Here is a 72,089-nt window from a genome sequence, read left to right as displayed (position 1 = left end):
AGGTTCTGGCTCTCTCGTGTGCGCTTTGTAGTTTGTATCGTAACTCATTGTAGTAGGCATCTATATTGTAACATGGTTGAATCTCATGTGTAAGGTCTTCCGGCAGGTTAACCTTCCTGCCATATAACAGTTCGAACGGTGTGTATCCATGATACGCGTTAGGGGTTGTATTGTAGCAGTATGTGAACATTCTGCAACACACATCCCAATTTTCTCTGTCTTCGTCTATGAATGCTCTTACGTACTCGTTCAACGTTCTGTGTAGTTTTTCGCAACTTCCAATGGACTGTGGGTGGTATGCCGTTGAAAAGTTGTGTTCTATTTTTAATAGCTTTGTTAATTCCTGCATTACTTCGTTCTTATACTCTGTGCCTTGGTCTGTTCTTATTTGCTTCATGAGTCCGTATGTTGGTATGAAATGATCAAAGATTCCTCTTGCTATTGTCTCTGCTTCTTTATTGCACACTGGTATGCTGACCGCGTATTTTGTCAGTTCACACAACATTGTGATACAGTATTTATTACCTTCATTACTTCTCGTGAATGGACCTATTGTATCTATGTATACTATGTCCCATGGTTTGGAAGATGTGTCCGATATCACGAACTCTTCGACATGTGTTCTTTTCGGTTTGTTAATTTGACATTTGTGGCATTGTTTTACGTATTTTCTTACGTCTTTTTCCAAATTTTTCCATCGGAATCTTGCCTTTAGCTTCTTAATTAGTCTGTTATTCCCTACGTGTCCTCCGAACATCGGGTGATTATGGTATTCTCCTATTAATCTGTGTTTTTCTTTGTCATCTTTTATTGTTTCTGGTACTTCACATATGTATATTTCTATATTCTTCAATTTTTTATTTCCTTCTTTAATAAATTCATCAATTGTGCACATTTTAAAAATAATATCATTTACGTATATTTTTACTTTACGTACTGCATTCTCTACCGCCAGCTTATCAAGCTGTACCAACGCTTGGTTTAAATCGAAACGATTCAATCCTGTGGCTATGCTTTTGCTGCATTTTATTTTGTTTTTGGCCCTAATGCTCAGTCTTGGTGAGATTAGTTCTGCTCCAAAGGACAAAATTGGTAGTCTATGCGCCTCTAAATTATTTAGTACCTTCCTTACTGTCTGTTTGGTGGCTTCTGGCTGTAGTGCGAGTTCACTTTCAGCCTTTGTTTGTATTGCTTCTTTCTCCTTTTCTTTTGCTTGAGCTCTTGTTATAGCTAGTATATGGGCGTTGTCTATGTATAGGTTTTTTAGTTGATGCAATGTTATTCTTGAAAGGCTGTCTGCGTAGTTACTTTTCCCTGTTATATACTCTATTTCGAAGTCATATTCTTCTAGGTCTAATCTGATCCTCGTGAGTTTTGAGGTTGGTTCTTTCATTGCAAATAGGTGTGTCAAAGGTTTATGGTCTGTTTTTACTTTGAATGTTGGTGCTCCATATAGATAACATTTAAAATAATTAATTCCCCAATGAATCGCTAGTAATTCCTTAACGATTATAGGTTTATTACATTCTCCTTTACTAAAACTTCTTGATGCATATGCTATAGGTAGGTCAATTCCGTTATAATCTTGACTTAGGATTGCTGAACAACTCTCATTGGATGCGTCTGTTGTTAAGATAAACTGTTTGTTGAAATCAGGATATTTTAAAATTGGTGGTTTCGTCAGAGATGCTTTAAGCTTTTTGAATGCTTTTTCACACTCCTCGGTCCACGAAAATTCTACTCCTTTCCTCGATAATTTGTTGAGTGGTCTGCATATTTCCGCAAAATTTTTAATAAAACGTCTGTAATAGTTGCAAAATGCTACAAATCTCTTTGTTTCTTCCGCTGTCTTAGGTGTCGGATATTGTTCAATTGCTGCATACTTCGCTTTGTCTGGTGATACTCCCTCTTGAGAAAGATCATGTCCTAAATATGTTACTTCCCTTCTAAAGAATTGACATTTTCCTGGGTTAAGTTTCAAATTGAATTTTCGACATGTCTCGAATGTCTTTTTCGGGTTGTCTAAGTGATGTTTTTCGGATATTCCAATTACTACGATATCGTCCATGTAAAGAAATGCTTTGTCTGGTGTTAATCCTGAAAATGCTATTGACATCATTCTTGAAAAGCTATTTGGGCTTACATTTAATCCAAAAGGTAATCTGGTAAATTGAAATGCTCCATTTTCTGTGCTGAACGATGTGTATTTTCTCGATGATTTTTCTAATGGTATCTGGTGAAAGCCTGGCATTAAGTCTATAACTGAAAACCATTTTGCTCTTCCTAGTTGATCTAATATCGAATCTATTCTTGGTAATGGAAATTTGTCTGTAACTATCTTCTTGTTCAGTTGTCTAAAATCTATGCATAATCTCCATGCTTTTCCTCCATCTATAGCTTTTTTCGGTACCAGTACTACTGGGCTGTTGTACTCGGATGTAGATGGTTCTATGATTCCTTGGTCTCTTAGGTTTTGTACTTGTCGATTTAATTCCTCTCTTTGCGCATGAGGTGTCCTATAATTCTTGATATATACCGGAGTTTGGTCTTTAACTCTTAGTTTTTGTTCGTAGAAATTGTTACAGGTTAACATATCATGCCTTAGGGCGAATATGTCTGAATATTCCTCGCATAACGATACTAAGTTGTCTCGTATGTATTCTGGTATGTCTAATTTCAGTGATTCTCGTAATTCTTTTTTTCTGTCCTTGCTGTCGTTGACTAGCCTATATATATTGAATAGTTTAATATCCAACGTCCTGATTGTGCTTGCGTCTATATTTACTGTTTCGTACGTTGTGTTCAAAATTTTGATGTCTGGATTATTACTTGAAATAATTGCTCTTGCTATGAATATTCCTGGTTGTATTTCTTGCTGTTCCACTATCCTGTCTTTCTTTAACGTTTGAAAAATTTTTACGATTCTGTAAATTTCACATCTAGGCGGTATTATTATGGTGTCATTGTCTATATTATCCAGAATTTTCGTACTAATGTAACAATCGTTGTCCTCTTTAATGTGCATTTTAAGGTTTGCGTAATCTAGTATACATTGAAAGTTAGAAATAAAGTCTCTCCCAATGATTCCGTCTGTTGGAATTGGAAAGTTAGGTTCTACCAATTGAAAGATGTGTTCGAATCGAGTTCCTTTTACTTCGAGTGTTGTCTCAACTTCTCCCATTGTTTGCAACTCTCCTTTAGTGACTCCTTTTATTTTCGCCTTTGTGTTTGGTTTCACCTGTTCCTTCATAAAATCTTGTGAACATTTTAGTATTGAAATGTCAGCTCCTGTGTCTATGATAAAAGTGCTTGTGTTTTCAAGAATTCCTGTTTTCATTCGTACAAAGTTCGTTAGGTTTAGGTCGAAGTTGTAAATGTTATATTTTATTTCTGCCTGTGTGCTTCCAACTTCTTGTTCATTCAAAACCCCAACTGCTGGTTTTCTTGCTCTTCTTGACTGTCCTCTATTTCTAGTAACCTTACGTTCCTGTTACGTCCGCCTCTCTGGTTTCCTCTGTATGTTTGATTGTTAAATTGTCTGTCTCCTCTGTTCGAATAATTTCGTTGATTGTCCGTTGCTTCTCCTTCGTTCCGTTGTCCGAAGTTATTTCTTCTTCCTCTGTCATATTTGTTATGGTATCCTCTTCTGTATTGCTGCTGTCCTCTCCTATTCTCGTAGTTTGTCCTATAATTTAAGACTCTTCCTTGTGCATTTTCTTCAGTCGTATCGATCGACAAAAATTTAGATACTACTTCCTGCGGTGATGTAAAGTTGCCTGCTTCCAGTATTAGCTTAGCTTTCTCTGCATTAGCGTTTCGTTTCATTGTTGTTACTACTGCTTCCGTCGTATATTTCTTTGCTAAGTCAAGTGGCATTCCTTCCGCTATGTATGCTACTTTTAATTGTTCTGCTAACTCTTCCACTTCAGATGCGTACACTGCTGCATCTCTATGCCCTTGCCTTTTTTTGGCTAATTTGGCTATTAAATTCTTCGGATTATCACCTTTTAATTCTTTCTTTAGTGCTTCAGCTATCCGTGGAATCGTATCTTCTGTGGTTATTAGGTTCCTAGCCTTATTGGTGAGTCGCGTTTTTATTAGCGTTACAGCTGTGTCTTCATGACCTTCTGCCAATTTTCCAAGTAGTTCTAATGCGTCTAAAAATGGTTGTAATTTCCCTGCGCTTCCATCGAACTCGTTGGGCAATATCTTGCTTGCGATATTCAAAAATGCATTGATTGTCAAAGCCATGTTTAATATTGTTATATCTTGTTTTATGTCACCTTTTTCCTCTTTTATTCCGTCGTTAATTATTTCTTCTTCTCCTTCCTCGTCGCTTTTTCCTTCTTCTATTTCCTCATCGCTTTGTTCCTCTTCAACTTCCTTGTCGATTGGTTGATGTATTGAACTTGTAACCACTGTTCTCACATTTACTGCTTGAAATGATCGTATAACTTTGTCTCTGATTTTTCCAAAATATTTGTTGCACGATTCCCTTTGTTTGTCCGAAAGTGCTTCCCAGTTTTTCCTAGTCAATTGCGTGAACTTGTTATAAGCTTTAATTTGCTGTGTCGTCACTTCTTCCTTTATGTCCTTAGATTTCGGAACTTTTTTCTTTAAGACTCTTCTGCTTTGCCTGTCTATTTCTTGTGCAATTTCCTCAATTATTTTGACAAAATCTTCCCAAGTAACTTTGTTGCTACTCATTTATACATAATTTTTTTTCTTTTTTTTTTCAGCTTCTGCACTTCTTAGCGAAAATATAAATTCGATAGTCTTACGGTGTATATAGATATGTAGTATATAGATATATAGTAAAAAAATATGGAGATAAAATAATACGTCAAATATGGTAAAAATATGTAAAAATTGCAGTGGTAATAAAAAATTCAAAAATAAATAACGTTATATTAACCCTTGTAAATAAGTAGTTAGAATAATAATTTAAATGTATTATGCATATAGCGTATATTTGTTATATATCGTATATTTATTTTGATAGGTATATTTACGATAGCAAATATTAAAATCATAAAAAATTGCAAAAATGTACTAAACATCAGTAGTCAAATAATAAATGAATAAAAGTCAGCAAGGATAAAGTATACGTTGATAAATATGTAAAAAAAAATCATATAAAATTGTATCATTGCGTCCTATAATAACTTAATATGAGGGTAAAAAAAAAATCTTTGTATATTGATAAATATTGGTAACAGAATAGAATAATTAAGTAAAAATAGGTAAACTTGAAACATATATTAATGTAATTAAGGTAGCACATAATGTTTATACTTTATACTTTATATTAATCAGGAAATACCATAAAAATAGCTAACATGGACTTACCACTTTTACACGGTCTGTGTTCGTATCACGCAAAAAGTTCTCGCTGCACGTTCCATAGCATTGTCCCACGATGTTCCATATGGTAGTTCCGTCTCCATTCCATTCCATTCAGCTCCATGTCAAGCCTGACGTCTCCATTATTTTCCATGTAGGTACCACACTGTTGTCTAGGGTGGTCGAGGTGCAAGAACATTGACGTGTTTTCCCATTTCTCGTTCTAGACTGCTTGTTCCTTACGTTCTCGCCTGGTCTTGGATCGCCATATGACAGCCCTGGCATTAAGGCTATCTGCTCCCGGTGAGGGTGGTTATCCCTTATCCGAGGGGTGGAATAATTGATACGCTTTTACTTGTTGAGTTGTTTTATTTACACTCGCATGAGCATAAGCTGGTAGCACCGCACCCAAAGAACGTCTCGTGAAGAAAAAGAGACACTATCTTTAATGTGGAAATATTACGTCTGATCACAAAATAGAATGACGAATGTCTAATATAATAATAAGAATTCCCTTGTTATAGTTTTGCTGTTTATATATTTAGAAATGCCTATTCAGCATCGACCATGAAAAGTGTTTATAATTGACTCTACAATTATTAGTGAATCGTGATCTAGGATAACAATATTTGTATAATCGAATGAAGGTTGTAATATTGTTATGATGACATAAATAACTGAAAGTAATTATCGTAGATAATTACAGGGTGTTTTTAAGATATATCTACTGAGTACAGATGAATTCTTGTACAGCATGTATACACAGCAGGCCCACTTAAGTTGGCAACATATGGAGAACTTTTTTATTATTAATTTTATGAAAAAGAGTTGTTCTTCATAAAAAGTTCTGCATGTTCCTAAACGCAAGATGCAACCATAAAATATAAAATTTTATCAATCTTATACGAGGTTTGTTAAAAATTTGAATTGCGCTCAAGAGTAAAGTACATCAGTACAGTAGTGAGCATGGTTCCGCGGGTGTTGCGGAACCAGGGCCAGGTTCTAACGCGCTCTTTGCTTCTTCTTTTTCGAATTTGATGGGGATATTTTGCACTACATAAGTACACTAGAAACTGTAACTTCTTAATAAATTGTAATTTTTTGTGTAGGTACTTATAAATAAAAATGAAGAATACCTATTTATTAAAAAATTTGAAAACAAAATTTATTAAGAAACATAGGAAACACTTTTGTAAGGATATGTATTCTTTTTACCTGCTAAAACCGAATCACTGGTTTCAACACGTGTAAAGAATAACCGCCTGTACTTTCTAAGCTGTAAAAAGTCGGAAATTGAGGCAGTCATGGCAAGTTTTATAAGGAGTGTAATAAAAATAATCCCAAGACAATAAACTCGACGAAAGATGTTCCTTTTGTTCGTATTTATAGCGCCATCATTCTTTAGGCTTTACTTTTAGGTAATTCTTGATAACTTAAATTAAATTCTAAATATGTATAGACAAAAGTGAGGATAATTGAACTAACAGGTACGTATCAGGACTTCCGCCCTTCCTGTGTGGAAGCAGTCAATAAGTTGAATCATTACAGTTTGACTCGGAATCAGTCTGAAAACAACTTTTTTTTAATTAATCAATTTGTTTTCAGTTTCTTGAGCCAGCAAATTTATAACGTCGTTTTGTATGTGAGGGCTCAAGAACCACCAACAAAACATTACCATTTAGGGATTTACTTTCATCTAAACTACTAACATGTCCACGAAACGCTAAATTGCACCCGGAAAGAGTAAGGGTTATGTCAATTGCCCGCTTCATTACTTTCTTCCAAATTCCCTATTTTGATGCTTATTAGGAAAATATGTTTTCCACCTACCTCTACCTAAAGTATTCTTTTCCGGACCTGATTGTAGGAAGCAAAGTTGTACTTTTCCTCCCTAGGGAGGAAAATATTTTTCCTCCCTAGGAAGAAAAAGTAAAAGTGACGTCATGGTATTTCAATCATGAAATATAACTTATTGACGCCCTGTATAATATCTATTTTCTATTACGTAAGTATCTATACATTTTAACGTGTGTTTAGAAAACACCCTGTATTTTGCAGAATGGTAAAAAACAGTAAATTGTTGTTTTGATTTAACAATGTTTACATTAATAATTTGACTTATATTTGACAGTTGACAGTTATATTGTACCTACTTGTTAGTTTTAGTTCTAATAAATTTTGTTGGTTAGTTACATAAATAAATTAAGTAAAAATAAAAAAATGACTTGTTATTTGAGGAAGGTGGAAAAACCATATGTATAACATGGGAGTAAAGTGCCTTTTCCTCCCTTGAATGATTTTCCTCCGCTACGCGTCGGGCAGTAAACTTCATTCTCGGGAGGAAAAGTACCACTTTCCTCCCTTGTTATACAAATAGCTATTTGGTCTCCAATTTAAAGAAAGTAAAAGTATTACAAAGACTAAGTTTTCACTCTAATGGCATATAACATATCCCACCAGAATGAAAACAATGGGAACCTTCTCTGGTTACACCTCCGAGGCTTCTACAATTTGCAAGCCATACGGATGCTGAGACTAAGGAAGATGAGGGAATTCTACAATTTACAATTCACGTCACATCTGCTCAGCGCGGTAAAGTTCCAACGAGACTGGTTCCCTTCATACTCCACACAGAGTAAATGTAAATCAAAAATGAATAACCATTTTCAATTTCGTTGCAAAACGAAAATACAGCCGAACCATATTCCAGTCCAATCAGAGAGTGCTGCAAGCACCTCTACCGGTTTCGAAACTTATTAGTCTCTCATCAGGAGGCACATATGCTGCTCTCCCTGATCCAACCAAAACAAACCCCAGCGTGCAGTCCCGAATTGCAACGAACGAAATGGCATAGATGCCCTAGCGGCAACTGCTAGCAAAAGACTAAGTTTTCACTCTAATGGCATATAACATATCCCACCAGAATAAAAACAATGGGAACCTTCTCTGGTTACACCTCCGAGGCTTCTACAATTTGCAAGCCATACGGATGCTGAGACTAAGGAAGATGAGGGAATTCTACAATTTACAATTCACGTCACATCTGCTCACCGCGGTAAAGTTCCAACGAGACTGGTTCCCTTCATACTCCACACAGAGTAAATGTAAATCAAAAATGAATAACCATTTTCAATTTCAATTTTCAATTGTAAATTGTAGAATTCCCTCATCTTCCTTAGTCTCAGCATCCGTATGGCTTGCAAATTGTAGAAGCCTCGGAGGTGTAACCAGAGAAGGTTCCCATTGTTTTCATTCTGGTGGGATATGTTATATGCCATTAGAGTGAAAACTTAGTCTTTTGCTAGCAGTTGCCGCTAGGGCATCTATGCCATTTCGTTCGTTGCAATTCGGGACTGCACGCTGGGGTTTGTTTTGGTTGGATCAGGGAGAGCAGCATATGTGCCTCCTGATGAGAGACTAATAAGTTTCGAAACCGGTAGAGGTGCTTGCAGCACTCTCTGATTGGACTGGAATATGGTTCGGCTGTATTTTCGTTTTGCAACGAAATTGAAAATGGTTATTCATTTTTGATTTACATTTACTCTGTGTGGAGTATGAAGGGAACCAGTCTCGTTGGAACTTTACCGCGCTGAGCAGATGTGACGTGAATTGTAAATTGTAGAATTCCCTCATCTTCCTTAGTCTCAGCATCCGTATGGCTTGCAAATTGTAGAAGCCTCGGAGGTGTAACCAGAGAAGGTTCCCATTGTTTTCATTCTGGTGGGATATGTTATATGCCATTAGAGTGAAAACTTAGTCTTTTGCTAGCAGTTGCCGCTAGGGCATCTATGCCATTTCGTTCGTTGCAATTCGGGACTGCACGCTGGGGTTTGTTTTGGTTGGATCAGGGAGAGCAGCATATGTGCCTCCTGATGAGAGACTAATAAGTTTCGAAACCGGTAGAGGTGCTTGCAGCACTCTCTGATTGGACTGGAATATGGTTCGGCTGTATTTTCGTTTTGCAACGAAATTGAAAATGGTTATTCATTTTTGATTTACATTTACTCTGTGTGGAGTATGAAGGGAACCAGTCTCGTTGGAACTTTACCGCGCTGAGCAGATGTGACGTGAATTGTAAATTGTAGAATTCCCTCATCTTCCTTAGTCTCAGCATCCGTATTGCTTGCAAATTGTAGAAGCCTCCGAGGTGTAACCAGAGAAGGTTCCCATTGTTTTAATTCTGGTGGGATATGTTATATGCCATTAGAGTGAAAACTTAGTCTTTTGCTAGCAGTTGCCGCTAGGGCATCTATGCCATTTCGTTCGTTGCAGTTCGGGACTGCACGCTGGGGTTTGTTTTGGTTGGATCAGGGAGAGCAGCATATGTGCCTCCTGATGAGAGACTAATAAGTTTCGAAACCGGTAGAGGTGCTTGCAGTACTCTCTGATTGGACTGGAATATGGTTCGGCTGTATTTTCGTTTTGCAACGAAATTGAAAATGGTTATTCATTTTTAAAAGTATTAAGCTTGAAGGCTTTAAGGCTTTAAGGGGCGCCTTGCGGGCCCTGTGGGCCTGTCAGCTACGCCACTGTCATTATTCACTATTTTTGAATCGATAATAACACCCATTACTTTACCCGTGACTAATAGTTCATTACTCACGGGTTATTACTCACGGGCTGAAGTTAGGTTCAAGTGGTACACTTCGCGTCATATAAATCTGGTACACTTTTTTTTCCCAATGTAAACCTGTGTTCAGACTGACAATTATTGTTCGTGAATCACTTCGTTGTTGCCATCACAGATAACGGAATTGCACTAAATCTAAATACAAAAAAATAACGTTTAAAATGTATATTTCGAATTGTAATACATAATATATTTAAATTACACACTTGTTCACTGTAAAAGTTATTCATTTTGTATTAATTTCAAATTAAATTTTTAATTTTTCCAGTGTGTTTTATTTATTCTACACAACTTAATGCAGTTTTGTCCTACAATTTACGAGAAACCAATCACACCTCTCGATTTGACATTAAACATAATAATTTAAAGTTATGTCAAGATTTATTATCTATCATTATTTTTGAATTGAAATATTTTCATAAATTATAATAAAACACGAATCAATGTATGGATACTTAATTGAGATGACGGAAAATTACAATTGTTTTAGTTTTTAGTATATTAAAAAATGCGGTCTGTCGCACAGCCCCGTTTTTACCTAGTTTGATATAATATTTTCGTTGAACTGGCAACGTTGCCCTAGAAATTGGAATGACACTACTTGTGACAAGATCAACTTACACAACTTGAAAAACACGATTTTTGGTTATAAGAGTTGTACCAGTTTTTTTTGACGCGAAGTGTACATGCCACTTTTATTATTAGTCGTATATAAACTGCAAATAAAATTACTTCACCTTGTTTATTCCCTCCCATCATTACATCCTCGTTAAATTTTTGAGCATTTAGTTGAACATTATATATTTTATATTATATATTATGCTCTGTTTTTAAAGCAGAAGGTGTAATTCAAGTTTACCGCGCCGTAATGCTTGTTTGTAATTGGTGCAACCTGAGGCAAGTTAACTCCACTGTTGTGAAATTTTGACACTATTGGCATTTCACAGGTTAATTAAGTTACATCGCCGATATTTTTTATTTTATTTTTGAATTTTTAGATTTTTAGATTACCGTCGAAAGCCTTCTTTTTAGGTTGCCTGTCCGTTCCGAACGTTGGCGATCATTCTGGCTATGATGACTTTGATGGTTGCTATACGGAATAGTTGTGTTGAGGTACACCATGCTCTCAGGTTAGCAAGCCAGAGTATTCTTCTTCGTCCTGGGGTCATTTTTCCTTCAACTTTACCTTGTAAAATGCATTGGAGTAGCTCGTACCTGCCTTGATTTCTCATAATATGTCCCAGTATACAGGGTGTTTCATTAATAATTGTCCATATAGTAACTGTAGAAACCTTAGCACAAAATACGAAGATGTAACCTAAATCACTTAAATAAAATGCGGTTCCTTACTGAGTTACAGGGTGTTTTATCTAAAAATTTAAAAACTATTTTTGCTCAGCATTTTAAAACTATTTGACGTGTTCTTTTTCTTTTCATACTTGGCAGAAAGTGCGACTACTAGACATCCTACTAAATTTTGATAAACAACCGTTTCTAGTTACTACCAGAGGCGTACGACAGGGTATGGTGAATGGTTGACGCTTCTCAAATTCTACGCCACTAGAGGAATTACTATTTAGTGCAATTTTTAGATTCTCCAATATTTTATACGTAAGTAATATACTCTTAACTGGTAACGATAACGTCATTAGTTATCGAGATATTTGAAGTTAAATATGAAACGGCACAGTCATTTTGATTAATTTATGATATGATTCATAATTATGATTAAAATTTAAAAATTATTTGTACCCAGTACTTTAAAACTATTTGGCGTATCCTTACCATACTTGGTTGAAAGTGTAGGTACTGTACACCCTACTAAATTAAGATAAATAAACGTTTCTAGCTACTACCAGAGGCGTACGACAGGGGATAGTGGCTGGTTGATCCTCCCCAAATTCTACGCCACTGAAGAAATTGCTATTTTAGTGTAATTTTTTGATTTTGCCATACTTTTTATGTAAATAATATACTGTCCATTCGTAACGATAAAATGATTAGTTTTCGAGATATTATCAAAATAACCGTGTCTTTTCATTTTTAACTTCAAAATCTCAAAAACTAATGACTTTATCGTTACGAATGAAAAGTATATTATTTTTATAGAAAGTATTGGACAATCCAAAAATTGAACTAAAATAGCAATTTCGCCAGTGGCGTAGAATTTGGAAAGGGTCAACCATTCACTTTCCCCCGTAGTACGCCTCTGGTAATAGCCAGAAACGTTTGTTTAACATAATTTAGTAGTTGTACAGTACTTATACTTCCTGCCAAGATTGAAAAGGATACGTCGAATAGTTTTAAAATGCTGAGCAAAAATAGTTTTTAAATTTTTAGATAAAACACCCTGTAACTCAGTAAGGAACCTCATTTTATTTAAGTGTTTTAGGTTAAATATTCGTATTTTGTGCTTGTTTACTACATGGACAATTATTAATGAAACACCCTGTATAATGTTCAATGTTTTCGTCGTTTGTTTCCGACCAGATATATTATTTATATCATTCCAAATTTTTTTGTGTTTGCACCAGCTTCATGAATTTTATGTTGATATAACTCGTTTTTGTTTTTGTTTAACAAAGTATTAAGCTTATTTCTATAGTTTTTATTATAATCAACATTAAGAGCGCAGGCGCAAGTAGGCGCAAATATTTTACGGATATCCCTACTTTTTCTTTCTTTACACAGCAAATTACGTGTAGTAAAATTCTCGCTGGTATGGAGACGTAAACATTGGTTGGCAATGATATTGTCATGATTAACTTAGAGATGGCTTTTGAATGTTCTTTTATACCCGTTACTTGTATAACCGCTTAAATTATTAATTCAGTTCTTAATATAATAATTTTTTCACTAACTATGTATTCAGTGATTACAATAATTTATATACTATATAATAAAAATTAATAATCTAGAAAAGAGTAAAAGCGATTTTTTTAATAATATGTTACTATAGAACGCTTAGATAAATTTTGAACATATTTGACAACAAAATACTTGTATCACAGAATATATTCTGATGTATTCTCTGATTGGATCTTCCATAAATAATAAACAACAAATACCTTTTTATTAATTTCACGTCTTAAATCAATATTTATCAACAGCTGAAAACAGTTATGAAAAAGATGTAGCAGCTTGAATCATATCAGGAAATGAGTGTACTACTCCTTAGCCACGCTATTTAAATCAAAGACAGCTAAAACAAAGGTGGATATAAAAAATTATAAATCGCTCAATAATAACATATAGAAGTGAGATGTGGAGACTAAACCCCGTGAAATAACAAAATTATTAGGTATTAGAACGGAAAATCCTCCGTACCATCTCTAGATCTTGTAGAGATGAGATAACAGGAGAGTTGAGACGAAGACACAACCAGGAACTTCAAACACTCTATAAAAACAAAAACAAAATAGTACAAAACATCAAGGCAAATCGTATAAGATGGACAGGGTCACTGGCGAAGCGTCCATGTAACCACTGTTACCATTGGTAACAGTTAAAAATCTTGCAAATAAATATTTTATGACGATAAATAATTTCATTTACCAATATTTTTACCAATAGAAATATATTATTATATTATGTGTTAATAGTACCTAATTCAGTAAATAGTCAACTACTCGTAGACACACAAAAATATTGACCAATTTATGTGACTCAGTTGCACTTTATTATACTCTGTTACCAGTCTCATTTGTGGTTACAATGGTTATATCCTCGCTGTCGCTCGGGACCGGCTAGTGTCTGAAAATTTTGAAGGAGCGACGGCGTAAGCGCGTTGTGTATATCAGTAGCCCTGTTACCAGATTTAAATTTGGTTACAGTACCTATAAAAAGTGTGCGTGCAGTTAACCATGGATGAGTGTCGCTGCGTAATCGATCAACTACTTGAAACGTAATTCTCCTTGTATAATTTTGAAGAAAAAAATGAGATTATTGAAAATGAAAAACGTATTTTAAACAATTTAAAAAAGGAATCAAAAAAGTAGTTCGATATTTTAAATTTAGTTGGCACAGTGAAAATCCTTGCTTATGTGGTTGCAAGAAAAATAGACTGTATTGTTGGCCATGTCTTCTGGTTTCTACAGAAAAATGGATGGACCAGGTTCACGATTTAAATAGTTTTAGAGCTTTAAAAAGGAGACAATTTCTCCGTTACCTACATCTAAGATGTGTACCCAATTTGATTCAGTTTGGCAAAACAAGAATCGAAAGTTCCCTTAACCAAGCTTTTAAAGCAAATATTGCTAAACATAATGAGTTTGTTAAAAAAATAGATAGGTACCTATATCCTTAGCACACTTATAATAGATACCGTATGTTTTTTGGCCAAACAAGAATTAGCGTTTCGTGGTCACTTTGAGGGCAACAACTCTGACAATCGAGGCAATTACAGGGAATTGTTAACATTTAACAAACGTGTTAACAAACTTTTAACACGCATATCATACAATATTTTTTCTACAAATAGTCTGGGCTGATTATCGGAGAATAGGCCATTTTTGGGAAAAGTTATTTACCAGCAATTTTATTATGCACATAGGTATGCAAAGTCCCCAGATAGTGTGCTGCTTTTTTATAAACAAAATGGCGCCCGAAAATCGTGTTTTTTTCAATTATTGCTCTATAACTCCGAAAATTTTAACTTTACAACAAAAACACTCAAATAAAAATTCACCGCAATTAAGTTCTGCATAGAGATATGTTTTTTCCGATCTGCTCCGACGAAAATTTTCCTCGAAAAATCTGGGTTTTCCCAACAAAATTACCTACCAATAATTAAATCATTTGGTGACTTAAAAGCCTTCTTGGTTTGGATTATAGTTCCAGAAGCTGGTGAAAATTGAACGAATATTTTAGCAACAATTCAATTGTTAATTAATAATTTACAGTCGCAATAATAACCAAAATAATTATGATAAACTGATCAAATTTTGATAAAGATGAGATGCCTATTTAACATTTTGTCGACAAAATATTATTTTTTTATTTTTTTGCATAATCTTTAAATGTTTAAAAAAATAGTTATAAACAAATTAACGTTTATCAGAAAGTTTTCATTATATTCTAATTTTAAAAAATAGTTAAAATGCGTAATTTAAATATCTTGAAAATGAATGTTTTAAAACTTTTTTGCAACCATTTGCAAAAAAGTTATGATACAGCAAAGTAAACATACGATTGCTGCGTTGTTTATAATTTTTTTTTAATTCTTTCAAAGCGTAAAAGTGAGTTTAAAGTACAAGCTAATTACTTACAAAAAATATCGATTATTAGTTTAATGGTTATATTTTAATTAAAGATTATAAATATTTTTTTTTTGTAATTTGCACGCGCGAAAGTAGACTAATACAGTACCGTAGCTACAGTAGGAAAAATGAAAAAATACCCATGAACGAAAATATAAAACACGCTGTATTTTCCTGTCACCGTGTCACATAAAAAATTGGCCAGCGCAAGTACATGTAATAATTATTGTTACATGTACTTGCACTGGACAATTTTCTTTGTGACACGGTGACAGGAAAATACAGCGTGTTTTATATATTCGTTCATGGGTATTCTTTCATTTTTCCGACTGTATGTATTATGTATTATACCCGTCCACATACACAACTCGCGCGAGTTTAAAGCGTGTCAGTCGCTTCGAGTGAACATCTCCGGCTCTGTATCAAGCCTATTTTCGCGCTAAAAATTATAAAAAAAAGTATTTTTAATCTTTGATTAAAATAGAACCATTGAACTAATATTTGATATTCTTTGTGAATAATTAGATTGTACCACAGACTCACTTTTAAGCTTTGAAACAATTAAAACAAATTATAAACAACGGAGCAATCGTATATTTACTTTGCTGTTTCATAACTTTTTTGCAAATGGTTGGAAAAATGTTTTAAAGCATTCATTTTCAAGACCTTTCAAATACGCATTTTAAGTATTTTTAAAATTAGAATATAATAAACAATTTCTGAGAAATGTTAATTTGTTTATAACTATTTTTTTTAACATTTAAATATTATGCAAAAAAATAAAAAATTTATATTTTGTCGAAAAAATATTAAATAGGCATCACATCTTTATAATCTTTTTAAGTTTGATCAATGTCTCATGATTATGTTGGTTTTTATTGCGACTGTAAATTGTTAATTAACAATTGAATTGTTGCTAAAATATTCGTTTAATTTTCACCGGCTTCTGCAGTTATAATCTATACTAAGAAAGCTTTTATTTCACTAAGTTATTTAATTATTGATGAATAATTACTTGCCCAAAAAATTTATTTGAAAATTCCACACCTGTAATTTTGAACCAATCAAAATACGTTATTTTGACAGATCACCATGGCAACGGAGGTATTTTATCGGAAATTTTTTGCTCGTGGGGTACCCAACAGCGAATTATAGTGGAAATTTTTTGACGTTTACAATAACAGAACATTTTTGACAGACTGGTTTTTATTTGTTTACATAATTTAGTTTTGATTCATTTTCTATCACTTGTAGTTACTCAAAACTTATGTAAAATTGAAGAATATACTATTTTCTATCTTGAAATGGTATTCCCATGCAACTACAATGAGTAGAAATTACGAATTTGAAAGCCTAAATAATTGCTGACAAAGCTATGGCGCGCTATTAATCTGTTCATGCAGCTTTGGATTTTAAAATGCAAATTTGGTGTGGAATTTTCTTACCGAATACCACGCGAAGTCAAATTAATATCCGGAAATTTTTTTTTGATCATGAATATTTTTAGAAAATTTCCCTCGTCTGCGACTCGGGAAATTTTCAAAATATTCATGATCTCAAAAAAATTTCCGGAAATAATTTGACCTCTAGTGGTATTACTAGTGAATATTCGAGATTTTGTTGGAAAAACTCACATTTTCCGAGGATAATTTTCGTCGGAGCAAATCGGGAAAAACATGCGTATATGTAGAATTAAATTGGGGTGAATTTTTATTTGAGTGTTTTTGGTGTAAAGTTAAAATCTTCTGAGTTATAGACCAATAATTGAAAAAACACGACTTAGTGGCGCCATTTTGTTAATAAAAAAAGTAGCACACTATCTGCGGACTTTGCATACCTATATTATTAATATATATGATCATAGTATTCGATTCCAGCAATAAAATTGCTGGTAAATAACCTTTCTTTGTACTTTACTAATTAGACCAGCATATTATGACTATTTTTTTTTTCAAAATTTAATAATTATGCAAAAAAACGAAAAATTTATATTTTGTCGATAAAATATTAAATAAGCATCTCATTTTTATAATCTTTATAAGTTTGATCAATGTATCATAATTATTTTGGTTATTATTGCGATCATAAATTGTTAATTAACAATTGAATTGTTGCTAAAATATTCCTTTAATTTTTACCGGCTTCTGGAATTGCAATCTACACCAAGAAAGCTTTGATGTCACTAAGTTATTTAATTATTGATTAATAATTACTTACCTAAAACTTTATTTGAAAATTAGAGTTTTTGTTGGGAAAACCCGCATTTTCTGAGGAAAATTTTCGTCGGAGAAAATCAGGAAAAAGATATCTCTATGCAGAATTTAATTGCGGTGAATTTTTATTTGGGTGTTTTTGTTGTAATGTTAAAATCTTTGGAGTTATAGAGCAATAATTGAAAAAAATACGATTTGTCGGCGCCATTTTGTTTATAAAAAAAGTAGCACACTATCTGCGGACTTTGCATACCTATATTATTAATATATAGGATCTTATAATTCGATTCCAGCAATAAAATTGCTGGTAAATAACTTTTCCATGAATTTTGCTAATAGCCCAAAGTAAAACGTAATTACAGGACAATATCTACAAAAACTTTGAACTTGACTGACATTCCATTTTTATATTTTTTTGACATTATATCAAAATTGCATATACGGGAAATACGAACTGCAGTGCCTTAAAAATTTTTTAAAGCACTAGTGCCTTAAAGTAGCATTTTTAACGCTCGTATGGAGTGCTAAAAATTGCATTTTTAACACGGTTGTAGAAAAATATTTTTAAATGGATAAAAAAATCTCGAACAGTGAACATATATATTCGTTTTTCAATAATAACTGAAATTCATGAAGATCTCTTAAAAAATTTCGAAACAGAATGGCGCGCTTCAAGAATTCCTTGGTAGGACACTCCTTATTGACCTTCTGGTCCGGAGAAATCACATTACAATTATTAATAAGGAAATAAATTCGATAATAATTCGAAATGATAAATTATGCATGGCTCTAAGCTAGTTATATAAAAAAATCCGTGTGTGATAAATGTTTATGGTGTAGGTATTGGTAAAAATTAATGTTTCTGACTTATTACTTTATTTTTTTGTGCACACGATCCTAATGAAAATGTTGACACATTAATAAACACCTGTAAATCTTGTGCATGCCATTAATGAATATTGATTGGTGAAAAAATTTGTCAAAGCAAACGTGCTACAACAAAATGATAAATTAATTATACAAGAAAAAAATTAATAATTATTAAAATAGAAGTAGTTCAAAAGCAATAAAACTGGAAATTCTTGGCATAATATTTATTTTTTTACAAGCTCAATAGGCCATGAAAGGCTAGATAGAATAATTAATATAATACTTATATATTACAAGATTTGTGTCCAATGGGGTAGGTAGCTTCTTGTCCAATCATGCTCCTTGCCTACTAATTGAACTTACTGTTCTCCTCCATTCATCCCTGGTTGTTTCTCTTTCTTCCCAACCATCACCCTAACAACACAAAACATTCCAGGAATCTACTATCAAAGTTCTATTAATGTTTGATGTCCTGGACATTCAAGGAATATTCGGTGAACATCTGATTAAATTATTGGTGGAATGTTACCACAAGACATTCTATGAACATACTACCAATGTCCTATATTTTAAGAGAGGCCATTTACTATTCAATTTGCGTTCATTGTCAAATTTGTCGTGTATCTATGTAAGGTCGCGTGGTTATCACATTTCATGATAACCTAAAAATTTCTGATTGGAAAATGCATAGATAAAGAATATTGGGAGAATGGAAATTAGTGGCTTTTTTGCTGTTCTGTCTGTTAGTTTTGCTCTGGCTGGATCTCTTTTGTTTAAACAATTATGTAAGTATTATAAAATCCGTTTTCAATTTTCTTTATTCTTTATGAAAATGAAACAATTATTTATGCATATTATTACCTGTAAATAGTACCTATTTCTTTTGATTTTTGATTGTAAAGAATAGAAAAATTACCATTCATTTTAATTTTTTTCTAGAATCAGCTGAAAGTGGTCTACAAAAAAAACAGGAAGGAAACGTATAGCCTTATGGCTATGAAATGCAAATGAAGGGTATAAAAGTGTATTAGCTAATTGGAAGAAACTCCACATTGTCGATGCATAATAAGTTATTACTTTATAGTATGTATTTATGGATGCCCACTGCCCACTATGGGGGTGTACTAGACCAAGTAATATAAAAATTATACAAAGATTCCAGAACAAAATATTGAGAAATATTGTAGTTGCTCCTTGGTATGTGACAAACAGTGATCTCCATAAGGACCTAGGAATGGAACCTAGATATAATCAGCAAGAAGATGGCAGGAAGTCACGAGCAACAACTTCATAAGTATGAGAATATTGAGGAAATCCAGCTCTTCGATACTACTGGGCAAACTAGAAGATTAAAGAGGACAAAGCCTTTTGAACTAATTTGAGTGATAGGTGATAGTGAAAAGCATAGCATAGTGCTTGTGTGCCTGTGTATGTTAGAATAGTGCACGATCTTGTTAGATTAGATAAAAGAGACGCTATGGGGTAAGCTCTTCATTTTAAGGAACAGTAGTAATTTAGGTTAAATTAAAATTGCTCATTGGTCAGTTATGACCAGATTGTAATTGTAATGTACAATTCAACACAATGAATCATCATCGTAGTGATGATTATGGAAAAAAATATATGACAAGATTTTGTGCAATAAAAATGTTCATATTTATCAAGGATGTATTATTTGGTATGGCCACATATACTTCTGGTATATCGTCGGTGATGTGACAATACCTCCTATCTGCTTTTTCATGAATTTTGTAGAAGACGAAAAACCATTTTTAGGGTCATCTCCTGTTTTCACATGTGAGTTTTGACATGTTTTGTAGTAAATAGATAGTTGAATTTACTTCAAAACATGTCAAAAAATATCATATGAAAACAGGAGGGGACTGTAAAAAAAAGTTTTTAGTTTCTCTTACAAAACTCATGAAAAAACAAATCGGAGGTATTATGTCACATCAGCGACTATATCCAGGGAATGTCTAAAAAATATACTGTGAATGTCCAAAGAACATTCGTAGACATTCATGGAATGTTCCAATAAGACATTCAGGGAATGTTTAAAAAGCTGACAGAGGATTTTCCTGTGACATTTAGGGGACGTTCTTGTGCTTTTGAGGACATTCCAGGAATATTTTCAATGTCCTGTGTGTACATTCTAGGAACATACATGGAATGCTTGGTGTTATTAGGGCAATTTCCTCTTTTCTGAGATCTTCCTGTTCGCTATCAAACCATCTTTGTCTGGATCGTCCTTTCCTTCTTCCCGTGTTTGGGCGCCGTTTTAGGATCATCTTTGGCATCATCTTCCTTTCCATTCTCATCACTTGAAGCCTCCTATGAAGCAATTGATACTTGGTTCGTTATACAGTTCCTCTAACTCCCTGTTTGTTCATCGCACCCAACCTTTCACCGCATTTTTGCCTCCATATGCAGCTCTGACCAATTGCCTTTCCCATCTTTCCAATCTCTCCGTATTTGCTTTTTATTCATTGTCTGTCCTTCACACCATACGTTACTATGGGCCTATCACCGTTTTATATGTCCTCAACTTTATTTTTCTTGGTACATATTTGGATTTGGTAAGTGGTCTTAAGCTTCCATTTTTTATTTCCCTTTGTCAATATGGTATTCAGTTCCCAGTCTTCCCGATCTTTCTATTCTACAATAACCCCCTAATACATACAATTGTCCATTCTCTCGAAATTACATTCCCTTAATTCATTAGATATGAAACTAAACTGTCCCTCTTCTTTTTGCTCTGTATTATCGAGTATCATGTACGTTGACTTTTCCTGGTTTATTTCTAGGTCAAAATATTTTGCCTCTATTTCATCTTTTTATAACATTTCATAATTCTTTTCTTGTTTTCGTTAGAATAGTACGATCATCAGCGAAGGCCAGACATTGATATTCATTGTTGAAAATGAACCCGGTCGTTTTAACTCGGCTATTTTTGATTATTATTTTCAATACCAAATTAAAAATCACCGTGGATAAGACTTCTGTTCACTTCAAATTTCATCTGAGGAGAATCCTCTCCATACTGCATAAGTTCGTGTGTTATTCGGAGCCATTCTTACTAACCTAACCAGTTTTGCGGGTATGCCCAAGGAACTCAGTGCATGATATTATATTCTATTCATTCTTATCCTCTCATACGCTTGTTTAAAATCTATGAAGTATGAACATCAACATGAAGGGTTACCTGATGTGTATAGCAGGTAGTCTGGATTTCTCTTAGTAAAAATCTGATCTGATCTGTCACTGATCTATTAACTCTAAAACTAGCCTGAACTCATAGTACGATCTTTAACGGTAAAATATTGCAAAATCTCTAAATTTTAAAGAACCTCTTGGATTGACATGACATTTGGCATACACATAGCTAATAAGTCAAAGAAAAAAAGTGATATTGTGCCATTATGTGCTTTTGCCCTGGGGGTGAGTTTCACCCCCTCTCTGGGGTGAAAAAATATATGTCCAAAATAAGTTCTGAGTTCGATAAACTGACTAATTCTAAGCAACTTTTGTTCTATAGAGTTTCTTCAATAAGTCAATACTTTTCGAGTTATTTGCGAGTGAATATGTTAATTTTTCAACCAAATAATCACGTTTTTAGACGGATTTTCGCAAATAACTCAAAAAGTAATTATTTTGTCGAAAAAATATTCTTAATAAAAATATAACTTATAAAAAAGTGAAAAAAATGGTGCATATACGAAGTCTGTAGACCCAGTAGAAGCAAAGTTTGTAGCTAATGAAAAGTAGATACATAGGTTCTTATCGAGAAATAACCAAAAAACGGAACACTTTTTGGGGAACACTCATTACTTTTTTAAAGTGTTTAAAAAAAGGTTTATTTTTGTTTTTTAAAAAAACTTCTAACATTAAAAGTAACTGAGTTACGCTCAAAATATTGTTGGTCCCTTTTATTTTTTGGTAAAAAGAATCGCGAAAAGCACCCCCTACTTAGCATCCCAAATAAAATTAATCGTTACCGCTTCACAAGTTACTTTGCTTATTTAATCTTTATACGATCTGTAAGTTTCATCTGTTCAAAGTGCTTTGAAAAGGCTGTAGTTAAAATGGCTTGAACCAGTCACTAATCCCGAGTGTATGCAATCTTTGAACAGCCATAACATAACCAATTTTTGTCTAACAGGAAAACAAAGAATCTGAAATATCCAGAAAAGCAAAACGTACATTTCATTACTCTTTGATATTTTGGTATTACTAATAGTTTTTTTAAGTTAATTCCATAAACAATTCCATTTTTTTTTTTCAAAATTAAAAAAAAATGTTTTATTTTAAACCCAATTTTTTTCAAAACTGAGCACTTTGAACCAATGAAACTTATAGATAATATAAATAATACACAAGTAAAGCAACTTGTGAAGCGGTAACGATTAATTTTAATTTTCCCGATTTTTTTTTGCCAAATCAAAAGGGACCAACTGTGTTTTGAGCGTAACTTACGCACATTTGATACTAAAGTCTTTTTTAATAAAAATAGAAATAAAGCTTTTTACTCTTTACAAAAGTTGTAATGAGTTTTTTCCAAAAAGTGCTTCATGTTTGGTTATTTCACGTTGAAATATATTTATTTGAAATTTGGCGAATATGAACCCATTTTTCTTTAGCTATAACTTTGCTTCTACTAGGTCAAGAGACTTCATGTATATGTTACGGTCAATGTGATAAGTCCGGTCTGTATTAATAATAACCGGTCTGTATTAATAATAACCTTAGCAGTTGGTCAATGTGATTAATAATGCTTTTATAATTAGATTAACCGGTTATTATTAATACTATCCTAACAGCTCTGGTTTGTAATAAAAATACATTTTGGGCTTCGCTATTGTTCATTTATGAAACTTGGTAATAAAGTTAAACACTTAAACAGAACTTATTAATCAAAATACCTAACTAGACATGTAATAAGTAAAAACAGACTCGAATTTGGTAATAAAGTTAAACGCCTAAACATAATTTATCAATCAAAAAACCTAACTAGACTTATATTTGGTAAAAAAATTAAAACACTTAAACAACATTTATCAACCAAAAAAACCTATTTAACTAGACTTGTATTTGGTAACAAAGTTAAAACACTTAAACAACAAAAAAACCTAACTAGACATTTAATAAGTAAAAACAGTTAAACACTTAAGGGAAAAGGCGCAAAATGTCGCCTGTTAAAATTTTCAATGTGTTTTAAATTTATTCATTTTTTTGGAATCATGAGAAACCTAATAAGTATTTTTAAAAAATTTAAACGCAATATGAAAGATTACGTTATTACCGAGGGCCTCAAGTCCAGAAATAAGATCCTATCAGAATAAAAAATTTCTTTTGAATAAAATATTTGCAATTAAAAATAACTGTAACTTATTAAAATAAACATTATAGAAGTTTTCAGGAACTTTCGGCCCTCGGTAATCATGAAGTCTTTCATTCTGCCTTTAAATTTTTCAAAAATATTTATTAGTTTTCTTAGGATTCGAAAAAAATAAATACATTTAAAGTACATTGAACATTTTGTCAGGCGACATTTTGCGCCTATGCCCTTAAACAAAATTATCAATCAAAAATCCTAACTAGACATGTAATAAGTATGTATTAACAAACTCGTATTTTGGCAATACATTTAGACAGTTAAACAGAACTTATCAATCCAAAAACCTAACTATACTAAATTTGCAATCAAGATGCAGTAGAAATTTCCAAACCAAGACATGTTAAATACTACTAGGAGCACTCCCGAATCATAATTTACAATGTATAAACTTTGGAAATCATCATTTAGGATTTACAATGTATATGGGTACATTGTAAATTATGATTCAGGAGTACTCCTAGTAGCATTTAACGTGTCTTGGTTTGTTTATTTCTACTGCATCTTGATAGTAAATTTAGTATAGACATGTAATAAGTAAATCCTTCACCCCAAAAGCTTCTAAGAACTTATTGGTATTCAACATTTATCACGTTTACCGTTTGAATACGGGATTTATTAATAATAACCGGTCCATGTGATTATTTCTGGTATATTTATTACATAATGACCTAGCTATTCGGGTTGTATTAATATAATAGTAACCGGTAATTATTAATAATTCCCATTTAATCACATTTACCGTAACATATACATCATTTTTTTCACTTTTTTACAAGCTATATTTTTGCTAAGAATAGTTTTTTCGATAAAATACTTACTTTTTTAATTATTTGCGAAAAATTGTCTAAAAACGTGTTTGTTTTGTTAAAAAATGAACATATTCACCCGCACATAACTCAAAAAATATTGACTTATTGAAAAAACTGTATAGGATAAAAGTTGCTTAGAATTAATCAGTTTATCGAATTCCGAACTTATTTTGGACATATATTTTTTAACCCCCGAGAAGGGGGTGAAAGTCACCCCCAAGCAAAAGCACTCATCGTCAGAATATCACTTTTTTTCTTTGACATGTTGGCTATGCGTATGCCAAATTGTATGTCAATCCGGACGGTTCTTTAAAATTTACAGCAAAAACCGTCAAATAATGTACTATCATCTAGTTTACATTCAACAAATCTGTGAGTCTCTCTTTTATCATACTGGCTACTACCTTGTACCAAGTATCCAACAGAGCAACACCTCTGTAATTTTCACATGCCAATCTATCCCTCTTTTTGTATATGGGGCATAATAAAGCCTTGGTCCAATCTCTGGGCATATTTTTCTCTTCCTATGTCCTATTGATAAGGCTATATATCGCACCTTCGCTCAAAGAGTGTCATAACTCAAAAAATTTTAAAATCGGCAAAAAAATTTTTTTTTAATATGTTTAATATACTTAATACGCTATTTTATAGAGCTTCAAAAACCATTGTAACTGACTAAAATAGTTATTATAATTGTATTAGTTTTTGAATTAAACCCGAAAATATTGTAGGACAGACTTTAAACGTCGTTTTCTCGAAACTTTGTTTTTTTTTTGACTTATGACACCCTTTGAGCGGAGGTGCGATATAATATCATCATCATCACATCACGTAGCGCTACAACCCTGGATGGGTCCTGGCTGACTGTACAACTTTTTTCCAATTTCTTCGGTCTTCCATCAACCTAGGGTCAAATGGAATGTTCATTTTTCGGAGATCTGCTTGGATGTTATCTCTCCATCGCATTCTGGGACGTCCGAGTGGTCTTTTGCCTGTAGGAATCTCCTCCCATACCAGTTTTACAAGTCTCTCGTTATGAAGTCTGTGCACATGGCCTGCCCATCTTAGTCGCTGTGGTTTAATTTCTTGGACAATATCGGTGTCATTGTAGAGTGCTTTTAATTCGATGTTGGTTCTGATCCTATACTGGTTTATGTTAATGTCGTGGTGAGATCCGAAAATTTTTCTAAGTATTTTTCGTTCAAAACGTCTGAGCTTTTCTTCGTTGCATTTGGTCATGGTCCACGTTTCGCATCCATATGTTAGTACAGGTCTGACGATGGATTTATAGATTTTGATCTTGGAACTTCTTGTAAGAATTTTTGATTTTATAATCTTATCCAGTGCGAATCGACTGCGATTTGCTGATTGGATTTTGTCTTTTATTTCTTCAGTAACATCGTTGTCACCTGTGATTACGGCCCCAGATACTTAAAACGTTGTACTCTTTCGAAATTGAAGGTGTTGACCGTCACATTTTGTCCTATCCTGTCTCTTCGTGTCGTTCGATTTATACACATATATTTCATCTTCTCTTCATTAATCCTAAACTCTACTTCGCTTGTTGCTCCTTCTACCTTGTTAAAAATGGCTTTTGTGGATAGGATGGAGTCTTCAATGATATCAATGTCATCTGCGTAAGCTAGTGGAGCATAGGTGCGATATATCCTTTTTTGTAATTCTTCCCCTCCATTCTTCAGAATTTTCGTGGCTGTTTCGTTTTCTCCCTGTTTTTTGATATTTTTGAACCCATTGATTATACTTTTAATCTCTCCTTCACAAGACAATTCACCATTTCACCAATAGTTATATTCAAATATGTATATAAATATTACAAAGCATGGTATAAAGTCTCTTTTTATTAGGTCGAATATTATTTTATAAACATACAAATAAAATCTAACAGAATCAGATCATAATCGTACAGGGGAGCAAACGGTGATTCAGACCACATATTAGTATGTAATAGCAAAATTAAAAATGAAAATAATAAAAACGCAAGCTCAAAGAAATAAGCAAAAAATCTGTAATCTTGACAAGCTAAAAACAGAAGAAGTAAACAATAAATACACGGAAGACATAGCAAAAAAAATACAAGCGTTCGAAACTGAAGATACCTATAGAAACTGACTGGGACAATATCAAAGCAAGCGTCATAGAGACAGCAGAGGAAAGAATAGGACAAAGGCAAAATAGTGAATTCCAAGAGAGGTTTTATGAAGATTATAAAGCCAAAAACATAGAGAAGGAACAAGCATGGATGGCATTGATAAAAATTGGAACAGATGAAAAACGAAATGAACACAAAAGGAAAAACAGGAAGCGGCAAAACTATCTAAAATCAAAAAAGCAGAAAGGATTAGAATTAGAGAGAAAATGGAAGTAATAAAGGCGAATAACAAAGATAACAAAAAATTGTGCGAATATGTAAGTAACAACAATAAAACAACAGTAAGACCTAAAATTGGTAAAAAAAAGCTGGGAAAAGTATTTCTCTTAACACGATTAAATTTTGTTTATGTCCTTGGACTATATTCTTGTTTTTGAATGGTTCTTGTTTTGTTAACTTTTAAAATGAAATACATACAAACTTATAACATTCTTAAAAACTGTTGTAAGAAGCAGTGGCGCACCTAGAATTTTCCTCTAGGGGGTTTACACCTAGAATTTGCCTCTAGGGGGGGGTTTACTTGGACACAGACATTTTTTTGTACAGTTTGTTAAAGACCAGTTACGTTTTCCTACTCTTCTTTATATGCCCTGGGAGGGGTTTTAACCCCCAAAACACCCCGTGGGTGCGCCACTGGTAAGAAGGTAAACCAAGAACCATTTTAATACTCAAATCTATGAATATTAATAAATCAAAAAAACATGGTATTGTTGTAGTCTCTTTTTATTAGGTCGAATATTATTTATAAACAAAAATATTAATACGAATAAAATACCAGTTTCTCATAAATATGTACTAAAATACTCATTATAAAACACCTTGGCTTTTCATTGATTTAGTTTGTGGGTGTAGATAATTTATCGCCATATGTGACACAAATAATCTTAGATATACAAATACAAGAATATACGTATTAGATTAAAATGTAAATGTCTCTGTATTTTCAGTGTTTGTGGTTAAGGCTATAAAATTACCATTTATCGGTCTATCATTGAATAAAAACATTGATTCTATGCTGGAGGTAAACCAAATAAAAAACTTTAATTGCCGATTTAGAACCAGTAAATCTTCTTAATGTACGTTGGTATAGAATCTCTCTCTCTCTCTCTCTATCTCTCTCTCTCTCTCTCTCTCTCTCTCTCTCTCTCTCTCTCTCTCTCTCTCTCTCTCTCTCTCTTCCAGCTGAATGCTTTATTTGGTCAGAACATCTAGTTGGTGATCGTCCTCTTGATCTTCTTCCCGGAACGTTTCCAGAAACAATTAATCTCTCCAAACTGTCGTCACCTCTGCGAACCAAGTGACTAAAGAATTGCAGAATTCGTTGCAGACATATTGTGGACAGCTTTTTTTTAATATTGAGTTGGTTTAGAATGGAAACGTTTGTCCTATGAGCTGTCCAAGGTATGCGCAGCATTCTTCTCCAGTACCACATCTCAAAGGCATCAATTTTTTGGCACTGGTATGCGCGAAGAGTCCAAGTCTCTGCTCCGTATAGAAATATTGAGAATACAAGGGCATTCACCAGTCTCATCTTGATATTTTAAGAGATAGATCTGTCTTTCCAAACTTTAGTTAGGCGACTCATCGCATTTTTTGCCATACCAATACGTCTCCGAACTTCTGCTTCACAGTTACCATCGTTAGTTATACTAGACCCGAGATAGATAAAGGTGTTTACTATCTGGTATTCCTGTAACATGTTAGTCAGTTGAATAGTGTCGAATCTGTCGACCACCATTATTTTTGTCTTAGCTTTATTGATTTTCAGACCAACTTTATTGCTTTCGTACTCAACTCTTCGCAGAAGATCAAACATTTCTTGCTCATTTCCTGCTATAAGTGTAGTGTCATCAGCAAATCTTAAATTGAAGATTTTCCTACCAGCTACTGTTATTCCACCGGTCCATCCTTCTAAAACCATCCTCATGACATGTTCACCATAAATGTTAAATAAGTCAGGTGACAACAGGCATCCCTGTCTAACACCCATAGAATGTATGTATGTATTTATAGCGTTAACAGGCCTTTTAGACCCATAGTATGGTATGGTATGGTACATCGGCGCAGGGCCCACTTGTGAGCCTTTCAGACACTTAGACCTCCTACGGCGGGTCCATTGTATCACTCCTATCTTACGGACCAAGTCCATAAGATGCTGGTACTCAACGTTTCTGGGGCCCAGGCTGCAACCGGCTCCCATGTCTGTCAGAATCAGCAGGGTCTGCAAATATCTGCTCCTCCTGACGATGCCACTCCGAACGTCGAATAGTGTACTCAAATACCTCTCAAATTCTTATATTCTCTCAAATTCTACCTCTGATCCATCCTCCACCTCTAATTTAAAGTGTACCCTACTAGTTTTTCATTTTTCCTGGCAATTTTTATGTACTACATACCATCTTAGCGCTAGAATGAAACAGTCTCTTTACCGTACTTAGCAGTTCTTCTCCACTTCCTGCGTTGAGAACCATATCATCAGCATACGCCAAGCATCATGTTCCTTGTAGAATTCCGGACCTATTTATCCCACTATCCCTCAAAATTCTTTCCAGAGCTATATTGACTAACAAAGTGGACAATAAATCTGCTTGACGAACCCCTTTTTTCACTTTGAACGTTAGTAGTATAGAACTATAAAATATCTTCTAAAAATTCGCTCCAATTTAAAAAAAATTTTTCTTTGATAAATTATTGAAATTTGCGCACAGTGGTAAAATAAGATCTTTCTTAGATAAGTCTTTCATTATGTCATGAAGAGAAGAGAAATTAAAATCAACAGAGTTCAGAGCAAAATGGCAGTGTGATTGAAGGTATTTTCTTCTTCTTCCTGTGTCATGCTCGCTTATCGTGCGTTGGCTATGAGATAGGATGTAGGGGAGCGATGGGTAATTACGAACACATAAGGAAAATAATTGTTTATTTTACATAGAAAAATGTTGGAAACTCAAAAACTACTACAAAGTGATTAATAGTAAAACACCTATTATTGTTTCTTATTCATTAATCAAAAATAAAAATTTTAATATTAAAAAAACTCAAGTAAAAAATGTTTACACAATGTTCGCTATTGCCCGAAACGTCGGGTAATAGTAAACATGAGAAAGGTAATGGAGAACAATGTTAATAGATATAAAAATCACATTTATAATTACAAACCTATCCGGTTTGTCAGTGACGCTACATAATTTATGTACACCGAGAGAAAAAAATTCTTGACATAAAGAAACTTTATTAATATTTAAGAAAGATCGACTTGGCATATTGCCTAAGAAATATATCTTTGTATGTAAGATAAAATTTTCTAAAATATTTCAAATAAATTCTACTATAGCCAAAGAAATATATCTTAAACATGATTAAACTATCACTTTCTGGCAAATTTCAAACCCATTTATCAGAAAAAATTTACACTTGATGTTAATTAATTTTATTAGTCATAAAAATATATTTTCTACACATTACAAAACTATTCTTTCTGAGGAATAATATTTCTTAGTAAGGAATATTATTATTTTACTATTAATAATTAATGTATTTAATGTTAAGAAATATATTTCGCAGAGATAAACGTATATTTAGAGTTAAGTTAATATTTCTTGAAAATAAAGTGATATTACATACGGCGAAATAAATCATTGTGTTAAGGTAAAATCATTATTTATTAATAAAACAAGATATAAAACGTTATTATTACATACAAATATTTTCTCCACTCTTAAACCACTGGCTTCTACACATAGTGCCGCGCCAGCAGGTGTTAGCGCCTGTGTGCAAATCATTTAAAGACGCCCCAAAATACGCATTTTTTTAAATCGTCTCGTTAAATTAAATAATCTGAAAATGAACAATTTTTTATTGTAACCAAACAAAACTAACTAAAAATTCTCAAATATGCAACGGGAAAATAAACTCATTTAAAATAATTAAGTAAAAATAAATCTTTGTTGTAACAACATGAATTGCAAAAGATACAGGTAAACTTGAAAATAAATATCTATTTTAGAAAAATTCACTTTTCGCGTCTTCCAGCATTTACTGGAATCAGACTGCAAACCCAGAGTTGAAGGTGAACACACCGAATACGTGAACATCATTCGTGGAGTGAGGCAAGGCTGTATTTTGGACACTAATTTTCAACCTCAACTCTGAAAGAATATTTATGGAAGCTTTTAACGAAACTAAAAAAGTACTTCTACTAAACGGGTACCGGCTAAATAACATCCGGTATGCAGATTACATCATAATATTTGCGGACAAACTAGAAGACCTACAAGTCCTTATGAACAAACATATTACAGTCGACTCAATATAAACGTATTAAAGACAGAGCTTATGATCATTAGCAAGAAAAAGATAACAAAAGGGCAACTCTAAATCAACCAAACCTCAGAAGAAAGAGTGACGCACACAACTACCTCGGTTGAACTAACACTAACTAATGAACTAACAACCAAGAAATAAGAGCCGGCAACGGAAAAGCTAAATCCACTTCAACCGTATGGGAGCTTTCTTCAAGAATCAAAACCTCTCTCTCTCTTGGTATTTATAAAAGTAAGAATGCTGCGATGCTACGCCTTCTCTGTCCTTTTTTATGGCATTAAATCGTGTACCTTGAAGGGAGATATGTGCAGAAAATTGGAAGCTTTGAGACGTGGTTATACCGTAGAATTCTTAAAATCTCATGAACTGACCGGGTCACAAATGAGAAGGTCCTCAGAGAAATGAAGAAGAACCAAGAAAAATTGACCGCTATCAAATCTCGAAGTTAGAATACTTTATACACATTATGCGAAATGAATCCAGATATGCCCCACTACAAGCTATCGTGCAAGGAAAAATATTTGGAAAACGAGATCCAACAAGAAAAAAACATCCTGGTTAAAATACCTCAGAACCTGGTTCAACACAACACCTGTGCAACTTTTCCGCTCTGCATATCGCGGATATAGCTAAGCTAAAGATTGCCATGATAATCGCCAACATCCGTCACGGATAGGCACATGAAGAAAAAGAAACAGCTAATTCCTTTAATATATTTTAAAATTTTACAAACATCATTATTTAATTCTTTTAACAAAGGCTGAAGCTGTATAATTCATATAATTCTTTAAACAAATCGTCTCTCTCTATAATATAGATAATTATTAAATCTCAGTTTTTCCAAATTCCTCACAAAAGTTTTAATTGTGAGTTTTCTGTACTGTCGTTAAAATTACCTATATAAAAATTTGAAAGAATTAACATGATTTTCCAATATGAAAATCTTTCGTTTACTGACATTAATGCTTGCTTGAGGAAAGAATTTAACGTTGTATGACATTTCAGAATCCAAAATCGGCTCGCTTTTATGTTCGTAATTGAACTGTCAGCTTTTTTCCGAAGCCGTAACTGTGTGACTGGTTGATAACTGGGTCCACATCCAGTTTCTCTGCAGTTTCATTTGCTGTAGTAATTACATCATTAAATTTGATATATGTCCAAAACTCTAGCAACAATTCTATTATCTCTTGTAAAGCATTTAAGGCCAGCTGCATATTCACTGTTTTTGATTGAAAAATTTTGCTAACGAAGTTAACTTTCATCAGAACTTTATACCATAGGTATGTAGACTGCGCAACTGAGATAAACATCTATCTATCAAGTATCTAACAACTATCTCCTAAATATCTAGCTTGATAATGTCAATCGCGATCTTTATCATAATGCGTTATATCACATAAAGCATAATAAATTTCTGACAAATTTTTGATAATGGCTTTAAAGCATCAATTCTGCTGGACCAGCGTGTATTAGATAAATGCTTTAAAGCCAGACTTGCAAAGTGTTGTTTTATGATATCCCAACGTTTGGTAGAAGCTGAAAAAAATGGGTAAGTGGTATTTTGATCTGCCTAAAATTTTTGTGAAAACCCTAGTGGCGCCCCTTAATTGCTTGCGCCTGGGTGCACCGCACACATTGCACACGTGGACGGCGCGGCCCTGTCTACACAACAATAAAAGGATGAAGAGGCAAATCCAACTTCCTCAAATTTTCCTTCTTTTGTTAATAGCACTTTGTATATCAGCAATTCACTAAAACCAAATCGTTATGTAGAAAGAGTAAACTTACTTTAATAAAATATTTTTAATAAAGATATAGATATTTATTTTGACAAATTTAGAAAATACAAAAAAAAACAAATACACGGCCCCACATAAGAACTATTAATACTAATAATAATCAATCATATTTAGTTCAAACAGGGCATTATTTAACCTACACATCTTTGTTTATTTTTTTCTTTTTGTTAATGAAATATTAATTATTTATCTGTGTAATATTAAGTCACGTATAATAATATTAAGTAGACATAATAATATGTTATTTTCTTAATTTTTATAATCTAAAAGAGACAGCATACCTAATCATTAAGAAATTTTATAACGGGAAAGTATTATTAGTTTACATCTAAGTCATTTAATACATATTAACTAATTCACGGTTTTCGGCAATAACATTTCTTAACCATAAACATATATTCCTTTTAGACTAACTGATTTCTTTATCTCAAATAAATTAACAGAAAACATCCTCAGCGTTGCACCCGCCATGTTTGATATAGCGTTGTATTGTACTTATATTTTTATAGAAGACGATACATTCAAGAAACCTATTATAGTTGATACATAAGTATACACATTTTTAAAAAGGTACTTACATGTATGAAGTTTTACCATTTCTGGAATGCCCCGCAGTTGGTTAATAACTCCTTTCTTAATATTGTTCTGAAGCTATATATTATATCATTCTGTCCCAGCTTTAAATTGTGGCATATTTCCCAGTTAGAATAATAAACTCCTTTATTTCAGAGTCGTCCATCATTATACCTAAAAAGCATATATTATGTTTCTTTTTTAACCATTCGGATACGCAACAATATTATTATTACATCTTAAATTACTCAATTTACTTTTATTTAATACCTATATATGTACCTACGTACCTTCAAAATATCCGTTAATTTTTAAAGAACATCAATAAATCCAAAATCCATCTATATGAACATGAACATATCACGCCATCTTGACAAACACTGACGACTAAATCATAAATAGTTAATCTGCGCAATTCTTTTGTGGAAGAACATCTCTTTGCAAGTAACATTTCGACATTAATGACAAAGTTTTTATTTTATAACCACAGTTACTACAGAGGGTATTTCTGAAGAATTATTTCTTGTGGTTTAAAATATTTATTTGATTGCAAGAAAATTTCTTGTTCACAAATATAAATATGGATTAACTTTATATTATATTTCTTATACTGCAAGATATTTGTAGTTTTCAATTTAAGAAATAAAAACTTTAGGATAAGAAAATTAAATGTAACCATTAATGCATTTCTTAGTATTGAAGAAATTATCTGTAAGAAATTATTGAGTTGTGTTTAAAAAACTCGTTTCTTTATGTTAACCGGTCGTTTATGTGAACCGGTATGTTTAAGTTAATAGGATATGTTACCTGAAATATTGCTCAAAGAAATCGGTGTTTTAGGAGAAAAGAAATTGTTCTCTCGGTGTACCCATATCCAGCACAAATAACGCAACGGAACCAAAGTTCGCGTTTTCCGAACTAACCACAAATCAAACAAGGTTCTCCTTCATTACAATCTTCGGCATTAATGTCGTCAGTGTCGTCGGCTTCATCATCTTCGTATGAATCTTCCTCTTCGCTTGAAGATTGTTTACTCTGACTTTTCTCTTTACAGATTTATTTTTCTTTGTTAACAATTTTTGGTTTTCGATTTCCTTTTCCATTTTTTGTTTCCTTTTAAGCTCCTTTTGTTCGAGTTCTAATTTCAAAGGTGTTGAGGTTAATATTTCAGATCTTTGTTTTTTCTTCCACCCTTCTTTGGAGCAGACATCTTTTGTTTTTCTTTCGGCAAAGGCAACATATCACTGAATGAAACATTTTCTTTTTATCTTCACATAACAGTAGATATATTTAGACAGTATATACATATACAATATCTATACAATATACAGTAAATACAATACAGTATATACAATATACAGTCTGACACCTTGTTCTAGATGGAAGTGGTTCGAGAGTGTGTGTTTGTCAAGTTGTCATGTATACTTTCCTAACTGTTCCAATAGTGTGTTCGTGTACGAGTAGTTCAGTTATAAGCGAAATTAGATATTGTGGTACATTTAGATAGTCGTATTTACGTTAGGTAGGTAGGTAACTAATATTTAGTCTTATTGTATAATTCTGAAAGCCAGATGTCTTGTCATCTGTTGATGATTTTCCTGGGAGTCTTCTGCCGTTTGGTCTATCATTTCTTACAATTTTTGCAATATTATCTTCTCCCGTTATTATGGCATATTGAGTCAAATTTATTCTTCGTTCTTTTCCCCTTCCCTATCTCACTACATCTTGGAATCACATTTTTTTACTGAAATCTTCGATTCTTACTCGATATGCCAACTTCTATCCATCCACTTCTGAATGTAGGTCCCTACCAATGGCATCAATCTTTCTGTGCCCTGTGTTTTTTCTCTAGTATTTGCCCACCACCCCTCTTATGTTGTTTACGCATCTTTTGATGAGGTCTATATCTTTACTACTTTTCGTCTCTATTGGTCTCCAGGACCAGGGCTCTCCGTGTCCACCTGGTATAATCCCATCTGGCTATGTAGCCGGCTCATCTCCACTTATCATTGTTAGCACCTTCTCCAGGATATGTCCCTTATTTGTCACTTTTGTTCTCCATATTATTTCGGTATCTGTAATCTTGCCTCTTAAGCGAATACATTGCAGGTACACGGTACACAACGCCAAATAGAAGACATAGGTACCTAGGTACCTTTACCTACACGCCTACACGTGTACCTATACACTATGGATGTCATCAGAAAATCAAGAAGAGAGGATTGAAAGGAATCAAATAGACTATGTATAAATTAGACAAAAATACATGAACGCAATTAAATCAGCGAAAACATATCCAAGTCCAAGTGCCGGCATAGGATCTAGGATCGGAGATCACAATCCTGTAGCATCCTGTAGTGACCGAAATTGGGCTCAAAATAAAAATAATAAAACGAAAAACAACAGATGCAGAAATGGATAAAAACAATATTAAAAATCACGTAATTTATAATATTCTTCCCTTTGTCTAGTATTGATGCTTTTTTTTATAGAGTATAAATCAATTTTAAGCAATTTGAAAAATTATTTAAAATTAATTCCAAGTACAGCGGCCTCTCTTTGAATATTCGAGTAATATTGGAGAAACTCTAAAAAAGGTCTCTACCAGGCACATGTTTTGACAAATGACAATTTTGACATAACCTAAAAATTCGTTTTCATGTTATGTCACTTGGTCACTTCTCACTCAGGGTTACCATGTCTAGGGATTTTCCCCGAATCTAGGGATTTTTTGAAGCTTTTGGAGGGCTGGAGGGATTTTTTTTGAAATCTAGGGATTTATTAAACTGTGCTGGCGCCATTTTTTGTTGTTATTAAATATCTTTTTGTTCAAATATTATTATTATTGTCATTATTTATTGTTCCCTGACATAAATATTCCTAAGTAAACATTAAAACATTACCTAATCAATGATTAAAGTGGATTAAACATAGTGTTTAATAGGTTATAAATTGAATTGACAGGTGTCATCTGTCAATTTCTTCTTTTTTAGGTCAAATTAATACGATTTAGGGATTTCTAGGGGAAATTGAAGCTCCCGTCTAGGGATATTCTGAAATTTCATCTGGCAACCCTGTTCTCACTTCTCACTTCATGTCTGTCATGTCCACACGTTGAGTAGCGTCTATTTTATTAAAACCGGTGTATGTAAATTTACCCACTGTAGAAAAAAATAAAAAAGGTTCTCGAATCTTAATTAACATTAGCTGAAGATATACATGCACAACAAGTAAAGAAATATCAGGGTAAGTAATAAGTTTCTCTAAAAATATCTGTACACTCATTTGCATTTTCCTCCATTACTTTTAGATGGATATTCGACCGAACAACACGATCTACATTAACAATCTCAACGAAAAAGTAAAAAAGGATGAGCTGAAAAAATCTTTGTATGCAATTTTCTCCCAATTTGGTCAAATTTTGGATATAGTTGCCTTAAAAACTTTGAAAATGAGAGGCCAAGCATTTGTCATTTTTAAAGAAATTCAGAGCTCCACTAATGCTCTTAGATCGATGCAAGGATTTCCATTTTATGATAAACCAATGGTATGTAGTTTTAAATATTTTTATTATAGAAACATGTTTTCTGATTGACTGATGTTTAACACCCAGGACCTCAATTATTTTTGACCCTTCGCTTCGTTAGCGAACATTCGCTATCTGTATACTGTACAGATATGAAGCGAATACGTTCGATAATGAAGCGAAGGGTCAAAAATCGGGGTCCTGGCTGTGTTTAGGGATATTTATAAACTTACGTTGAGGGCGTTACGAAGCATATGTCCTGTATACCGCATTTGCCACTGTACGTTATGACACAGCCCACCGTTAATGTAGTACAAAGAGATATATCGAGGGTTTAGTATCAAACAACGTTAACTACAAAAACATAAAGTGGCAGAAAATGCGAAAAACTGTTTTGAAACGTAATATTGGCCAACAAATTTGTGATTACGTAGGCAAAATACATTACAATAGAAATCTGTAAATTTATATAGTATTATTATGGTTTCTGTGACATATTGTAAAAACTATTACAGGTTATTGATATTCTACAGAGAAAAAAATATAATTTTTTTCTAATAATGACCTGATATTTGTTGACGCTTTTTGATATTACTGATATATATTTTTTGTAACTGTTAACGGCGCACCTGATAATAATAGTTTTACTACAGGGTCAGTACTGCTGGGTGAAAATGTAAAAATGTAATTTCCCTAAAATGTTGCGAAAATTTCCCTGATATTTCCCCTTTTTCAGGATATCCAGTTTGACTTTAACTTACGTTCGCTGATATTTTCAAAATTTTCAGGATATCCAATGCAGCACTAACCCTGTATTATTAAAAATGTTATAAGTGTATTTAAATAAAAAACTTTATTTTTCTAATAACATACAAATAATAAACTTATGAAATTTCTAAATACTTATACCATCTTTAAACGTCTTCATCTTCTGAAATATTTTCATTATGATCATCACCCCTTCCTTAAAGATTTTCATTTTGATTATTGTGCATCAGTCTTATATTTATTCAACCTAAATAAAATGGGGCAACTTCAAAAATTACAAAATCGTGGTATGCGTATAATATTAAGAATGGGTCGATTGACACCGATAAAGTTAATGCTGAATACATTGAACTGGTTTTCGGTATATCAAAGGTTTCAATATTTTGCATTGATTTTGGTTTATAAAATTAAAAACAATATAGCTCCCGATTATTTTCAGCAATTTATTAATTTTCCTAATATACACATACACGATACTCGAAATAAAAATAACATATACTTTTCTAAAATGAATTATAGCAGCTCAATGAATTCATTAATATTTAGAGGTTTCAGAGAATTTAATGAATTGCCTAATGAATTAAAAGACTGTAGGATAGTTAAAAGTTTTAAAGATAAATTAAAGGTTTTCCGTAAAAATTTAAAGTAGTATGTATTTGAATTGGCGGAGAACGTGCACAATATTTTTGTTTATTTTTATTGCCCATTATTGGTTGGTGAACTTGTTAATTTGATAATAATTCGTTATTAATTTTGATTATAATTGTTATTAATTTATTATTATTTTTTAATTTATTATTACATTTATTATTTTTTTATTGAATTTTTTTATGGTGAATCATTGTATTGATTGATTTTATTTCGTTTTATATGTAAAAAAAATGTATTTAAGTTAAATTTGTATATTAGGTTACCTATTTTGAAATAAAGATATCTATCTATCAAAAAAAAAAAGATTCTAGTAAAAGAAGTGATATTGTTCTTTAATTTTTGCTCACAGAGTTCTACTAAACCTTGTTAACTTTTTATTATTAATCGTTAATGGTTTGTCATATTTTCTTCTTGGCACAAGTTTGTTAATAATTGAAAATGTTGGAAGTTGCCTTCTCTGTATTTTAAATTTCGTAAAGTTGTCTGATTTAAAATTATATTTGAAATAACTGTGTGCAGTGTCTTATTTTATAATAATATGTATATTGTAGCCAAACTATGTTCAACCATTTGACAACATTCCCTTTAATGTCAATTTTTATCACTGTACATAGTGTACATAAACCATCCCGATGGATCATAAATTTCCAAGCCGTTACTCACGTTTTCGATGTGGGCACGGACCATATCACATTCAATTTGGGAATGTCTGGGCTCAAAAAATAACTGGTCGATTTTTGAAATATTTAGTGTTACAACAGCAAACAGAAACATTGCGGAAACAATTGAATTTCCATTTTGGCCCGAGCAAGTTTCAGAAATAAAAGCGAAGTCTTTCCCAGTAACTTCACTTTTCATTGTATTTGTAAGGCAAGAGGCTACCTCAGAAGATCCAAGACCCGCTAGTGCTTCGTGTCATACAAAGTTTTGTGCTACAACTGGACATTTTAAATATTAAATAACTACGACAAATATATACGTAACCGGCAATAAGAAAATAACATATATGTTTTCTTTTAACTTCGGCAAAATTAAAAAATTTAATGACTAATCAGATTATTGTAATCATGTAATGAGTAATCAGATGGAAGAATCAAACAACATCGAAAATAAAGAGAGAGAGAGAATATATGTTTATTGTCTAAGAAAAAATCTGGTTGACAAACACTGTTTAAGAGTTTTAAATAAATAAATTAAATTAAAATATGACTAAATATAAAATATAACACATAACACATTTACATTATATAACAACTACAAAATATGTAGTATTGTCAAAAATAAAAAACAAACAAACTACAAGCTGTAAAACTAAATCACAAACAATAATGACAAACAAATTGACAAAAAAAAAATATACACAAGATCACAAATACATCAGCTCCAATGGTCCTCAAAAAATTCTGTCAGATCATAATAGGCCCTCTTAGCGAGCAGTCTATCTAATGAATTTCTAAACTTTCTAATAGTTTCCAAATTTTTTATTTCACTAGGTAGTTTATTAAAAATTTTGATGCCGTTAAAAATAAATGAGTCTTTGACTAGTGTGCTTCTAGGTGTAATCAAAGCTAAATTGCTAGCAAATCGTCCAGATCGATTATTATTTTCATATAGATGTTTATTCTTAAAAATAATGCTTGCCGTTTCCAAAATGAAAAGAGATACAAGTGTAAGGATACTGTGTTTAAGGCCGGCCATTGGTAATGTTATAAGTATAGCCGATCCCATCACCTTTATAAAGTACACCACTCATAATCTAGAGCATATATGTATACCGAAAAATGCTTAACCTACTAACAATATATGTCGCTAGTTCCAGCCATATTTTTGTTATCCTACCTATTGTGTATTGTTTATAAAAAAATGTGAAAGTTTTGCTTTTTTCTCAGTAAATATAAGAGCGTTTATATCTAAATTACTTAAGTATTTAAATGAATTTCATGATAAAATTCCGTTTAGCACTACAGTAGAAGTAATGGAAGGATATAACGTTAAAAAAATGTGAATTAATAAAGTACTTTTTGCGTGGTGTACTTTTAAAATAAATTTCTGAAATTAATAGAAATTGGCATGTGAAACGTAAATATTCGACATATAATACGAATACAGTATAGGAATCTGTAAGAATCTAAGCTCTGTTAATGTAGCCATTATGTATAAGATGGCGCTACGAAAAATATTATATACATGTGCAAAATTCAGGAGCGGTATGGCCCGTTTGAAACTTTCCTTTGGAAATTTCGGTACTGTATAGAGAGTAATACCGTTTTGAGGGATGCGGGTGGTTCATTATTGCGTACTTGGAATAATATCAGGGCCCCGTAACCGGGCGTGCAACGCGTGCGGTGCACGCGTGCGTAACCCCAATGGGGCGCCAAACCGAAGGATTGGTAAATAAGAAATATTTATTTTAAATGAGATAATCATTTTTTATATACAATTTTATTTATTTCATGAACAGCTAGAGAAATCTCAAAAATCAAATATTGTGTTATTACTGAAAAAATGATTATTCCCGTCCTGAAATGTTGAACGTACTCCGTCTAAAATATATTACATTTTATTGTCCCTTCCTAATTTTTTTCTTTGAAGTATGTAGATAGATTGAATTACGCTTGCCATATGAAAATCAAACATCAAATCACACTCCTTGACGACTAGAAACATAAATTAGTACCCATAACGCAACTTAGCAGTTTTACTCCTATAAAGTGAATCTTTTACTCTAATGATAATTACCCTTAAGTAAACACATACTCTATGAATTATGATTATGTATTTAACTTGGGTATTACCTTTTCCCGTAAAATTAATAATGTATTAATAATAATTAAAATTAATAATTAATAAAATTAATATGAAACCATATGGTTGCTAGTTATGCAGACACCCTATATAAAATTTGTTTGAAAACTTTGATATAACAAAATATTATTGTTTATTTACTTGAATGTATATTTTTAATTTAATACACAGGGTGCTTCATTCATGTTGCAAAAAAATTTAAGGGGAAAGACGCAAAATGTCGCCTCTCAAAATTTTCCTGTGTTTTAAATGTGTTCATTTTTTTCGAATACTGAGAAAACTAATAAGTATTTTTAAAAAAATTAAACGCAGAATGAAAGAAAACGTTATTGCCGAGGGCCGACAGTCCCTTAGAATAAATAAAAAGTTTCTTTTGAATTAAATATTTGCAATTCACTAAATTTTCTCTGTTTTCACTAAGTTTTCAGTAGAAGTTTTTTCAGGAGAAGAATAGGAGAAGTTTTAATTGTAGAACAGTTTAAAAATTTGGAACGTCAGATTACGAAAACGCTCCATGTATTTTTTCGAACAGAACTTCCAATTGATTTGTTACTGTTTCATTAAACTCTCATGCAAAAATCATATTGCTATTTATCAAAAATATAATTCCTGCCATTTGACATGTTCTTCGTGTTAAACTTATTAAAATGCCCAGTTGGTGATAATACCAGTCTGATTTTTGCATAAGAGTTTAATGAAATCGTAACAAATCAGTTGGAAGTTCTGTCAGACAAAATACATGGAACGTTTTCGTAGTCTGATGTTCCAAATTTTTAACCTGTTCCACAATTAAAGCTTCGCCTGTTTCAGTGTTCCCGTACATCAAAGTTTGTCCGACTAGACACAGTTAAGTTAAAAATTTTCAGCTTGTTATTAATCAACTTCTTTTTTGTACGCGAGATCCAAGCCTATAATTCAAATTTAACTTATAAATAAGTGATTTTTACTCAGGTCAGCCGTTATGATGAAACATTTTATTTTAGGGAATATAGTATGGTATAGTTAGACCCATACCCAGACATCCAAAGTGAAAGTTATCCTCCAACACCAAATTGTTCTATATGGTCCACATAATGTTCAGAAAAAAGTCACACCATTTTGAGCGTCGGGTTTGGGGGGGAGAGGGGGGAGAAATCGGTAAATTCGTAGTTTTTTACGTTTTTCGTCAATATTTCTAAAACTATGCGATTTAGCATGAACAACCTTCTATACAAAATTGTTCTACATTAAATTTGAAACAAAAAAGGTCCTATGCATAACCCTTCTAAAATGAACGGTTCCAAAGTTACGGAGGTAGTATGTTATAATTGGTCCAAAAAAGGCCTAACCCAGACATCCGAAGTAAAAGTTTTCCTGCAACACCAAATTGTTCTATATGGTCCACATATGAGTGATCGCGTCTAACCTTAATTTATACCGTTTTTTTTTAGTTGTTATATGCATGTTTATCCGATTTTTTTGCCGGTACGGCGAGCTCTATTTCAAAAATCTTCTAGTTTCCTCCAAATAATATTTTTTCTAGATTTTTTGTGATATTATAAATAAAATAAGTTTCTTGACATTTTTCTCCAAAGTTAATGGTTTTAAAGTTATAAGCGATTTAAATCCGAAAAATGCCAAAACGCATTTTTGGATTTTAAATCGCTTATAACTTTAAAACTGTTAACTTTTGAGAAAAATGTCAAGAAACTTATTTTATTTAAAATGTCCCAAAAAATCTAGAAAAAATATTTTTTGGAGGAAAACTGGAGATTTTTGAAATAGAGCGCGCCGCACCGACAAAAAAATCGGATGGACATGTATATTTAACAATTAAAACACGACGGTTTAAATTAGGGTTAGACACAATCACTCTTTAGAATCTTCAAGCTGAATGTTTAAACTTCAATTTAAGAATCTGGCAACCTCAAAAGTTCTAATTTAAATATGAGTTTTTAGGCCTCGTAAATGAGCATTTTCGCACTTTTCAGATTTTTATGCCCGGTTGCACCAACAGATCTTAAGCTTAAGTCGAGAATATCATAAGAATTAATATAATATAGTTATAATATATTACAATAAGAATACCATAATATAATAAGAGATATAATTGATAATAAGGTAAGAATCTAAAATTATGGTGCAACTCAAGTGATACTCAAGGAGGCCCTATTTATAAGTAGAGCTTAGCTAATCTGCAACTTAAGATCTGTTGGTGCAACCAGGCATAAATCGCCTATAACTCGAAAACTATCAATTTTTGAAAAAAATTACAAGATACCTTTCTTGTTTAGAATGACCCACTAAACTTAAAAATATATGTTCCGGGGCAAAAAAACGTGATCTTTTCTATTTGTTTATAAAAATTGTTTAAACAGTTTCTGCCCAAAAATTCCGCCCGGCACCCTTCAGATTTGTTTAGAGGGGACATGTTTGAATAGGAATCCACAAAGAAACCGAATCAGAAATTTTCCCAGACGGGAGCGGTCTCACCACATGGACTAAAATAGATTTCTCCAATACTTTTGGTTTAGATTTTACCACGAGATACGAGCACAGTATTTATCCAAGTAAAATTTTCAGCGAGACCCCGTCCTTAAACCGCCTACTAAAAAATTAAAAGTTCGCACCTGATATATAAAACGATTTCGAGTCATCTTAGCGAGGCCGCACCTGCATACTCTCTGTACTTAACTAAACTATCGACTCACTAAAAATTCTGCCGTTTGCGGCCTCGCTTAGATATCTATTGCGTTATTTCTCCGATAGAGGCAGCATCTCTCGGGAAAGAATCTTTTCTCTCTGTTGCGCCGGCATTTGGGGACCTCTCTTTCATACAACGGCCGGCCTTAATAAATAAAGGTTTACACGTTTCTCTAGAATTTACCTGGCACAACAGGCGTACTGCCTTTTTTTGAAGCAAAAACACACTACTGAAAAGCTCCTGACTACACGCTCCCCAAAACTGAATTGCGAATCTAAGATGTGACTCTACTAGTGCAAAGTACACAGTTCTTGCTTGGGCAAAACCAAGCTCCCTTCTAGGCGACCGTATTGCATAGCATCCAGATGCAAGTTTTGAATTCAAGGCTTCAATATGCGATTTAAATTTAAGGTCAGGATCAATATTCAGGCCAAGAAACCTGACGGACAGCTGAGGTTCAAGTTCCAGATGTAATTCAGGCATAACATGTTTAAAACACAGAAGCTTGGTTTTAGAAGTGTTTAATGTCAAAAAGTTCGCCGTGCACCAATTTTCAATCATTAAGAGTTCCCTACCTACAGATTGGCGTAAGACATTCAAATCTTTAGCATGCCATTTAAGAGTGGTATCATCTGCATAAAGGGTGAAATGAGCAGATACATCAAGGTAGGCTAAATCGTTTATATATACCAAAAACAGAACTGGTCCCAATACCGAGCCTTGGGGCACTCCCCAAGTTACATTCATCAAGTCAGAGTCACAGTCTGTCCTAACAAACTGACTCCTACCCGACAAATATGACTCCATCCAACTCAGTGACTTATCTTTAATTCCGTAGTGTTTAAGCTTCTGCAGCAGCAATCCATGATTGACACAGTCAAAAGCCTTCGTCAAATCACAGAACACTGCCGCAACCATCTCGCCTAAATTAATATTATTGTAAGCTATCTCTAAAAAACTGAAAATCGCGTCGGTCGTGCCAGTGTTACCACGGAAACCAAACTGTTTCGGACTTAGTAGTTGGTTAACCTCTAAAAATTGTATTAATCTTGCTTTAACAATTTTCTCTATTATTTTTGCCAACGTAGGTATCAGAGAAATTGGCCTGTAATTGGAAGGGTTTATGTGATCTCCACCCTTGTGCAATGGAATTACAACATTTATCTTCAGGAAATCGGGAAATGTGCCAGCATTAAAACTATCATTAATTAAAATAGATAAAACATCCAAAGCAGAGTTTGGTAGATTATTGCAAACTCTTATAGAGATGTCATCATAACCCGAAGAGTTTTTGTTTCTGATTGATTTAAATATCTCTTTCAATTCCTCAACATTAGTATCATAAATTATGAAGGGACACATAACTTCTGTTTTCTTCAGATATGACAAAGGATCTGTACCATGTCTCAACTGTGCTGTTAAAGTTTCGGCTATGCTACAGTAAAATTCATTACAGTCATTTGGAAGTGGAGTGTGATGACTATTACCTGATCTGTGTTTGCCCCTTAATTCATTTATTATAGACCAAGTTTCCCTAGTTACATTTGAGGAGTTTTCTATTCTATGCTTGTAGCAGTTTTCTTTTGCAGTTTTAATAACATTTCTGTATATCTTTTTATATTGATTATAATAGGTAACAAACCATTCATCTTGGTAATATTTTTTGATATAATGGAGCGATCTCATGGTTTTGCAGGAATTTTTAATGCCATTTGTAATCCAAGGTTTTCTATTTTTAATTTTAATCTTTTGTTTAGGAAAAGATGTAACAAAAATGAGAAAACTTCTGTTGGAGTGAAAGTAAAAAGAAAGATATACTCCAACAGAAGTAAGGAAAAAAAAGAAGAATGGTAACTAAAAATGAAGAGAGATAGTGGTGTGTGGGGGAAGAAAAGGATGAAGTGACTTCTACGTTGAGAAGCCGCAATAGGAAAAATAAAAAATACTACTTTGCAGTAGTACTGAAGAAAGGGGGATTAGAAGGGATAGAAGTAAAGTGGGAAGAGACAGAGGCAAACTGAATAGAGTTGGCTAGCTATAGATGCAAGAGAGCAACTTGACACTCAAGGATGGATACGGCTCGTTTGCATGCCTGTCGAAGAACAGTAGCTCTATATAGATAGTAATGATGACTAAAAGATGAAATAATAAAATAAGAATAATGTACTGAAGAGGAATGAAGATGAATAATTTCTAAAGACGAACAAGATAAATAAATCTAACAAATCATGGGCGCCATGAAAATGATCTTCGATCATTCTCCCAGGTATCTTATACTGCTGTCAGATATTAAATATATCAAACCTGTAATAATGAACATAAAGGAATAATAAAAATAAATGATATACAAAATAAATAAACATATTTATTAAAAATAACTACCAGATTTTTAACAATCTCTGAGTTAAGCAAGTTCATATTATGCTGTGACTCTAAAATGACATAAGTTATACAAGAAGATATATATATTTTAAAGATAACAACAATAATGTTATCTGTTACAAACTTAAATATAAGTACCTCTTACTAACATATAGGGTACAAAATTACATAAGTCTTCTACCAAATGGTTATAGTACGCCTGCTACGTACAACTAAAGGAAACCGACGAAGATGAAAATAATACAAATAAATAGGCCCAAGCCTCACTAAGAGAAAATACAATACTGAATAAAGCAAAATTAAATATACAAATGAATAAACGTTATAGAAGTGAAGTTAAGAAAAATACCGACAAAATGACCTAAATTAACCGAGCAAATGCAATGAAATAAAGTAACGACGAAGTAACCGAACAAACGAAATAAAGCGAATAAATACAATATTTGGGAAACAAGCAAGTAATGTTACAAAATAAATTTACCCGAATTACATAAACCAATATCAAAGCAATAATAAAGTATTAAAAACCTAATTTTCTCTAGGCTTATTCCTGTGCACAAGAAGTTACCGTAGATACAAAGTTTGGGAACCAAATAATCTAATATACAAATACATATGTCAAAAAAAACAGAGGTAACCTAAATCTGGAAAAAAAACATAGTGTATTTAACAGATAGTCTGAAATATAAAAAAAACCAATAGTTACTAAAACTCCTCACTAAATGTTCCCAAACGAGGTTGCGGTTGCATCCTAGAAAATGAGCATCACTATGATGCACCTCCATGCACCTCCATGCCCCCCCGTAGGCCCAGGTGGCAGGACGAAAAGGAGCTGGAATGTCCCCCAAAAAGCTTGTTCCCAAAACATACTCCCAGTTTGACTTGGCGGTAGCTGCAATAAGGTCAAGGTGGCTTCCCTAGGTAGTCAAGGTGGGTACGACATCACATGAGGGCTAGTTTTCTTCCAAATGGCGGTTAATTTTTTATTCCTCTTCCACTGATGGTACTCCCATCCTTACTCCAGGAAACCCGTACTCCAGGAAACAAGTGGTGGTAACTTTTTACTATACTTCCAAACTTAGTTGAAATAAAAATTAATTTCGAAGAAATTAACCGCCATTTACGGTACTAACCACCAACACCAACCTGTCAACCTCGCAGCCACCGGCCAAGTGCCTCTCATTCCTCCCACAGTCAGCGAGGAAAACGTCAAACTCTCACGGAACACGAATTAAACGACAAGGAACGGTTCAACAACTATGTTCCGCACAGTGTGACGTCACATGAGAAGTCCTTTACGATAAATTAAAGAATTTAAATGGGAGGTCAAGAGAAAATAATTATTTTTTTAAAAATAATTACAGCGCTAAAAATGATAATATAACGGGTGGACCGTTACAATCCCCTCCTACTCGGGAAAAAAAAATTTTTTAACCAAAAAAAATTTTTTTTTTTAAACTTCAAAATATTAACAACTAAATTTACAATAGTCTAACAATCCACGTTGATTCGCAAGATTACTTCTAAATATAAACTAATGGTCAAGGAAAAATAAATCAATACATGACTCAAACTCATACTAAAATGTTACTATGTTACTCTCTGCTACCAAATATTAACATATATTGCTCAAAAGTCAAAACAAAACTAAATATTGTACTTAAGTTCAGAATAATAACTGAGTGTCGAATTGGGCACTAAAACCAAAATTGAACTATCCATGGACATCAGATTTATAAAGGGTATATCCAAGAACGGAACAACCAGGAAAAGGTGTGAGCCAATTCGAACCATATCAAAAGTAAATGTACCAAAGTGAATAAAAAAAATCAGTAACTAAAATAGGTAAAGAATTGAACACTTTATCCAAAACTGAACTAACAATGGACACCAGATTCATAATAGTATATCCAGAGAAGAACAATCAGGAAGATTTATGGAACAATTCTCACTAATGTCAAATAATACCAATAATAAACATACCAAAGGAATCCAAAACTCAATAACCAAAATAAATGTGGAATCGGACACTTAATCCAAAGTCGAACTATCAGTGGACACCAGATTCATAAAAGGCATATCCAAAGAAGAAAGACCAGGCAAATTTATGGACCAATTCACACCAATACTAAACCACATAAACAGATCAGGTCTACGTACACCCACATCCGGTAATACGAACCTATCCAACCAAATACACAAAATAAATGAAGAATCGGACACTTATCCAGAATCGGACTATCAATGGACACCAGATTTATATAAGAGTATATCCCAAGAAGAACGATCAGGCAAATTTATGGACCAATTCTTACTAATACTAAATAAACTAAATTATTGGATCCAATGGTAACTAATACTGAACAAAATAAATAAATTAGGTCTATATACACCCTCATCCGGTAATCTGGACCTATCCAAACTAAGTAATCAAAATAAGTCAGAATAAATATTGCTAACAGACTAAGTAACAGAGAGGTAACCAAACTAAATCAAAGGTAAGGTAAATACTTAAAGTGTATTGACTAAAGTATTCTAGAAAATACATAAACTAATTCATGCTGGTATTCGCGAACTATAGCATGTTGCTACAACAGATGTATGAGAATAACCAGACTTAGATAAGGTACTAATATAAGAATAAGTAAGGAAGAAAACAGAATGAATGGTGAACTTACAAGGTCTATGGCACTATGATAAATAATAGGAAGAAAAAAAAATATGATAAGTGATAGGGAAAAAATTGACGAGAACGAGCACAATTTTAAATAAAACTGCAAATTCATGCGTTCTCACATACGTACATAGAATTATTCAGGAAATATTCCAGAATCTGAATAACAAAACTAATGCCTAAGGAAAGAAGTGGGAATATACTCAAATGAACAACTCATCTGTCTAAACACTCCAAATACTGACTTAACGAACCTACTATGTATAGGGATGGCCTAAGCATTGATTTATAAACAAGTGCGCAAGATATTTATCCATGTTTACTCATCAACTCAAAGTACAAACATACTATGAAGTAAAAGGCCTAATATGAACTAAATACTTCCCTATTAAATTGTAAAAAAAAACTGAAATAAGTAAACTGATTACAGAAAAATGTTTAGGAAATGTAATGATGAAAAGACATCTGCCTACTCTGCCATGAGGACATAGATTACGAAACCGGACAGCAGTGATCAGTTGCTGAATTTCGAACCCACGTATTCACCAACTTTGAGCATCAACAGACTAAGTAGTTTCTAAGAAGAAATATGAAAGACTCAAGAATTCATACATACTTACATCAAAATTCCAAACTAATTCCAGAATCATACTGTGTAGGATAGAAGGATATAAATTATTATAAAGTGTTTAAGATATTGGAGACAAATAATGTTAATAGAGTAACCCAATAACAAATTAAAAACCACATCTTTCCAGTATGGCAAATTCAATAATAAGATATAAATATGATCAAAAAAAAATTAGTAAGTAATCAAATATTCCAAATAATATAACACATAACCTGAGATAAGTAGTGCATAACATACAGTTCCATAATAATATCCATATTAAACAAGAGTACTTGTATGAGCTTACCTGTCCAAATAAGTATATAAATATATAATAATTCAACAACCCTTCTAACTTAAGGGGTTAGGTGTGCAAAAACTAAACAAAAATACAAGTGAAGTTCTGATTAATTGTATAATCCTACTGACAGGATTAGCAATTAATAACATTGACTCATAATAATAATTACAATGCACCATGCCTAATACCAAAAAAAAGTTAAACTCATACATAAAGTACTACATAATAATTAAATTAATAAGTAATAAATTAAAAGTCATCAACAACAAAGCCAAAGATGAAATCAAGCAATGTATGTAGGTACCTGCATTATCAGATGACAAAAAAAATATCAGACTAAAATTTCTAACCATACTAAAGATTGAGCTAAGCTAAAGACAAACAGAAGAAGAGATTAGCTTGAACAACACTGTTAAGGTAATCTTCTTCTGAAGACTGTTCTATAACTTAGTAGGAAAATAGTATCAATGTTTCCTAACTAATAAAGAATTTATATTTAAATCTCAACCTAAAGTATCTGATTTCTATGAGCATTATATTATGGTACCCACATTGATATAATATTATTATCAACAATAATAAAACTAGAAACTGAGATGGATAATGGAACTACTTTACTATACAATAATTATAATTGTTATATTTAACACTACCAATTAAAGAAAAATAGTTTGGATGACCATCTGTAACCATCCGAACCATGCGAATTCAACGTATCATGTATAGAAACTAATGTCTGGACTGATATTGCTTTGTGGTGTGTGCCTGTCTTACCAAACAACCCAAATATCAAAAATAACAAATATAAAATATAATCTAAAGTTTGTAAGACAAAGATACATATGGAGAAAATATTAGCGACACACCAACAAATCAAAATGCCAGCAAAATATATAAATAATCAAATCAATAAAGTAAATAAAATACCTAAATACTGAAAATAATTTCTAGTTAGGTGTAAAATATAACCACACTAGAAAAAAAAAATATATGCATATAGTCAATAATTAATTGTACGTGCAAACATACTACCATTGGTAGAAGGACTAAAAATCCATAATAAAAGAACATATGTCAGATATGTATACTCAGTCTAAATACACAAATAAGTTTCCAATAAAAATACAAAATTCAAACTAAAATATGAGCTGTACCACTATAACTGAAAATGAGGTATCAAAAATAAACTAACCAAAACCAAAAGAAGCAGTATAAGTCTACCTGTTTATTATTAATAAAAATTTTAAAGACCAAAAATAAATCAGAAGTAACATGTATACAAAGATATCAAAAAGTTAATAATACAAAAATTCCAATAAAATAAAAATGAACTAAAAGAACTACTGTCTTAAAACCATAAACGGTTGGCACCACGCATTGGGCAGCCAGTGTAACAAAAATAAGAAAACTTCTGTTGGAGTGAAAGTAAAAAGAAAGATATACTCCAACAGAAGTAAGGAAAAAAAAGAAGAATGGTAACTAAAAATGAAGAGAGATAGTGGTGTGTGGGGGAAGAAAAGGATGAAGTGACTTCTACGTTGAGAAGCCGCAATAGGAAAAATAAAAAATACTACTTTGCAGTAGTACTGAAGAAAGGGGGATTAGAAGGGATAGAAGTAAAGTGGGAAGAGACAGAGGCAAACTGAATAGAGTTGGCTAGCTATAGATGCAAGAGAGCAACTTGACACTCAAGGATGGATACGGCTCGTTTGCATGCCTGTCGAAGAACAGTAGCTCTATATAGATAGTAATGATGACTAAAAGATGAAATAATAAAATAAGAATAATGTACTGAAGAGGAATGAAGATGAATAATTTCTAAAGACGAACAAGATAAATAAATCTAACAAATCATGGGCGCCATGAAAATGATCTTCGATCATTCTCCCAGGTATCTTATACTGCTGTCAGATATTAAATATATCAAACCTGTAATAATGAACATAAAGGAATAATAAAAATAAATGATATACAAAATAAATAAACATATTTATTAAAAATAACTACCAGATTTTTAACAATCTCTGAGTTAAGCAAGTTCATATTATGCTGTGACTCTAAAATGACATAAGTTATACAAGAAGATATATATATTTTAAAGATAACAACAATAATGTTATCTGTTACAAACTTAAATATAAGTACCTCTTACTAACATATAGGGTACAAAATTACATAAGTCTTCTACCAAATGGTTATAGTACGCCTGCTACGTACAACTAAAGGAAACCGACGAAGATGAAAATAATACAAATAAATAGGCCCAAGCCTCACTAAGAGAAAATACAATACTGAATAAAGCAAAATTAAATATACAAATGAATAAACGTTATAGAAGTGAAGTTAAGAAAAATACCGACAAAATGACCTAAATTAACCGAGCAAATGCAATGAAATAAAGTAACGACGAAGTAACCGAACAAACGAAATAAAGCGAATAAATACAATATTTGGGAAACAAGCAAGTAATGTTACAAAATAAATTTACCCGAATTACATAAACCAATATCAAAGCAATAATAAAGTATTAAAAACCTAATTTTCTCTAGGCTTATTCCTGTGCACAAGAAGTTACCGTAGATACAAAGTTTGGGAACCAAATAATCTAATATACAAATACATATGTCAAAAAAAACAGAGGTAACCTAAATCTGGAAAAAAAACATAGTGTATTTAACAGATAGTCTGAAATATAAAAAAAACCAATAGTTACTAAAACTCCTCACTAAATGTTCCCAAACGAGGTTGCGGTTGCATCCTAGAAAATGAGCATCACTATGATGCACCTCCATGCACCTCCATGCCCCCCCGTAGGCCCAGGTGGCAGGACGAAAAGGAGCTGGAATGTCCCCCAAAAAGCTTGTTCCCAAAACATACTCCCAGTTTGACTTGGCGGTAGCTGCAATAAGGTCAAGGTGGCTTCCCTAGGTAGTCAAGGTGGGTACGACATCACATGAGGGCTAGTTTTCTTCCAAATGGCGGTTAATTTTTTATTCCTCTTCCACTGATGGTACTCCCATCCTTACTCCAGGAAACCCGTACTCCAGGAAACAAGTGGTGGTAACTTTTTACTATACTTCCAAACTTAGTTGAAATAAAAATTAATTTCGAAGAAATTAACCGCCATTTACGGTACTAACCACCAACACCAACCTGTCAACCTCGCAGCCACCGGCCAAGTGCCTCTCATTCCTCCCACAGTCAGCGAGGAAAACGTCAAACTCTCACGGAACACGAATTAAACGACAAGGAACGGTTCAACAACTATGTTCCGCACAGTGTGACGTCACATGAGAAGTCCTTTACGATAAATTAAAGAATTTAAATGGGAGGTCAAGAGAAAATAATTATTTTTTTAAAAATAATTACAGCGCTAAAAATGATAATATAACGGGTGGACCGTTACAAAGACCTTTCAAAAAATTTACATATTGTATTATGAAATGATTTAAATGGCTCAGACGATTGTGATAGGAGAGAATACCAGTCAAGACTCTCGCACTTTAATCTAAATTTACCAAAGTTAGATTTACTATACAGGCGACCAATTTTAAATTTATTTACACTATCTTTACCTTTACTAAATTTCTTAATTTTGATAGAAGCAACAACTGCCTTATGGTCTGACAGATTGGGGTCAAATACAATACATTGAACATAATCCTTCTCAAAGTTAGAACAGAAATAATCTATTAGAGTTTGAGACAATTTAGTGACACGTGTTGCTTCATTAACATGCATTTTTAAATTAAAACAAGTGAGTAAGTTTTTTATTTTCTTTACTTCATTGCAATCATAGTTCAGAAAGTCAATATTAAAATCACCCGTCAGGATTATTTGACTTTATTTGACTAAACAAATGTATTTAGCTATTCAGTATCAAAATGACGTTTTTCAAACAAATACGAATTATAATAATAACGCTGTCTACAATTACAGCTTAATAAATTAGTGTCAATAAACGGTAACAGTGATAACTGTTTTTGATGTATCGAGAAATTCACTGTGAAATAACGTTATCACCTTTTAGATGTTTTTGACATGAATAACTTTTTCACAATTGGTAGTTAACGTTTAATATATTTTGTAATCTGCTTCAGATAGAGATACAGGTTTTTGTTACTAAATGAAGTCGAAAACGGTGAACTCGATTATAGATATATCTCAATTTCACAAAAAATGTAGATAACGTTGTTTGACACTAAACCCTCGATATTTAAGGAGTTTGGTATCAAAGACGGACAACTCCATTTTTTTCAAAATTGAGTTAATGGTATAGTCTTATAGGATTTTTTACAAAGAATTCAAATCTGAATTGCTTTAGTTTCAAAAGCTGCTAGAACATGCAAGAAATTGCATTTCAAAACGAGCACCAGTTTCAGAAACGGACAGCTCCAACTTGATTTTGTAGTAAAATCGGACTACTCCATTACAGCCAATCGAAAGGTAGTATTGCGTTTCAAATTTGCAACAGTTTATGATGTTATTTTTCCAAAAAATTCAACTGAACGTAGTTGAAGCACCTAAAAATTAAGCCAGGAAGAGATTAGTCGACAAAAATGGTTGACATTGGGTTCAAAAACGGACAGCTCCAGAGCTTGGTTGCAATATCGGCCAACTCCATTTTCTTTATTGATTTTAGGGAATAAATAAATATATTTACATTTTCGTTATTCAAAAGTATTAAGAGACGCTAGAATAATATTCATAAAAAAATCTCAATTGGATGTAGAGAATATAAGTTTCAGTTTTTCAGCTTTCCTGAAAAAAGTACAAAATGGAGTAGTCCGTCTTTGATACTCAGCTCCTCATTTGTCTCATAACGCAGCCTAGGTGTTAACGTTTCAATTTCTACTCCGGAATTGATACTGATTTTTCAACACAGTTGTCAGAAATCCTGTTTCTATTATCTGAATATTTTTCAACCATTTTAATTTTATTTCTTGTGCATTGCACTAGGCACATTTTTCTAATGTTAATTTTTAGCGTATCCAATATGCCAAGCAGGATTCAGATGTTATATGTAAATTGAAAGGAACATTCCAAGAAAGACCTAAGAAAATTAAGCCTCCAGTACCTAAAGATGAAGAGACGCCAAGGAAGAAAAAGAAGAACAAGGATCCCAACAGGATACCAGGTGGAGCTAACGCTGAGCAACCTCCTAACCAAATTCTTTTCCTTACAAATCTACCAGATGAGACTAGTGAGATGATGTTATCCATGTTGTTCAACCAGTAAGTATTACAAAGAGTTCACATAAAATTATACTTATATTTCCTTTGGAAAAACTGTTTTCGTAAAATGAAAGCACATGAGGTGCTTAAAAGCAAAATGCATTCAGTTTAGTCCAAAGATGTCACTTTTGAGAAAAGGGCAAAAACAGTGTTCTTGTAGTTCCTTCTCTTATTGGAGGTTGACTTTCATAACAGCTATCCATACCTTAGTAGTGGCTGCTTTGAAAAGATCTAGTAAGCTGCAACTATATCACTCTTTTAGGTTTAAAAACCACTCTCGTAGGCAAAAACGGTGGTCACTTCATATTAAGATATTTTATTTTCAAAACATGTAAAATATGTTTAGATATTGAGTTTCCAAATTATAATTTTGAACATGGATTTTATTTGTTCTGCTTCCAAAAATATATTTTACATTTCAGTCAAAAATACATTGGATGATTTCTTTATATTCTTAATAATAAAAAAATTTCTGTTCAGCAGGTGCTTCTTCTGTTGTATGACTCATAAATCTTTTTCCACTTCTACACTAAATTGACGTAAAACTTTAAGCATGTATTAGGTTGCCAGTCAGACACAAAATTCAATTCATCTTTTTGCTTTTTGACATCAGACAATTTTTTCTTGATTAGTAAGGTATTGTCTATATAGCAATTTTTGAAGGATTAGTGCTTAAGAGCGTAGGCGCAAATATTTTATGGCTATTCCTACTTTTTCTTTCTTTACAGGGGTGAGTAACTCATTAAAATAAACATTATAGAAGTTTTCAGGAACTTTTTACCCTCGGTAATGATGTAATCTTTCATTCTGCATTTAAATTTTTCCAAAAGTACTTATTAGTTTTCTCAGGATTCGAAAAAAATGAATGCATTTAAAACACTTTGGAACAAAATTTAGCGCCTACGCTCTTAAAATATTTTTTTCTTTGCATAATGAATTTGAAATTATCAATAGGGCGGTAATAAAACTGTTCTACTTGGATTAAAATCATATGTTGGGATTTTGCTACTCGCTTGAATTGGAGCTTTTTTGAATGATGAAATTTATAGTACCATTGAGAAATTGATTAAAAATCATCTACTGTCTCTTGTTTCCAATCAAAAATATCTATGTCAACACTGAGTTGTCTTATGGTTGCATACTTTGAATTAATTTATACATTTGGATCCTCGATAATTTCTTGTTTGTTGAACTGCTTTCACAAAGATTGAGAAAACGATCTGATGGTAAGAAAGAATGGTTTCATGCAGAAATTATCAATTCTACATTCTCAAAACTCTTAGGAGTGACTACCAGCCCTGTGTGCTCCCATAGCAATCATAGTTTTATTTATGTTATGGCTGCCACAGCTATCATCAAAGAGCCTCTTAATTTGTATGGATATACCTACGTTTTGCAGACAACTAAATACACATGACGCTACCTCATTTGAACCTTTTGGGGTTTCTTAAGTCCATACATAGCTAAAGCAATTATTTGGAGATATCTTGCACTGAGAACTACCAACAACTATAGAAAATTGAAAAGGAGGGTTTCTGTAAATGAAGAAAATGTATTAGTCTAGTTAGTAGTCTTGTTGCTACATACTACATACACTCTGAGGTATCACCCCAACACACAGTGTGTCGATTAGAACAAGCTAGGTGGACAAAATTATTTTTCATCATATTTACATTTGTATCGAGCAATAATATAATTTGAGAATAAAATAAATCATTTATTAGTTAAAAACTGAATCAGAGAGGTCTAGAAGCCTAGAAACTAAATAAAAAAATTAAAAACAAAAGCTTTTCTATATTTAATACATTATAAATACAAATACATAAATATATCAATAAATATTCGTCTGATTTTAAAGTAGATTTGACAGAGGTCGAGACTCCTACTACTATAGGACCTATAATCAACTTTAAAACCTCTGGGTACAATTGACCAGCTTTTTTGTTTAGAATTTCTCTGAGGCTATTTATCAGTGGATCAGATGTTATGATCAACATTAAAGTAAATCTGTAGTCGTGGCAATACGTGAACAGTCTCTGGTGTATTGCTCCCGGAACTTGCGGCAATCTTTGTTCCTTGCTTCTTTAGCTTCTTTTGAAAGTGGTCCAAGTGGAACTAATGCTGATTTGATTACTTCCATACTATGTATAAGTATTTTATGTACAGTGGCTTTCAGTACCATGAAATGGCTCTTATGGCTAAGAAAAAGTTCTCTGCATTCAAAACAGAAATTTTCAAATCTCAAAAAAAAAATGTTGCGCTCGAGTGTTTTGGCTATAATAAGTCTTATTATCAGTGGAAAAGGTGCAGATATTACATATAGCAAATTTAGCCCTGGTACAAAAGGGTCCAAGTCATTGACATCATTTGAAAGTTTCAAAACGAAGGAAATTCATTCGTTCATCATACAAAGTTTTTTTAATATTGTTTGTTTATCAGATACATTTATTAAATTAGAAAAAATTAGCACAAATATTATTCATCTTCAAAGATTAATCTGTATAAATTAAGGAAAACTTAAATTTCGTATGAAAAAATGATGAACGGAACTCAACTGATTTATTGTATTACAATAAAAATACGTACCTTTGGACGCTATTACTAAAAAAAAATAATGATGTGCAAGCGTGTGCAGGTTATAATGAGTATTATTATTAATGGGAAGGATGCAGCTATGATATATTGAAAATTTAGCCCGGGTACAAAAGGGTACAAGTAATTGCCACCCTTCCAAAGTTTGAAAACGAAGAAAATTTCCATCGTTCATCATAAAAACTTTTTTAAATATTGTTTGATTATCAGATAGATTTATTGGATTAGAAAAAATGAGCACTTACCAGCATAACCTTCAACAATTGATCTTTAAAAATTAAGGAAAACATTAATTTCGTGTAATTGAAATGATGAACCGAATTCAACTGATTTATTCTATTAAAATGAGAATACATACTTTTGGGCGCTATTACTCAACCATGGGATGTGTTAGACATAAACAAATATTAGAGTAGCATGTTTTGGGGTATTGTTTACAATATTCAAATAATAATTCTTTTAATTTTGAATATGACTTTTGTCCACCTAGCTAGGCTCATCGACACACTGTGCAACACTTGAAAAAGATAGAGAACCAGGAACCTACTTTTTGTGATGGAAATAAATATTTTAAAACTTCCGTACTTGACTGTGTAGCAAAGTTCTGCAAATTGCTAAAATTCTTAGAAAAATTTTGCCCCAATACCCTTAAATTTATCTAGGAATTACAGTAGAGCGTCGATTATCCGAACGTCGATCAACCGAACGACCGGTTATCTGAACTCCTGCGCCCCGCACTCGAGTACCGAGCAAGCGTTAGTAATTAACGTTTAAAATATTGTATTCAAAAATATGTTGTTGCAAAGACTGCACTTTTTTGTTTAATTGCTATTTGTCATTATCAAGATATAAATAAATATGTAGGTATATAAATATGGCTTTTATTGTCTTGTGGATAAATATGTATGACTATATCAATATAGTTCGATTATCCGAACAAATCGGTTTTCCGCGAACGACCGGTTATCCGAACTCCTGCGCCCCGCACTCGAGTACCGAGCAAGCGTTAGTAATTAACGCTTAAAATATCTTAAATTTTCTTCAATATTGTATTCAAAAATATGTTGTTGCAAAGACTGCACTTTTTTGTTTAATTGCTATTTGTCATTATCAAGATATAAATAAATATGTAGGTATATAAATATGGCTTTTATTGTCTTGTGGATAAATATGTATGACTATATCAATATAGTTCGATTATCCGAACAAATCGGTTTTCCGCGAACGACCGGTTATCCGAACTCCTGCGCCCCGCACTCGAGTACCGAGCAAGCGTTAGTAATTAACGCTTAAAATATCTTAAATTTTCTTCAATATTGTATTCAAAAATATGTTGTTGCAAAGACTGCACTTTTTTGTTTAATTGCTATTTGTCATTATCAAGATATAAATAAATATGTAGGTATATAAATATGGCTTTTATTGTCTTGTGGATAAATATGTATGACTATATCAATATAGTTCGATTATCCAAACAAATCGGTTTTCCGAACACCCATGTCCCCCAATTAGTTCAGATAAGCGACGCTCTACTGTATTAGCATTTTAGATTTAATAAGTTAATACAAATAATGCTGTCAACAGTTCAAGAAATACTTCTTGTGTAAGTGCAGTATCCCAATTGGACGTTGGATATCATCATCACTATCTTTACTCTATCTAACCCTGCTTTGAAGAGTTCTATAGAATTGCATTTAAACTAGTCCCTTAAATTCTTCTTTAACCGTCAATATAAAAATCCACAAGGAAGAACTTCCTGTAGTTGGCTGTATGTCTTCTTTAACCATGACACCCTCCATCTTCCTATGCTTCTTCCTCATCTTATCTTTCCCTGTATTATCAGTCTTGGCATTTCATATCGCTGTCTTCTCATTACGTGTCCTAGATATTGTAACTTTCTTATTTTTATTGTGTTTATTATTTTGTATTCTTTGCTCATTTTTTGCAATACTTTCGTGTTCGTTTTCTTCTGTGTCCATGCTCTTCTAAACGTCCTTCTGTAACACCATATTTCAAATGACTGTAGGCTTATTTATGTGTTCTTGCTTGAATATCTATCTTTCAAGTCTAAGCTCTTTGTCACGGAGAATTGTTTTCATTTTTACAAACGCATTTCTTGCTATTTCTATCCTGGTCCTTATTTTTGTTGTTTTATCATTTTTTTTGTCTGAAATAATAATAAATTTGTATTTAATACAAATACCTAGGAACTTGGATGAACTTGATAAATTTTATCAACCCTTCCTATCTGTACATTTCCCAAATGTAGGCTTGTTTGTACATTTGTTTACTTACAGTCGGAAAAATGAAAGAATACCCATGAACGATCATATCAAGCACATATTTTGGATTTGCTGCCTTTTTCTATAAATAACAAACGAGAGAGATAGATTATTATCCAAAACATACGCAGTTACATATTTATAATTAACAGAGTAAGACGGCGATACAATTGTTCAACGTAGTTATATTAAAAATAAAAATGTATACCATTTTTATTCAGTTGCAATGCGAAGCCAAAAATGTCTTAATTTTTACTTAGATTAGAGAGTGCAGCCAGCACTCTTATCGACGATTTCACCTCTTGTTAGAGGCTCTTCGAGAATGCGTAGGTTGCTTTCTCTAATCCAGTAAATTTTTCGACATATATTAGTCCCACACTGCAACTGACGTGAATGCAGTAGTTATATTAATTTAGTAGAAAATTTAAACTCACACTTGACTATTTCTGTACTTCTAATGTCATTCTTAGAAAAACATTCAACATCAGTAGAGATAATGATTGTATAAACTACTATTCGAGTAATTGTGCTGGTCAACTATAATCTGACTGATTCGATTTCTGTCACTTTGACAGTGAAACTGGGTTAGGTTCGGTAGAATTTATCAATTTTAATAATCAGTCGTATTTACTTGAATAAATTCAGTTCTTTTAAGAGCTATTTTGATATTATATTGTATTTTTGGTTTGGTAAGTATTTATTTAATTAACCCATTAACGTCCAAGTTTTTTTTTATTTAAAAATCTTTAGTTTGGGGTTAATTTGATGAAAATGCTAATAATTTAATCCAAAAAAACAAGTTTTTCGGTTTATGTCTTTTTTTTTTTTAATTATATGGTGTTACCATATGGTAACGCTGGGCGCTTAAGAGGATCGGTACGTATTTTCGGCTGCAATGCTATTCAAATGGTGCTTCATTTTTTTCGAATCCTGAGAAAACTAAAAAGTATTTTTGAAAAATTTAAACGCAGAATGAAAGATTACGTTATTAGCGAGGGCCGAAAGTCCCTGAGAACTTCTATAATGTTTATTTTAATAAGTTACAGGGGTGAAAAACTAAGAGAAAATTTAGTGTGATTTTTAATTTCAAATATATCATTCAAAATAAACTTTTTATTTATTCTAAGGGACTTTCGGCCCTCGGTAATAATTTAGTCTTTCATTCTGCGTTTAAATTTTTCAAAAATATTTATTGGTTTTTTCAGGATTCGAAAAAAATGAACACAATGCCGTGGTAATATTTTTAAAATCTATCTTTGTCTTACAACGCATTCAGCCGAATATAATATTGTCAGCATATATTGTCAGTCAGACACTGACAATCAGTGACAATTTTAAATATTTGACATTGCATCGGGAATATGTTGAGTTATTGATTAAATATTATTGATATATAGTGTATTTGATAAATAATTGATTAAGACTTAATAAAAAGTTATTTATTGTGTATTATTTGTGGAAGATCCAAGCAGAAAATACATCAGGATAATATATTCTGTGATCCAAGTATTTTGTTGTTAAAGATGTTCAAAATTGTAAGCGTTCCATAACAATATATTATTAAAAAATCACTTTAACACTTTTCCTCTTTTCTCGATTGAGTATTAGTCTTTGTTGTACAAATAAATTATTACAATCACTGAATACATAGTTAGTGAAAAAATTATCACATTTATTAACTGAATTAATAATTTGCAATTATAAAAATAACAGTTATCCAAGAACATTCAAAACCCATCTCTTTAAAATAATGATGACATTTTCAAGTACAATGACATTCTAGTAATGTTTACATATCCATACCAGTGTGAATTTTACTACACGTAATTTGCCGTGTAAAGACAGAAAAAGTAGGGATACACGTAAAATATTTGCGAATTATGTACCCATAGCCTTAAGGAATTTTTAGGCTCGTTGAAACCAAAATTTTTTTTTAAATATTTGAGAACATTTTCATCGTCTGTTGCGGTATCCTATAAAACAATTAACATACAAACCAACGATACATTTTTTACACATTGTTCGTCCAGATGTTGTACATCTGTCTCCAGCACATCACCTTCTACTGCTTGATGTAACAAATGGTCGAAGCGATCAAAACGAAGATCTGGCAAGTTCTGTCTATGTAGACTAGGTCTTCCTGTATATAAGGGACGACTTCCATATATTGCGAGAAGAACTTGGACCAATTCTCTCCTAAACAATAGCAAGGATATATTTTTTTATTTTTTTTATATAAATGCCATGGATTATGGACTGCAACATCCAACAACCATGTTACAATTTGCCAGTACCATTTTTACTGCAAATTGCTACTCGGTAGGTTGAAACACCTTGATCCATCCAGTCGGTACCCACCATATTTTGTTGCATTCAGCAATATAGTGAGACCGACTTACTTGAATGTAGCCCTTTTTCTTCATGAGAAAATCTTTTTACCGTGCCCAATGCTGAACCACCACAACTCGTAGATGCTATTGTAACAACAGAGTTATACACCGCACCAGTAACACTATAGCTTCTGCTAACAAAAATCCACGACTGAAAAAAAAATAAGATTATGACTCCGTAAGCGCCCACCGCAACCATATGGTAACGGCGTACTTTGACTATTTCTACCGAATTCGGTACATTTAATTGTTGATAAAATACAACAATCTATAATAAGTTGGGGTATAATAAACTTAGTTTTTTTTTAAATATGCAAATATAGTTACTAGAAGACTATCAAAAATTGCTTACGCAAAACGGACGTCCTTCTTTTTTTATAAATTTAAACCACACTGTCATATTTATGATTATCTCTCGACGGTTGAGAAAAGGCTAAAATCTGTTACGTTTTATGGGTGCCTGAAGTATTCCTAGAAACGATAGTTCTCAAAATATGTGGCTGACTAATTCCATGGGCATACCGCAGAATTTTTAAAAATCATGTGTTTTACGTTACCATATGGTAACGCTGGGCGCTAATGGGTTAAAATACGTCAATTATATTTGTAAGTAATCATCTGTCAATATGGTTAACTTCTGTCTACGAGTTCGCCAAACGTGTACATATTACTCTGACTTTTCAATCATAGTGTATGAAATTACAGATTAGTATATTTTTAAGAATGTACATTTATTCAGGACTGCTTTATCCATTAGGCAATATAGGCGGTTGCCTAGGGCGGCAAAAATACTGTACAAAAAAATATTTGTATATAAATACATATTAAAATCGAATAACATTTAAGTACATCCGTCAATGGAATAGAAGTGGGCATTAATTCCTAGAAAACATCCCTAGCAACAAATGTACAAAATGTACAAATAAACAGATCCCAAACAAGGAATGAAGTTCAGGAATTGGCTACTTTACTCTACATCTAAAAAAAGTTTATTTTGTATTCCTCGCCGTCTATTTCAGGCACAACCGACTTCTTTCACTACAGGTTTCAATGACTGGAAGAATGCTGGCGTCAGATTAAAACAATATAAAGATTCAAAGGACCACACGGCAATGTCTCGAGTTTATACAATCGAGGTAAATTAAAAAACAGAAGTATATTATGTTCCATAACAAGTACATTCAGAAGCGAAGTACAATACTGGCGCAACGTGTTGTTGCAACAGTAATTACACTGGCCACAGGGGGACTTGCCATTAGAGGAGATAATTCAGTTATAGGATCAGTTCAAAACGGTAACTTTATAGGTTGCTTAGTACTCATAGCAGAATTTGATCCTTTTTTACGCGAGCACCTTACTAAATTTGGAAATATTGGTCAAGGGAACTGTAATTATCTGTCAAACACTATATGCGAGGAACTAATAGTTTTTATGGAAAGAAAAGTAAGAAGAACGATTGTTGGCGAATTAAAGCAAGAAAAATACTATAAATAGTTGCTTCGACACCAGACGTGTCTCATGGTGATCAGCTAGCATTTTTAGTTCGCTATTATGTTTATGGTGATGTGATGGTATGCCGACTGAAAGATTTTTTAAATATATTCCATCTGAAGGTCACAAATCTGCTCCTTTGGAATCGACAGGGATTTTGACTTGGACAGAGGAATGTACCATTGATTTAAGTGATTTTCGCTGCCAGTCATATGATAACGCATCCAATATGTCTGGCAAATATTCAGGACTGTAAGCCAGAATAAAAAATGACAATAAACTTGGTGAGTACGTACCCTGGACATTCTCCCAATTTGGTAGGATCTTTAGCAGCAGAATCCTGTCTGACCGCCACTTCCTTTTTCATTTTTTTACAAGAATTATATACAAATGTTTTTCGGCTTCCACATATAGATGGAAAATTTTGACCGACAACTTAAAATCACCTGTTGTGAAATCTCTTAGTGAAACTAGGTGGTCCGCAAGGGCGGACGCAACTAAAGCGTTATACACTGGCTTCAGCGAAATAAAAACTGCGCTTTCTAATATCTCAAAGACGAATGTCAAACTGCAGCTGAGAAACATCAATTACTTTCTATATTTGAAAAAATGGACACTTTTGAAATGACATTATTAGCTGTCATTTGGCAACATATTTTAGAAAGAGTGAACCTATCCAATAAGTATGTCCAGAGTCCTGCAATGGATCTGGGTTCTGTCGTTAAAGAGTATGAAGCTCTTTCAAATTACTTTACCTCAATCTGAAATAATTTTGCCATTTAAGAAGAGGAAGCCAAAAAATTGTGCCCAAATAGAACATATAAAGAAATAAGAAATAGAAAAATTCAATTTGACGAGGGGGCCGACGAACGAACTTTTCAGCTAGTGATGAGATGAAAATCCACACATCCACACAGTTATAACAGATTTGCCAAAATTAAACAATGAAGAAATTATTAAAGAAGCTGAAAATCTTATACAAATTTATAAAGACGACCTAGATACATCATTCATACATGAATGCATTCACTTAAAATTATTTAAAAGGATCATTTGGATACCACAAAAAAATCACCAATAATTGATATATCTAAACCCCCTTTGTGGCTCAGTGGTAAGAGCGCCTACCTTTGGATCTAAAGGTCCGAATGGTTGTTAGTTCGAATCTCACCAGGGTCAGGAATTTTAAAGCGTTATACACTGGCTTCAGCGAAATAAAAACTGCGATTTCTAATATCTCAAAGACGAATGTCAAACTGCAGCTGAGAAACATCAATCACTTTCTATATTTGAAAAAATACACTTTTGAAATGACATTATTAGCTGTCATTTGGCAACATATTTTAGAAAGAGTGAACCTATCCAAAAAGTATGTCCAGAGTAGCGTTACCAGGTGTCCCGATTTGCGCGGGACGTCCCGATTTTCAGGGGTCTGGGGACGCGTACCGATTTGTACCTGATCGGGACACTAAATGTCCCGATTTTCACCCACGAAAACCTATTTCAGGAGGACTTGCAGTAAATTTTATAACTATGTTATAAAAACAAGGCACTCATAAAAGCGGCAAAATCGAAAAAAATATAATTTTAATAAAAAATTAATAATTTACTTAATCTATGATTTTTTTTGTAATTTCGTCTGAATATTATTATTATGTAGGATTAAAAAATACAGACTATAGAAACACCTTGTAGTTCAGTAAATGAACGGGAAATACGGCGATACCGTGTAATTTTCAGGATCAACTCCGAATTGCATGAAAATTTGGACGGCTTGTGCCATTGGTTGCTTTTACTCGGGGGTGACAGTCACTCCTAGTTGGGGGGTGAAAAACCGCTCGTTTAAAATAAGTCCGGAGATGGATAAATTGACTAATTCTAAGCAATTTTAATTCTATAGAATTTTAACTTAGTTAATACTTTTTGACTTATTTACGATTGAAAAAGTTTCTTTTCGACACAAAAATCACGTTTTCAGGTGATTTTCAAAATAACTCAAAAAGTATTTAATCGAAAAAAATATTCTTAGCAAAAATGTAGTATAATATGAAAAAATAAAAAAAATTGTGAACTCGTAAAGTCTATAGGCCTAGCAAAAGCAAAGTTGTAGCTCATGAAAAATACGTTCTTATTCGTCAAATTCCAAATCAAATATTTCAACTTGAATAACCAAGAAATGAAGCACTTTTCGGGGAAGCCCAATTAAAAATTTTTTAATAAAGCTTTATTTTTATGTTTTAAAAAAGTTTCTAGGATCTAAGCGAGTTATGCTCAAAATCAAGTTGACTCCTTTTTTTTGGTAAAAAAATCGTGAAAATCTCCCCCTACTTAGCACCCCAAATTAAATTAATCGTTACCGCTTTACAAACAATTTACTTTACTTATGTATTTTTAACATGGTTGAAAGGGCCTGAACGAGTCACTAATCACAAGTCTATGCAAAATATGAACAGCCATATTTTAATTAACCAATTTTTGTCTTACAGAAAAACAAAATGAATCTATCATATTTATAAAAGCAAAAACTACCTACTTTTTATTCCTTGAGATTTTTAGTATCCGTAATACTTTTCAAGTAACTTTGAAAAAAGGGCATTTTCCAATACTTCAGGAAATTTTTTTTTATTATAAAACCATTTTTTTTTCAAAACTAAGCACTCCCAACTGGTAAACCTTTCAGATCGTATAAACAATACACAATACTACCCATATAAAGTAAATGGTAAAGCGGTAACGATTAATTGTATTTACGGTGCTAAATAGGGGGAGATTTTCACGATTTTTTTTTTATCAAAAAAGGGGCCAACTTTATTTTGAGCGTAACTCGCTTAGTTTTAATGCTGGAGACTTTTATATAAACCAAAATTAAAGATTTTTTTAAATACTTTAAAAAATTATAATAGGGTTTGTCCGAAAATTGCATAATTTTTTGGTTTTCAAGTTGAAAAATTCGATTTGGAATTTGACGAATAAGAACGTATTTTTGATGAGCTACAACTTTTTTTTGCTTTTTTAAAAGCTACATTTTTGCTAAGAATATTTTTTTCGATAAAATTACTCGAAAAGTACTTAGTTTAAAAATTATATAGAACAAAAGTTTTTTAGAGTTAGTCAGTTGATCTATTTTGGGACTTACTTTAAACGCGCATTTTGTTAGCCCCGAGAAGGGGTAACTATATCTGTCACCCCCCAGTAAAAGCAACCAACGGTACTAGTTTAACTTTGAAGTAGACAGTACCTAAGTAGAACCTTAAACCACATTTTCAATCAATTCGGAATTGACTCTGCAAATTACACTCCAAAACGGTCATTTACTGGGCTATTGTTGTTTATTTGTCCCGATCTACAACCCTAAATCCCGATTTGTTTTTGCTTATGTACCGATTAAAAACAAATCGGACCTGGCAACACTAGTCCAGAGTCCTGCAATGGATCTGGGTTCTGTCGTTAAAGAGTATGAAGCTCTTTCAAATTACTTTACCTCAATCTGAAATAATTTTGCCATTTAAGAAGAGGAAGCCAAAAAATTGTGCCCAAATAGAACATATAAAGAAATAAGAAATAGAAAAATTCAATTTGACGAGGGGGCCGACGAACGAACTTTTCAGCTAGTGATGAGATGAAAATCCACACAGTTATAACAGATTTGCCAAAATTAAACAATGAAGAAATTATTAAAGAAGCTTAAAATCTTATACAAATTTATAAAGACGACCTAGATACATCATTCATACATGAATGCATTCACTTAAAATTATTTAAAAGGATCATTTGGATACCACAAAAAAATCACCAATAATTGATATATCTAAACCCCCTTTGTGGCTCAGTGGTAAGAGCGCCTACCTTTGGATCTAAAGGTCCGAATGGTTGTTAGTTCGAATCTCACCAGGGTCAGGAATTTTAAAGCGTTATACACTGGCTTCAGCGAAATAAAATCTGCGCTTTCTAATATCTCAAAGACGAATGTCAAACTGCAGCTGAGAAACATCAATTACTTTCTATATTTGAAAAAATGGACACTTTTGAAATGACATTATTAGCTGTCATTTGGCAACATATTTTAGAAAGAGTGAACCTATCCAATAAGTATGTCCAGAGTCCTGCAATGGATCTGGGTTCTGTCGTTAAAGAGTATGAAGCTCTTTCAAATTACTTTACCTCAATCTGAAATAATTTTGCCATTTAAGAAGAGGAAGCCAAAAAATTGTGCCCAAATAAAACATATAAAGAAATAAGAAATAGAAAAATTCAATTTGACGAGGGGGCCGACGAACGAACTTTTCAGCTAGTGATGAGATGAAAATCCACACAGTTATAACAGATTTGCCAAAATTAAACAATGAAGAAATTATTAAAGAAGCTGAAAATTTAATACAAAGGGCCTAGCCGGGTAAGATGGTGAAAAGTGCCCCCAGCTCGATTTAAATTCCACATAGGCCAATTTTTAGCACATATAGAGGAACTCACTTTCTGAAATTTTTAGCCCCCTAGGTGGTCACGTGACCCCCCTAGAGCCTAATTAGGCTTTTTATGTTTTTATTTTTTATCTCAGGCGCATCAAGAGCTAGCCAAAAACTTTGTAAAAAAAAGTTGTAAGTTCCAAAAAGATCTATAAGAAAAAATTTTTTTTAAATTTTTTGGCGGGAAATTCGAATTTTTAGAACAATTTTAAACTTTTAAATGACTCTGAAAAAAAAACTAGGACACTCGTTTTTACGAAAATTAATTATAATGTGTATTTTTGCACAATCTTTCACCCTGAATTTTTTCAGACTTTTAAAATTGGTGAAACGTACCTTTAAAAATAAAAAACCGCATTTTTTCAGTTTTTTTTCGTATTTTGAAACAATTTTATACATATTTTTCAAAAAAAGGTAACACTGTCACTAGAATAGGTAAAAAACTGAAAAATAATTGGGGTTTGCTTAATAAAAATTTTTTGTAAAGCCATCCATTTTCAAAATACAGGGCGTTGAAGAAAACAAAATTTTACACATTTTTTACGATTTTGCTGAAACTACTGGCAACATTGTAATAAAACTTGGCGGGATTTAAGAGCTGGTTATTGTGCATATTTTGACATACAACTAATGATTTGATATTCATCATTGGCTCGCATAGGGGTAATGGTCTGAACTTTTTAAAGAATAAAGATAGTACGCCACTGACATATTTCAAATTAACAATCGTTTTTTAATTTCTCGTTCAATTTGTGACAAAAAATGTATCTTCTTATTTTTTCATACGATGCGCCATTTTTATTCAAAAAATAAAAGATCTTAACCCTTACAAAGTATTCCAACTTCTAGTAGTTTCTACATCTAGATACATAATAAACTCATACATCCATTATCAAAATTAATTCGAATACTTTGGAAGCGTTAAGATATTTTATTTTTTGCAGCAAAACAGCGCGTCGTATGAAAAAATTAAAAGATAGATTTTTTATTGAAAATTGAACGAGGAATTCAAAAATGATTGTTAATTTGAAATATGTCAGTGGCGTACTATCTTTTTTTCTTTGAAAAGTTCAGACCATTACCCCTATGCGCGCCAATGATGAATATTATATCCTTAGTTGTACGTCAAAACATGCACAATAACTACCTCTTAAAACCCGCCAAGTTTTATTACAATGTTGCCAGTAGTTTCGGCAAAATCGTAAAAAATATGTAAAATTTTGTTTTCTTCAACGCCCTGTATCTTGAAAATGGATGGCGTTACAAAAAATTTTTATGAAGCAAATCCCAATTATTTTTCAGTTTTTTACCTATTCTAGTGACGGTGTTAAATTTTTTGAAAAATATGTATAAAATTGTATCAAAAAAACGAAAAAAAAACCGAAAAAATGCGGTTTTTTATTTTTAAAGGTACGTTTCACCAATTTTAAAAATCTGAAAAAATTCAGGGTGAAAGATTGTGCAAAAATACACATTATAATTAATTTTCGTAAAAACGAGTGTCTTAGTTTTTTTTTCAGATTTATTTAAAAGTTTAAAATTGTTCTAAAAATTCGAATTTCCCGCCAAAAAAATAAAAAAAAATTTTTTCATATAGATCTTTTTGAAACTTACAACTTTTTTAAATAAAGTTTTTGGCTAGCTCTTAATGCGCCTGAGATAAAAAATAAAAACCTAAAAAGCCTAATTAGGCTCTAGGGGGGTCACGTGACCACCTAGGGGGCTAAAAATTTCAGAAAGTGAGTTCCTCTATATGTGCTAAAAAGTGGCCTATATGGAATTTAGATTGGGTTGGGGGCACTTTTCACCATCTTACCCGGCTAGGCCCTTTATAAAGACGACCTAGATACATCATTCATGCATGAATTCATTCACTTAAAATTACTTAAAAGGATCATTTGGATACCACAATAAAATCACCAATAATTGATATATCTAAACCCCTTTTGTGGCTCAGAGGTAAGAGCGCCTACCTTTGGATCTAAAGGTCCGAATGGTTGTGAGTTCGAATCTCACCATGGTCAGGAATTTTTCGTTTATTATAAATTAATAAATGAAAATCGTTTCTGTCCTTGTGGGATCGGTACTCACCGGAGGGAACGCAGACGTTCGGATACAATTAGCGTCTCTTTGCAAAGACAATGACGTCGACTTTTCAAAGTAACAAGACACTTACTCTACACATGACACTAGGTACCTAACTGCAAAAATTCACCGTACCTATCGTGCCAATGGCCATTAGTTGTCGAGGCATTAGCTAAATAAAAAAAATTGATATATTTAAATATTTAAAGAAGAGTGGATTGGAAGATATTTTCCCTAATTTTGACATTGGTTTGTGCATTCTTGCTGAAAGGTCATTTTCGAAAATGTCGATTTTGTCCATAGAAAGTGACGTAACAAAGGCGAAAAATTATGACGACATTATAGATGATTTTGCCAAAGAAAATCAAGAAAGAAATCAAACTGGAATGGCAATTTTTTCTATTACATGTATATAAACATCGTAGTTTAAATCGATTTTTAGTGTATTCATATTTAAATAAAAAATTCTGCTTTTTTTCCAAAAATTGTACATGTTTGAAGGGCAGCTACTAGAGAATTGTCTAGGGCGTCAACTGACCTAAACGCGGCCCTGCATTTATTTGCAGATGTCTGGAAAATGATCTGGATACATAATGATCTGAATTCATTAAGTTTACTTTCATTTTAATCACTTAATGCAGCTGACATAAACGACATTTTTTAAATTCCTATTACTATTTACGTCCACTGGCAACTTTAACATGGAGAAATTCATAATACTATATTTGCTTACTCATTATTTTTGTATTAGGTATTAATCTATATCAAATATTTAATTACGGTAGTAATAGTAACATTTATCACCAATAAATATATATTATCAGAAAAAGAATAACATCACAAAAGTTTTTTGACAAATTCTTACGTAGCGAAAAATCGTACGGTGGGGTAGTAGTCACATCCGTTTATTTTCAGTATTAACTTAGTTTAGACTTTGTTTTGACTAGAAATTTTTGATTTGATTCGTATGCATATCATCGATGATGCATGGGTATTGTTTCATTTTTCCGACTGTAGTTATTATCATGTATTTGGTCTTTTTTATATTCATTTTTAATCCATATTCTTCACAGAAACTGTTTGTTTTGTTTAGTAGTAATTGGAGTTGTTCAGCAGAGCTTGCTATAATCATGGTGTCATCTGCAAATCCTATGTTGTTAATTGATCTTCCAAAAAATACTAGGATTGCCTAATTCATTCAATAGAACCTCAAATATGTTTACAGCTCTGTTTCATTATTTATTGATTCATATTCATGTTAATTTGAACTATATTTAGCCCTATTTAGTGTCTTAATATCTTTAACTTGATATATTTTTTAGGTTCCCTGGATTCAAGGAAGTCCGTCTTGTACCCAACAGGCATGACATTGCTTTTGTTGAATTCGAGAATGAACTGCAGTCAGGAGCAGCGAAAGACGCACTGCAAAGCTTTAAGATTACTCCTACACATGCAATGAAAATATCGTTTGCCAAGAAATAAATTAGGATATAATAAGGTTTAGTTTAGGTTTTAAATTAAATTTGTACAAGCAAAAGAATAAATGTTTTGAGAGAAGTAATAATTTTTTATTGGGTGCATAGCTATTTGATATATACTTGGCATCAAGTTATTTTAGAAAATTTTAATCTTAATCCTGTTACAAAGTCATTTGTATTTGAATGGTGTGATTAAGTTTTTGGGGCGCAGGTAGCAATTAATAAATTTTAATCTATTGTCCCTTTAATTATTGTACCTGCTATTCAGTAGGTATGTTAAATCTCAAAACTGAA

The 72,089-nt window shown here is 32.6% G+C and overlaps 1 protein-coding gene across 1 annotated transcript; it reads left to right on the top strand.

Moving 5' to 3' along the window:
• Positions 1 to 36,451: 36,451 nt before the first annotated feature.
• LOC126884670 (U1 small nuclear ribonucleoprotein A) lies at positions 36,452 to 71,874 on the top strand. Its single transcript, XM_050650742.1, has 4 exons — positions 36,452 to 36,626; positions 36,691 to 36,927; positions 54,767 to 55,014; positions 71,640 to 71,874. The coding sequence occupies exons 2-4, from the start codon at positions 36,691 to 36,693 to the stop codon at positions 71,797 to 71,799; spliced, it is 645 nt and encodes a 214-aa protein (XP_050506699.1). The 5' UTR covers positions 36,452 to 36,626; the 3' UTR covers positions 71,800 to 71,874.
• Positions 71,875 to 72,089: the final 215 nt, after the last annotated feature.

The sequence above is a fragment of the Diabrotica virgifera genome, chromosome 5, assembly GCF_917563875.1.
Source record: "Diabrotica virgifera virgifera chromosome 5, PGI_DIABVI_V3a".
Classification (NCBI taxonomy): Eukaryota; Metazoa; Arthropoda; class Insecta; order Coleoptera; family Chrysomelidae; genus Diabrotica; species Diabrotica virgifera.
Note: the sequence above shows the minus strand (reverse complement) of the source record. Positions and strands in the feature narration are given on the sequence as shown.

Excerpts from the sequence above, each read along its gene's own strand:
- LOC126884670 (XM_050650742.1), top strand. The coding sequence starts at position 36,691 with ATGGATATTCGACCGAACAACACGATCTACATTAACAATCTCAACGAA. Across the intron at positions 36,928-54,766 it reads CATTTTATGATAAACCAATG|CGTATCCAATATGCCAAGCA; the intron begins GTATGTAGTTTT and ends GTTAATTTTTAG. Across the intron at positions 55,015-71,639 it reads TTATCCATGTTGTTCAACCA|GTTCCCTGGATTCAAGGAAG; the intron begins GTAAGTATTACA and ends TATATTTTTTAG.